Source organism: Lampris incognitus, chromosome 7 (genome assembly GCF_029633865.1).
Source record: "Lampris incognitus isolate fLamInc1 chromosome 7, fLamInc1.hap2, whole genome shotgun sequence".
Taxonomy (NCBI): domain Eukaryota; kingdom Metazoa; phylum Chordata; class Actinopteri; order Lampriformes; family Lampridae; genus Lampris; species Lampris incognitus.
In genome coordinates, this window is record NC_079217.1 from 63,915,506 (window position 1) to 63,987,594 (window position 72,089).

Genomic DNA, 72,089 nt, shown 5'->3' on the forward strand with positions numbered 1-72,089 from the left:
CCAGTTTAGATGTTCTTGACCATCAGAGTGAGAATATTCTGGCTGGTATTTGCTTCTTTAAGGGTCTATTTTAGGGTTGGGACTAGGGTTTAGGTTAGAATTAGGTTATGAAGTGTGTATGTAAGAGGTAGAATCTGATAGGGTTACATCTGAGTAAGATTAACCGATGAGACTCCCTGCAGCATCTCCTGAAACAGCAGTTTGATGGTGATCTACAGGAAGGGCGTGGGCCGACGCCTGTCACTCAGGCCGCTACGCGCTAGCAGCCTTTCGAGCTGCTATTGCAGCTAGAGGGTCATGGCGATAAAGTCAAAACGACCTTAGTTTGGTTTTTATTGGGTACCTTATCTGTTTTTGTTTTTTTTGGTGTGTGACTGCTCAAGGCACAATCTGATTTTAATTTTGCATGTTTTGTTTTTTTCTGACGCATAATATCTAGTAATTATATAATCAGTAACTATCGCAATATGACCCTTACCACAGAGAGCTGAATCAGTTCATCTGGACATATTTGTTGAAAGAAACGTTTCATCACTCATCTATAAGTGACCTCTTCAGTCTCAACTGACAGCAGGTGTCCCCACCCTTATAAACAGTACAGTGGCATAACGACCGAAACCATCGACCCGTTTCATATGCAAATACGGGCGTGAAACAAGAAATGGATCTTCACTATTGGGATAAATAAAACCATTGCAGTATGATGTTAAAAGTTCATATTTCATTTCTGTGAAATGGCCGTTCCAATTACATAACAGACGACTAATGAGGTATGTGGATTTCACTCCCAGGTGAGATGTTGGTGCAGCAATATTGTCAAGATTGGGCCCAGCTAGCTCCACCACCTGACTCAATGTGACGACCTTTGCCCGGCACAACAGTTTTTACACAGTGGGTCCTATGTTACGCCATATGCCCACCATACACTACTGGTTCTTTTTAAAAGCCAGCTCAGAGCGCCAGAACGGCCATTCTTTCTTTCTTGAACATATTCCACACTCTGAGCTCACGATAAAAACCAGGTAATCCATTGAGGTTTGAGTTCTTCTTCTTCAAGGCCTCCTCGTTAGCGAGGGTTGCCAGCACCATCAGGATGACATGCTTGCCAAACAAGTCTCCTCCTGTTCTTTCTGTCCTGAGCTGATCTTGTTGCCTCCGATATTTTCAGACTAAGCCATTCTTTGATGTCATCATGATACAGCCTTTTTTGGTCGGCATGTCTTGTGCTTTGCTGGTGTAGTTCCCAAAATCGCTTGAGTTCTTAAGAGCCATTAAAACGATAGGCAAGTTCATTCTGAGTCCACAAAAAAAAATATTGCATAGGGTACTGGTCTCCACTCTATGTCTCTAGGTCCAGTGATCAATCTCTGAATGAACTGTAGATGGAAGATAGCACCCCTGCTGGCTAGATGGGGTCAGGCTTTGACCACCTTCATCCTTAGGAAGGTACAGCACACTCTCAGGAATCCAGTGCAATTTGTCCCGGAAAAAGTTCACCAGCACATCCTGAATCTTGGCCAGGAGGTTGATTGGAGTATCGACGCATGTTAATCGATGCCATAGAGTTGATGACACCAGGTTTTTGATTACTAACATGAGACCCCTATATGACATTCTTGGTAAAATCCATTTCAACTTCTTAAGATGTCCTACTTTTTCTAAAACATTCACCCAATTATTATTTAAGAAAGATTGATTACCCATAAACGTATATTTCCCACGACCCTGAGAGCAAGATAAATGGTTAAGATAATGAATGAATGAATGAATGAATGAATGAATAATTACCCACAAACACTCCCAGATATTTCTTTCCCCCCATTTTCCATGTCAACCCCCCCCCACCCCCAGGTAACATGAGCTTACCATTCAGTCCCTCTCCTACCATCAGCGCCTCAGTTTTCCCCAAGTTTACCCTAGCTGAGGATATTCGACCAAACTAGTGAACAGTTCTTACTAGAACATCAGCATGTCTTTGGTCCTCTACAAAAATAGTTACGTCTTCTGCATAGGCAGAGTTTAAATGTTGCGCTTCAACCAGTAAAAGCAACTCCAGACAACTCACACCTCAATTTATGCAGCAGTGGCTCGATGGCCAGAGAAAACAATATTCCGGACAAAAAACATCCCTGCATAATTCCCCCTCTGGACCTTTTAAAATGAGCAGTCAAACCTATGTTAATTTTAAGAACACTCTCAATGTCACTGTACAAAACTTGATCTTGGCTAGAAAACCTGGTCTAAAACCGAAAGCTTTCATAGTTTACCACAAGTGCTGGTGTTCATCCAGGTCAAAAGTCTTTTTCTGATCTATGGAAATAAGACCAGTTTCAACTCCAAATGAACTTGAGCCGTCCAAAACATCCCTAATTAAAGTAATGTTGTTCGTGATCTGCTTACCAGGCACACAGTAAGTCTGGTCAACATAGATAACCTCCATCACTTTTCTCAGTCTGTTTGCTCACACCTTGGAAAAGATGTCTTGCGAATCCCTTTTTTTTCGACAAGATATAGTAATCACAGACCTCCTGCAACTCTGAGGCAACCGCCCCCTCAGTTGTATTGTCCCTCTGAACAGTCGACAAATACTCCACAAGCACCGGCCCAAAAGGCTTACAAAAGTCAACAGGTAAACCATCTATGCTGGGTGCTTTGCCACTCTCCAGGCTTTGTAGGGCATCATGGAGTTCTGCAGGGAAAAGTTGTGCCTCAAGCTCTGTGTTGAGTGCTTCTTCAATCTATTTTAGGCTGTCATACTGCTGCATATTTTCGAATCTCAGAAGACTCTGAAAGCTGTACACTAGTTTTGCACGTACAGAGTGAATCGTCTCCCTGCCCGTTGTTGCACTCTAAATAAAAAGTGAGAAGGAGCATCCATATATGTGCCGTCCAGGAAGCATGAGCAGACCAGTGCCCCCTGTGCTGTAATACCCAGCAGGTTAGCCAAAGCAGACGTTTTATATTTGGGAGCCTCTATATGGCCTCGCCCTCCTGTGGAATCTGCTAAATTCTGTTGTTCTACCATTTCAATCTCGAGATCTCTTATAGATCTGGTTATGTCTCTGGTGAAATTGTGTACTGCTGGCAAAACTGCTTTATCTGGCACTTGCCAATGTCCCACCATTGCTGTAAAGAACTAAAATCACTCTCTCTGTTTTGACCCCAGTAAAACTCAAAAGCATCTCTAAACTTGTTATAATGTGAAAGGGCTGCATTGAAATGCCAGAAAGCACTGTTTGTTTTAACACTCTTTATAAAAACCAAACAAGGGAATGATCAGAGAAACCAACTGGAATTATGTTCCATTGTTTAAACACATTAAATTGTTTAAAACGATAAAACCAACGAAGCCTTGCCGTGAAATAGCACATTATCTTTTGAATGTGTCCATTTATACTGCTTCTGGTTTGCATAAAAATACTCTCCAAACGTCTTTTAGTTCACATGATTTAATTAAACGTGTGAGCCGACTAAGAGGTGCAGGATGTGGTTCCTGACCATTTCTGCCCAGCTTGCAAATTGCTGTACAGTTAAAATCCCCTCCCAGAAATAAGTACTCCTCACTGTCACATTTTCTGATGACATCAAGTAACGCATCCATAAAAGCTAGTCTTTCGGGGTCAAGGGTTGCAACATAAACATTTATAAAAACTGTATTTTCATGTTGTGCTCTTACTTTCAGTAGTCGGCCTTTGGCTGCTTCCTTTACTTCAAGGGAGCATGGCTTAAAATCTTTTGAAAGAAGAATCCTGACCCCATCACTATACCAACCCCACCACTAATATGTGACTTATGACTGAGAATCATTTTTCCAGTCCATTCCCTCCCAGTATCTAGGGTGCTATGTGCGTCGTGCATAAACAAAACGTCTATTTTCTTAAGAATCAACCAGTTTAAACACAGCAGCTCTTTTCATGTCATATCTTGCTCCATTTGGATTTAAAGTGCTTAATTTTATACTACACATGAGGAGAATGGTGCTGAGACCAGGCTTACACTAACCAAACTTGTCTTAATCATCATCAAGGAGCGGCATTTTTACTTTCTGTGCAAATTTTTTCAGTCTAAAGATTTCGTGTTCAGTACATGTGTTTTCCTCCAAATCTCCTGTTTGTCATAAAACATTGTAACTGAGTCAGTAAAAAGCTGCGAGTCTGGCAGAAATATTCCACCTTGACTGCTCTCAAACCCTTGGTGATCTGTAAAAACTTCCTGATTTTCCTTTTCTGTCCTCCTGCATCTGCGTGTGTGGTGTGGAACTTCATTCACAGTCACTTCCTTCTGTGTTCTCCTCAGGTAAAGAGGAGGGGTGCGTTTTCTTTCCTTTTGTGTTGAATTTTCCTGTCTACCCCCTGTGGGCTCCCTTTTTAATAGACATTTTTGTCATTCCATCATCCATCGGCATCTCTTCCCCTTTCTCCAGTGCAGACTCTGCCCCTCTAATAGTAGTCTGCTCTGTTTGCTCTTTGAGACCACAATCCATATCTCGTCCAGTCAATTTTCTATACTCCCCTTTCTCACAGTTTTATTTATTGTTTATTCTGTTAATCTTCCCCTACCCGCTCATCCTGGCCACCGACCTCTACCTGCTCAAATTCTGTTGCCTTCTCAACCTTTTTGACCTGCTCATCCTGTACACCTCCCTCTCCTACCTGCTCAGCCTGTCCGTGTTCCTTATCCTTTCCAGCCTCTGTGTTTTTCTGTTTCACAACCTGGTCCTTTTCTCCTGCCCCTCACTCTCCCACCTCCTGTCTGCCCCGTGCCGACTCCAGCCGGAGATGCGCCACTCAAGGCGGCATCGGGGAAAGGTGGCGGCCCTTGAGGATCAGAACTTCCCTCACTCCTTTCACGACAAGATGCCCCTCTGACCCACAGCCAAAGCTATCCCTAATACCAGATGTAACAAAAACAATGTAGTCAGACGTGTCGATCCTGGATTTAAGCACTAGATCCAGATCCTCCGCATTATTTTCAGAATCATAAAACCTTGTCTCCTATGAGACAGACTACGTATTTCAAGAGAGGAGACTTGCAACCCAAAGACACCATTTTTATCGGGAACTATAGCTGTCCATGCTCTGATTGATTATGATATTATATTAATAATAGAAAGGAGTTGCAGAATTTCACCAGATATCTGCAGCTTTCAATTTTCCATGTCCCATTTTGTAAAGAATTTCACTAGCAATGATTTTAGAGGAGATGAGGCAGTTGTATACAGGGGGTTAATTAAATCAAGCTAAATTGAGTTATTCGTTTGATGCTGGAATATTCTTCTTCAAGAGTACAGTTTACACAATTTACAATTTCATTTAGCAGATACTTTTATCCAAAGCGACGTGCAGCTGAGAGTTAAAACAACACAAGCAAGGATCTAGTCAGGAGACAACAACACAAGTGCCAAAAAACTAGGTTCAAGTCTGATAGGATTTAGGATAGAGGTGTCAAGTGCACAAAGGTAATGCATAGGGTGCATAGTATCAATTTATATATATACCATCAGGTGTGAAGGTGTTTGAGAAAGAGCTGGGTCTTTAGCTTCTTAAACATGGAGAGGGACTCAGCGGATCGTGTGGAGTTTGAAACCTTGTTCCACCACCAGGGAACTAAAGAGAGGAGTTTAGCTAGTGGCTTAGGGCCCCGTTGTGACGCAAGTGCCAGGCACCGTTATTGGCAGAGCGTAGTGAGCCGGACTGAGTGTAGACCTGAATGAGGGAGTTCAGGTAGGCAGGAGCCGTTTTAGTTGCTGTTTTGTGAACAAGCGTCAAGGTTTTGAATTTGATGCGGGTGGCTACTGGGAGCCGGTGGAGGGACATGAACATGTGCTGTTTTGGGTTGGTTGAAGACCAAACGCCCGCCGCGTCCTGGATCATTTGCAGAGGTTTGAAAGTGTATGCAGGGAGACCTGCCAGTAAGGAGTTGGAGTAGTCAGTGCGTGATATTAGGAGAACCTGTACCAGGAGTTGTGCCTGAACCAAGAGGAGACATCACATGAGCGTTCTAACATGAAATGTTTGATAGACCCAATTCACCTGACGGTACGTCCTTCACAACGGGACTAGTATACACGTGGCTTCTTATTGTGTCAATTGATTTTCTTTCCTCTCGCCGTTTCTTACCCGCTTAAGTGAATACTTCCACTATTCTACCAGGTTAAAAGCCTGACTCTAGCATGGCCGAGCCCTCATCCAGATGAACACAATACTTTCCTGCTACCTTGGTCCGCTTTATTGTCACTATTACTGCAAGGATGTGCCTCAAGACTAAGAAGATACCACTCATTCGTTCTCATGATCGATCAGACTGTGACCCCTGATTCTCCCCCCCCCCCTTTGTTATTTCTCCGAATTGTACTTGGCCAATTACCCCACTCTTCTGAGCCGTCCTGGTCGCTGCTCCACCCCCTCTGCTGATCTGGGGAGGGCTGCAGACTACCACTTGCCTCCTCCGATACACGTGGAGTCTCCAGCCGCTTCTTTTCACCTGAAAGTGAGGAGTTTCGCCAGGGGGACGTAGTGCGCGGGAGGATCACGCTAGTCCCCCCCTCCCCAGAACAGGCTCCCCGACCATGGAGGAGGCGCTAGTGCAGCGACCAGGACACATACCCACATCCGGCTTCCCACCCGCAGACACGGCCAATCGGTTCTGTGCATAACTGTAGTCCACTGACTTCCGGTTTCTACTGCAGCGGTCATACCAGTTTCCTGTTTGTTGGCGCGTGCTGTTGACAACGGCATATTTTTCGCGATGCCTGCAAGATTCCCCACGGATAAATGTCCACAACACACACACACACAACTGCCCACACACTTTCACCTGCACCTCCCAGCACACTGGTGAGAAGTTTGACGTTGTACATGTCAAGTTACGTCCACAAGTATGAGGACGTATCCACGGTAAACCTTGCCGACAAGCAGGAAACTGGTATGACCGCTGCAGTAGAAACCGGGGTAACACCTTAGTATGGGGAACATAAAAAACTTAATTACTAGTGAATTAGTAATGATCAGGATGTCACTTTAGTGTGGGGAACATATTCTAAGTAACAAAAACTTAATTTAGAGTAATGTAACACTATGAACACTTGTAGTTTTGTGTGTTGTTATGTAAGAACAGAGCATATTCATTAAGTGTTAGTAAGGGAGAATAACTCTTCTGGTGGTACTACCACCTTATAAAGGCCATACTAAGCAAAGCATATTGAGATGGTACTACTAATAAGCAATACTTCTGAGGTTATAGAGGGAAAACTCATAGTTAATGGCTTACTGGTTGTATAATAAGGCCATGCAGAATAAGGCATTAATGAGTACGTAATAATGACCAATTAAGAGCCAACATGTTGCTAATTTGCATGCTAATAAGCACCTAATTAATGGTGACTACGTTCCCCATACTAAAGTGTTACCGAAACCGGAAGTCGGTGGACTACAGTTATGCACCGAATCGATTGTGTCTGCAGGGACGCCCGACCAAGCCGGAGGTAACGCGGGGGTTCGAACCGGCGATCCCCGTGTTGGTAGGCAACGGAACAGACCGCCGCGCCACCCGGAAGCCCCTTACCAAATATTCTCGTGGAGGTTAAACTGCCCGCCTTTAGATGAAGCAGACAAGGAGATGGAGACATGCCAGACTTCCCTGCCTGGCTTCTGCAGGAGGCGTCAAAGTCACACAAGTCAGTGATTCACGCACACGCGCGCGCACACGCACCAAAGAGCTTATAAGTATCCTCTCATATCCAAACACGCTCGGCTCTACACACTCCACACGGTGTGAGCACACACACACACACGACACGTGCGCGTGTACACGCGCGCGCTCAGAGGTGCGCGCAGCTGTCAGACGCTCAATTTTTGATGACAAAGCAATCGATCATAACAGCCAGTCGGGCGCCCGTGCCAGAATTTCCAGCCAATAGGCGAGCAGGGAATTGTGATTAGGGTGTTCGGCCCAGCTGGTCATGTCTGTGACGTCATCAGTGAGGCCATCGGTGACGTCATCGGCGTTGTCAGGTGCCAGATGCCAACTGTCCATGTGTCCTTCGGTGGGACGTGTTTGATTAAAGGCTTGAAGAACAACAGAAGGGAAACAACAACAGGCGACACAGAGACGCTTCTTGCCCTGTGTGTGTGTGTGTGTGTGTGTGTGTGTGTGTGTGTATGTGTTCGTCCTTCCTGAGTGAATAAAATGTGTTTAATATCTGGATTTTTCCTGAAGCCATAGAGAATATCTTTAACAAAGATCCGAGTAACCAGCAGTAGAAGACTCTGGTTGTACTGGTCAGCTCCCAGTAACCATCAGTAGTAGACTCTGGTTGTACTGGTCAGCTCCCAGTAACCATCAGTAGTAGACTGGTTGTACTGGTCAGCTCCCAGTAACCAGCAGGAGAAGACTCTGGTTGTACTGGTCAGCTCCCAGTAACAAGCAGAAGAAGACTCTGGTTGTACTGGTCAGCTCCCAGTAACCAGCAGTAGAAGACTCTGGTTATACTGGTCAGCTCCCAGTAACCAGCAGGAGAAAACTCTGGTTGTACTGGTCAGCTCCCAGTGACCAGCAGTAGTAGACTCTGGTTGTACTGGTCAGTTCCCAGTAACCATTGGCCTTGTACTAATAAGTGGGGCATATAACAATGCTAGTGTTATGATGGACGGGTAATGTTTATTCACATCCATCTTTCTTTCTTTCTGATGATGATGATGATGATGATGGTGGTGGTGTGTGACTGGCCTGCAATGAAGCTCCATGGAGACTACATGTGGGTTCTACTGGCTGGGCTGCTGGTGGTGGAGAAGCCTCATCACAGCCAGTCCCCCGTCTTCATTCATATTTATGGACCAAAATTAAAAGAGCTTTATAGTGGTGATACATCACACGAGCTCACCTACTCTCCCTCTCCCCCTTCTCTCTCTATCTATCTCTCTCTCTCTTGCTCTCTCTCTAGCTTGCCCTCTCTCTAGCTTGCTCTCGCTCTCTCTCTCTAGCTTGCGCTCTATTTTGCTCTCTAGCTTGCTCTCTCTAGCTTGCTCTCTCTCCCTCTCTCTCTCTAGATTGCTCTCTCTCTTGCTCGCTCTCTAGCTTGCTCTCTCTCTCTCTCTCTCTCTCTCTCTCTCTCTTGCTCTCATTTTGTCTTGCTCTCTCTTTCTATCTTGCTCTCACTCTGTCTTGCTCTCTCTCTCTGGCTTGCTCTCTCTCTAGCTTGCTCTCTCTCTAGCTTGCTCTCTCTCTCTTTTGCTGTCTCTCTAGCTTGCTCTTGCTCTAGCTTGCTCTCTCTCTCTATCTTGCTCTCTGTCTTGCTCTCTCTCTAGCTTGCTCTCTCTCTCTCTTGCTTTCTCTGTCTTGCTCTCGCTCTGTCTTGCTGTCTCTCTAGCTTACTCTCTCTATCTTGCTCTCTAGCTTGCTCTCTCTCTCTCTCTCTCTCTCTCTCTCTCTCTCTCTCTCTCTCTCTCTCTCTCTAGCTTGCTCTCTCTCTCTTGCTCTCTCTCTAGCTTGCTCTCTCTCTCTCTCTAGCTTCCTCTCTCTCTTGCTCGCTGTCTAGCTTGCTCTCTCTCTCTATCTTGCTCTTGTTCTGTCTTGCTCTCTCTCTCTTTATCGTGCTCTCGCTCTGTCTTGCTCTCTCTCTCTATCTTACTCTCGCTCTGTCTTGCTCTCGCTCTGTCTTGCTCTCGCTCTGTCTTGCTCTCGCTCTGTCTTGCTCTCGCTCTGTCTTGCTCTCTCTCTAGCTTGCTCTCTCTCTATCTTGCTCTCGCTCTAGCTTGCTCTCTCTCTATCTTGCTCTCCATCTCTATCTTGCTCTCTCTGTCTTGCTCTCGCTCTGTCTTGCTCTCTCCATCTTGCTCTCGCTCTAGCTTGCTCTCGCTCTAGCTTGCTCTCGCTCTAGCTTGCTCTCGCTCTCGCTCTAGCTTGCTCTCGCTCTAGCTTGCTCTCGCTCTATCTTGCTCTCTCTCTCTCTTGCTCTCGCTCTGTCTTGCTGTCTCTCTCTCTAGCTTGCTCTCTCTATCTTGCTCTCTAGCTTGCTCTCTCTCTCTCTAGCTTGCTCTCTCTCTCTCTCTCTCTCTAGCTTGCTCTCTCTCTTGCTCTCTCTCTAGCTTGCTCTCTCTCTCTCTCTCTCTCTCTAGCTTGCTCTCTCTCTCTCTCTCTCTAGCTTCCTCTCTCTCTTGCTCGCTGTCTAGCTTGCTCTCTCTCTCTATCTTGCTCTCGTTCTGTCTTGCTCTCTCTCTCTCTATCGTGCTCTCGCTCTGTCTTGCTCTCTCTTTCTATCTTGCTCTCTCTCTCTATCTTGCTCTCGTTCTGTCTTGCTCTCTCTTTCTATCTTGCTCTCGCTCTGTCTTGCTCTCTCTCTATCTTGCTCTCGCTCTGTCTTGCTCTCTCTCTAGCTTGCTCTCTCTCTAGCTTGCTCTCGCTCTAGCTTGCTCTCTCTCTATCTTGCTCTCTATCTTGCTCTCTCTCTCTATCTTGCTCTCTCTGTCTTGCTCTCTGTCTTGCTCTCTCTGTCTTGCTCTCTCTCTAGCTTGCTCTCGCTCTAGCTTGCTCTCTCTCTCTATCTTGCTCTCTCTGTCTTGCTCTCGCTCTGTCTTGCTCACTCTAGCTTGCGCTCTGTCTTGCTTTCTCTCTCTATCTTGCTCTCGCTCTAGCTTGCTCTCGCTCTAGCTTGCTCTCTCTATCTTGCTCTCGCTCTGTCTTGCTCACTCTAGCTTGCGCTCTGTCTTGCTCTCTCTCTCTAGCTTGCTCTCTCTCTCTATCTTGCTCTCTATCTTGCTCTCGCTCTGTCTTGCTCTCTCTCTCTGTCTTGCTCTCGCTCTGTCTTGCTCACTATCTTGCTCTCTCTCTAGCTTGCTCTCTCTCTATCTTGCTCTCTCTCTAGCTTGCTCTCGCTCTAGCTTGCTCTCCATCTTGCTCTCTCTCTCTATCTTGCTCTCTCTGTCTTGCTCTCGCTCTAGCTTGCTCTCTCTCTATCTTGCTCTCTATCTTGCTCTCTCTCTATCTTGCTCTCTCTCTCTATCTTGCTCTCGCTCTGTCTTGCTCTCGCTCTGTCTTGCTCTCGCGCTGTCTTGCTCTCTCTCTATCTTGCTCTCTCTCTATCTTGCCCTCTCTCTAGCTTGCTCTCTCTCTCTATCTTGCTCTCTCTCTAGCTTGCACTTGCTCTAGCTTGCTCTCTCTCTCTATCTTGCTCTCTATCTTGCTCTCTCTCTCTATCTTGCTCTCTAGCTTGCTCTCTCTCTAGCTTGCTCTCTCTATCTTGCTCTCTAGCTTGCTCTCTCTCTCTCTCTCTCTCTCTCTCTCTCTCTCTCTCTCTCTCTCTCTCTCTAGCTTGCTCTCTCTCCCTCTCTCTCTAGCTTCCTCTCTCTCTTGCTCTCTCTCTAGCTTGCTCTCTCTCTCTCTCTCTCTCTCTCTCTCTCTCTCTCTCTCTCTCTAGCTTCCTCTCTCTCTTGCCCGCTGTCTAGCTTGCTCTCTCTTTCTATCTTGCTCTCACTCTGTCTTGCTCTCTCTCTCTATCTTACTCTCGCTCTGTCTTGCTCTCGCTCTGTCTTGCTCTCTCTCTAGCTTGCTCTCGCTCTAGCTTGCTCTCTCTCTATCTTGCTCTCTATCTTGCTCTCTCTCTCTATCTTGCTCTCTCTGTCTTGCTCTCTCTCTATCTTGCTCTCTCTCTAGCTTGCTCTCGCTCTAGCTTGCTCTCTCTCTCTCTCTTGCTCTCTCTGTCTTGCTCTCACTTTAGCTTGCGCTCTGTCTTGCTCTCTCTCTCTAGCTTGCTCTCTCTCTCTATCTTGCTCTCGCTCTGTCTTGCTCTCGCTCTGTCTTGCTCTCGCTCTGTCTTGCTCTCGCTCTGTCTTGCTCTCGCTCTGTCTTGCTCTCGCTCGGTCTTGCTCTCGCTCGGTCTTGCTCTCGCTCGGTCTTGCTCTCGCTCGGTCTTGCTCTCGCTCTGTCTTGCTCTCGCTCTGTCTTGCTCTCGCTCTGTCTTGCTCTCGCTCGCTTGCTCTCTCTCTCGCTTGCTCTCTCTCTCGCTTGCTCTCTCTCTCGCTTGCTCTCTCTCTCCATCTTGCTCTCTCTCTATCTTGCTCTCTCTCTAGCTTGCTCTCTCTTTATCTTGCTCTCTCTTTATCTTGCTCTCTATCTAGCTTGCTCTCTCTCTAGCTTGCTCTCTCTCTAGCTTGCTCTCTCTCTAGCTTGCTCTCTCTCTAGCTTGCTCTCTCTCTAGCTTGCTCTCTCTCTAGCTTGCTCTCTCTCTAGCTTGCTCTCCCTCTCTAGCTTGGTCTCTCTCTCTAGCTTGCTCTCTCTCTCTAGCTTGCTCTCTCTCTCTATCTTGCTCTCTCTCTATCTTGCTCTCTCTCTATCTTGCTCTCTCTCTAGCTTGCTCTCTCTCTAGCTTTCTCTCTCCCTCTAGCTTTCTCTCTCCCTAGCTTGCTCTCTCTCTCTATCTTGCTCTCTCTCTCTAGCTTGCTCTCTCTCTCTAGCTTGCTCTCTCTCTCTAGCTTGCTCTCTCTCTCTAGCTTGCTCTCTCTCTAGCTTGCTCTCTCTCTATCTTACTCTCTCTCTCTAGCTTGCTCTCTCTCTCTAGCTTGCTCTCTCTCTATCTTGCTCTCTCTCTATCTTGCTCTCTCTCTTAGATCTACATGATGCATCATACTAACTTTCCGCCCTCAGGGGAAAAGCGGTGTGTGTGTGTGTGTGTGTGTGTGTGTGTGTGTGTGTGTGTGTGTTTGTCAGAAGAATGTGTGTGTGTATGTGGCAGAAGGTGTGTGTGTGTGTGTGTGTGTGTGTGTGTGTGTTTGTCAGAAGAATGTGTGTGTGTGTGTGTGTGTGTGTGTGTTTTTGTCAGAAGAATGTGTGTGTGTGTGTGTGTGTGTGTGTGTGTGTGTGTGTGTGTGTGTGTGTGTGCGTGCTCAGCAGGTGTAGTTATAACGGTGTAGGAGGGAGGGAGTGTTTGAGGACATCAGGGTGCAGTTGACTGCAGTTCAACCTGTCTATTAATTCTCTCTCTCTGTTCCACTGTGTTTATTTATCTTCATCTGTCTCTCTGTCTCTCTGGCTGTCTGTCTGTCTCTCTGTCTGTCTGTCTGTCTGTCTCCATCCTGCTGTCTGCAGTATTTGATGTGTTTCCAGGCTGGAGAGATGGGGGGGGGGGGCGGCTGGAGGAAAGAAAATGCTCTTTTTTACTTTGCTGATGAATTAAATATGATTGATGGGTGAGAGGAAGGGTTCGAGATGTCAGAGGAGAACAGCTGAGATGGTCCGTCTGTCTGTCTGTCTGTCTGTCTGTCTGTCTGTCTGTCTGTCTGTCTGTCTGTCTGTCTGTCTGTCCGTCTGTCTGTGTGTCTCTCCCATTGGAGAGAGAGAGAGAGTATTATCAGTGTGGCCTCTCTCTGGCCCTGGGCTAAAACCTTAGTTTCATAAGTCTGTTTTTACACACACACACACACACACACACACACACACACACACACACACCACACACACACACACACACAGGGTGAGTGCTATGGGGTTGAAGTCTTGGCCTCTTAAGCCTCCTCTGGACCAGGAGGGAGCATCTGATTTAGTCTGGAGGGCAGAAACTTCTGAGGAGGATGAACGCAGAGTCTCTCTCTCCCCCCCCCTCTCTCTCTCCCCCTCTCTCTCTCTTTCTCCCCCCCCCTCTCTCTCTCTCTCGCTCTCTCTCACATATTATCTTTCACTGAGTCCATTTTGGAGAGGGGAGGGTCTGACGCAGTCGTCACGTGACTTCTCTGCTCCCTGATTGGCTGCTTGTCTCAGCGCAGGCCTGTGGGTGTGTGTGTGATTGACTGTGTGACCGGAGGACTTCTTGTGTTAAATATTGTGTTGCTGTTTCTGAATGACCACGTTTGTTGTCCTTTTCATTTGCGTGTCTTTAATTAGGTTTGTCCGCGCTTTGATGTTTGCTCACAGAGGAAGAAACAGCGGTTCAGAGCGGTGAGGTCAGTGGCTGCTGGGGAGGCAGTGGGCCTTCACAAAGGAAAATGAGCAACAAATATCAGTTCAGATGTTTTATGGAGTTGTGAAATCCATTAATAAACACTCAAGTTCAGCTACACAAACAGTTGCATACCTTTGTGAACTCTACAATTGTGTAGATTTGTAAAAATGAGCAATTCAATTCCCTCAGTAGCACCTAGGCTAGCCTAGCCTAGTGTGTAGCAAGTAGCCTTGTTTAAGCTAGGTTGATCACTTAAGTTAGGTTAATCGTTTAAGCTAGGTTGATCGTTTACGCTAGGTTGATCGGTTAAGCTAGGTGGATCGTTTAAGCTAGGTTGATTGGAGTGCAGTTTCCACATGTTTGCAATACTATTGGATGTTGAATGTGTGAACTGGACCGCTCGTGCTTGACTAGCGCTGCAGGCAGGTTGTTCAGGTCATAGTAGTTGACACCTTACCCATACACTGAGGAAAGCAGTGCAGCCTGCTGGTGGTTGCATCGGAGCCGCATAGCCACTGTTATGTACCGCTCCGAGTGGTTGGCTGGTTTTCTGCCCTTTACACTGGTGGGGGTCAGGGAGAGCTGGTGTGGGCCCGTCTTGCTTGATGACAAGTCATTTTTGCTGGTCATCCAGTTCATTAAAACTCTGAAGACATACGACGGTGAACATTGCGGATTTCGCTCTGACGTGTAGCTAAGCTGCTCGTATTCAAATGAGCTAGCTTGCTTTATTGATAGCACAAATATCAATGACATTGTAGCAGTTCAGCACCTTGATGGCTCTGATTGGCTCACACTCCCGCCATAAGCAGTGCCTTTCCTCGTCCGTTGATTTTGCCTTAAGCTACGCAGTACGCATGCGCAAACTATGAAACTCACAACGTTAAAGGCCGTCCTGATAAAAGCAGAGCCTACCCTTCCCACTGGAAAAGTAGGCTAGCTTGTGCACTATACGGCGTTTCACTCTTAGAAGTTTAAGGACTTCAAAAGGACAAGGACATAAAACATCATTAAAAATACGTTATAACCCAGCATACTTGTAACTAGTGAGGTTTTGATATGTTGTTAGGAATTCGTTGTGTGGTTATTTTGATTAAATCATCACAGGGTAGGCACTGCCTACCCTGACCTCATTGGTTCAAAGTATCTTTATTGTCCCTTACTGGATAATTGGTTTGCAGTCAGGATATACAAAACACCAATGCACTGATGGACAACAACAAACAGGACACAGTGGACAAGGAGATTTAAAAGATTTCATTCAGCCCCAAAGTCAGAGTGCAGAAGTCAAGTATGCAACCCGAACAGTGTTGACTGGTGGGGAAATGGGCTGTGGCGTCCCCCCAAAGAGCTATGGGACAGTTGGCTTCTTCTTCTGTCCAGGGACTACTGTTCTCCATGTTTTCGGTCGTCTTCCTTCTCGTTGCATGTGGGTTTGATCTTCCGCACTCAGAATCTGACGTTAACATGTGTTGTGTTGTGTTGCGAGTGACGTAATGCACAGTTTGAAATCCGATTAGAGTGGCCAGAGCGTCCAGACTGAGACACATCTTTAGAAATCCGGTTTGAATCAGGTATGAAACCACCTCCGAATGTGGCTCAAATCTGATTTTCAAAGATCAGATTTTGCTGTTCCGACCACATAGAAGAAGTCGGATTCCAATCTGGATTTGCCAAAAATCAGATCTGGGCTGCCAGTCTAACTGGGGTATTAGTCGGAGAAAGGACTCATCACACCGAGATACAAAATCCTCGACCACAGGCCCATGATGTCGCTCCTCCCCTTCAAGAAGACTTGTAATCACAGAATCTTCTGCACACTTGTGCAGATGTGGTTGCTGCAGCAGTCATTGGTGGACAAGATGAAGAGTAGTGGGGAGAACAGCAACCTTGAGGAGCACCAGTAGAAGAGTGCAGCTGATTGGGAAAAAGAGCCATTAACCCTCACACACTGGGACCTATCAGCCAGTAAGTCCAGTATCCAGCGGACTAGATTAAGATCCGGTTTAAAAAGAAGGATTAGCGTTCCTGCTAACAGATGTGGCTGATGGTGTTAAAAGCCGAGGAGAGATGTTTAAACAGCCCGGCGTGATCTCTCATCCCCTCGAGGTGGTGATACAGAAAACGTAGTGGTGTGATGGCAGCATCCTCCACACCTCCGCCAGACCTGTATTCAAATTGCAGGGGGACCGAGGGATTTCTCCACCTGCGGTAAAACCTCATTTCTAATGAGCTTCTCCGGTGTCTTCATAATTAAAGATGTCAGTGCTGCTGGCCTGTAGTCATTTGGGTGTCGCAGGGGTTTTAGTCCTGGGATCTGGTCTGTTGCTGAAGAGGGAATGTAAAAAATAAAATGAAAGCTGTCGCACAACTGTTCAGCATATGTTTTAAGAACATGGCCACAGATATCGTCAAGCCCGGGACACTCGCTGGACTTGGCGGGTCTGCCGTGCGAGTCTGCCGTGTTTCTCCACACTTCTGACGTCAACAGCCAAAGCTGGAGGAGCTCGAGTGTGTTCCTCTAATGCAGTCAGTGTATAGGTGAAGTCATCAAACCAGTGGCGGATCTAGAGATTTTTTTCTGGGGTGGCAACAGGGGGGGCAAGACTGTGTCCCAGAGGTGGCAGCCGCCATCCCTTGCCCCCCCCCGTAGATCCGCGCCTGCATCAAACAGAACCTGCCAGGGCCATGCTCCTCTTGTCTTCATCATCACACCCCGTCTTAGATTTCATACCGCTCCAGGCTGCCCTTATATCGTTACTGCCCAGCTCAACTTAGATTTTATCTCTGTACCTGAGTTTATCATTATCATTATCGTTATTGTTGTTGTTGTTGTTGTTAATATTATTGTTACTATTATTATCATATTTTATAAAAAATGTTTGTGTTTGACCCCCCCCCTTTTCTCCCCAATTGTATCCAGCCAATTACCCCACTCTTCTGAGCCGTCCCGGTTTCTGCTCCACCCCCTCTGCCAATACGGGGCGGGGGGGGGCTGCAGGCTACCATATGTCTCCTCCCATACATGTGCAGTCGCCAGCCGCTTCTTTTCACCTGACAGTAAGGAGTTTCGCTAGGGGGGCATAACGCATGGGAGGATCACACTATGCCCCCCTCCCCGAACAGGCATCCCCGCCGACCAGTGGAGGTGCTAGGTGCAGCGACCAGGACACATACCCACCCACATCTGGCTTCCCACCCGCACACACGGCCAATTATATGTGTAGGGATGCCCGACCAAGCCGGAGGTAACATGGGGATTCGAACCGGCGATCCCTGCGTTGGTAGGCAATGGAATAAACCACTATGCTACCCGGACACCCCTCTGACCTGACCTCCTTCTTTGGTTCCTTAACTTTGGTTTCTTAACTTCAGGAACATTACCCTCATTAAAGCACATTTCCTTTTATGCATCAGATCCTTACGGGCCGATGAGGCCCGTAAGGATCTGTTGTCAGGGGAAATCTTGTCAACCTCCATGGGAATCGCATTGTCTCTACAAAAAGATGTAGCTACGCACAACGTCCGTTAACTCGTCTATATTGTCTGAGGATTCTGTAAATGAGGACCACTTCGTGCAGTCGCAGCACCCCTGCAGGGCAAGAGAGCAATCATCATTCCAGACCTTCAGCTGCCTTTGGCACACCTTCTCTCGCCTCAATGCAGTCTTGTAAACGGGTATACGATGCACAGAATTGTGGTCAGAGGATCCAAGGGTAGGGCCTGCCTCGGATTTATATGCATTGTTTATGGAACCGTAAGAGCTCCAGAGTGTTATTGTGGTGTGTAGGACAGCTGACGTATTGATAAAAACTGTTCAACATTTTCATTAAGTGATTAAAGCCACCCTGTATAATACCGGGGGCATGGGGGGGTGTAGTTTGAAGAGGTGTATATACCACTCTGAAGATGGTGTCCTTTGCGACTTCTGCGTTGGCCTTAGAAAGCAACAGTGACAAACATGTGAAGGAATTCTCTCGAGAGACGGAAGGGCCTCACCAACACGGACAAGCGCTCAATATCTGGCCAACACAACCGCTCCTGTGCGGTAGAATTGCTGTACCATCTACAGTTGATGTACAATCACACACCTCCTCCCTGCAATTTCTGTGACCTCGTCACACCGATCCAGCTGTATGGGAGCCCTGAAGCCATTTATAGCCAAGGAAGCATCAGAGTCCGAGTCTGTGAGCCATGTTTCCGTGAACGCCATGAGACAAAGCCTCCCTGTATTCACGTAGAAGACTGATATCCCTGTGCAGTCCGTCCCTTTTATTCCTGGATGACTGGACGTCGGACAGGATCATGGAAGGCGGGGGAATGCGATTGCTTTGCAGTTGTGGATGCAGGCCACCTTTCTCACCTCTTTTCCTGATAGAGGCCACTTTCTTGAAGTCGTTCCTTGCCATCACAGGATCACCAAATATCACCGGATTTAGGTTAGAGACCCACGAGGAACGCCTAGGATCCAGGGTCTGGCGATTCCATCGTAGATTTAAGAGAAGCCCGCTTGTGTACTGGATTGTTTGGGAGTGTCCGTGACTCCAGGCAAAATTTGCGCGCATCAGCAAAAGCAAGTAACGTCAAATCTCCATCTCTGAACTGACTCGCAAACATTTAGGACTTAAAAACACTCCCAAGCTAGCCCACCTAGCAGGAGACGACATATGAACCAACAGTAACGGTAAAAGAAATGTCTCTTCAGGAATCAGGAGCCCTTTATTTGTCGTTTCACTTCATGCACTTGCATACATGAAGTGTAACGAAGTGCCGTTTCCTCCAGCCCACAGCAGTGCAACAGAAAGACACGTCCAAAAACTGCAACAACACACACACCCAGACTAACACATCCCAAATAAACGCAAAGAAACACTGTCTGAAGGATGACTGTCGAAACCGCCGGTCTGCACAGGCTAGCAGTTAGCTTAGCCCGTCCCGCTTCAGGCAGCAGGTTCCTCTTGACACGAGGAACCTGCGGCTGGTCGCTGCACGCGTAGCGCCTCAGGAATGAGTGGCGGTGAAGGAAGAGTTAAACTTGGTGTTAATTACAATGGTAGTAATAATAATATCATATATGTGGATTCAATCTAGATTCTAGGTTTAGATGTGACCATGGGAGCAGGATAAGCGGTTTGCGTAATGGATGGATGGATGGATATCTAGATGTCCAGGCTGATTGTTTTGATGTCTGTCTTACTATTTGGCCAGCTTTGTGGTGGCTGGCTGTTTTGTGAACAGACTGGTTGTCTGTCTGGCTGGTGAGATGGTGGGCCAGGAATATAATTCACACCCCACCGAGATGACACAGCCGGCAGTTTCACAAGCACTTACCTGGCAATGCCTTTGATGCTCTCTCTCTCTCTCTCTCTCTCTCTCTCTCTCTCTCTCTCTCTCTCTCTCTCTCTCTCTCTCTCGCTCACTCTATCATCATGATCCAGTCGTTCAGAACAGTAATGGTTCCTCCACAGTAATAGACCCAGACAGACTCATGAATAACCAATCAGCGTGTGTGTGTGTTTATCTCTCCAGAGACTGTAGTAGTGACTGAGTGCTGACAGTCAAAGGAGAGTGAGAGAGAGAGAGAGAGAGAGAGAGACTGTATATCTTTTTCTCTTTTCAGTCTCTTTGTTTCCCTCTCTCTCTCTCTGGTTAGCACATAGCTGGAGGTCATTTGAATGAAGGTCTTGTTGCTGACTACTGATTTCTGGAATCTTAAATGCAGCTCCACTAAATTAGAGCCATGATTCTATTCTCTATTCTGTCGTTCTTCGCTGTGTGAGAGGGTGACTCCTGACCTCTGACCACAACATGCTGGATATTCAGGCCTCTGAGCTCTGATCACAACATGCTGGATGTTCAGACCTCTGAGCTGGGACCACAACATGCTGGATGTTCAGACCTCTGAGCTGGGACCACAACATGCTGGATGTTCAGACCTCTGAGCTGGGACCATCACATGCTGGACGTTCAGACCTCTGAGCTGGGACCACAACATGCTGGACGTTCAGGCCTCTGAGCTGGGACCACAACATGCTGGACGTTCAGACCTCTGAGCTGGGACCACAACATGCTGGACGTTCAGGCCTCTGAGCTGGGACCACAACATACTGGATGTTTATACCTCTGAGCTGGGACCACATCTTGCTGGATGTTCAGACCTCTGAGCTGGGACCACAACATGCTGGATGTTCAGGCCTCTGAGCTGGGACCACAACATGCTGGAAGTTCAGGCCTATGAGGTAGGACCACAACATGCTGGACGTTCAGACCTCTGAGGTAGGACCACAACATGCTGGATGTTCAGACCTCTGAGCTGGGACCACAACATGCTGGACGTTCAGACCTCTGAGGTAGGACCACAACATGCTGGACGTTCAGACCTCTGAGCTGGGACCACAACATGCTGGACGTTCAGACCTCTGAGCTGGGACCACAACATGCTGGATGTTCAGACCTCTGAGCTGGGACCATCACATGCTGGACGTTCAGACCTCTGAGCTGGGACCACAACATGCTGGACGTTCAGGCCTCTGAGCTGGGACCACAACATGCTGGACGTTCAGACCTCTGAGCTGGGACCACAACATGCTGGACGTTCAGGCCTCTGAGCTGGGACCACAACATACTGGATGTTTATACCTCTGAGCTGGGACCACATCTTGCTGGATGTTCAGACCTCTGAGCTGGGACCACAACATGCTGGATGTTCAGGCCTCTGAGCTGGGACCACAACATGCTGGACGTTCAGGCCTCTGAGGTAGGACCACAACATGCTGGACGTTCAGACCTCTGAGGTAGGACCACAACATGCTGGATGTTCAGACCTCTGAGCTGGGACCACAACATGCTGGACGTTCAGACCTCTGAGGTAGGACCACAACATGCTGGACGTTCAGACCTCTGAGCTGGGACCACAACATGCTGGACGTTCAGACCTCTGAGCTGGGACCACAACATGCTGGACGTTCAGACCTCTGAGGTAGGACCACAACATGCTGGACGTTCAGACCTCTGAGGTAGGACCACAACATGCTGGACGTTCAGACCTCTGAGGTAGGACCACAACATACTGGATGTTCAGACCTCTGAGCTGGGACCACAACATGCTGGACGTTCAGACCTCTGAGGTAGGACCACAACATGCTGGACGTTCAGACCTCTGAGCTGGGACCACAACATGCTGGACGTTCAGACCTCTGAGCTGGGACCACAACATGCTGGACGTTCAGACATTTTAAGAGCAGATGCTAGTCTTCAAAACCAGCAGGAAAAAACACATTTTGGTTTTAATTAAAACTTTACCTGAGATAAAGTCACACATCACATTGTCCCAAACAGTATTATGAATCCTTTGTGTCACAGAGATAAACAGTAATTATCTGTTAAATCTGAATATAAGGTGAATATTGAACGCCCTGCTGGGTGACAGAACTATAGTAAAGAAAACACCACATTCAGTAGTCACCTTATATTCCGGTTTAACAGATAATTACTACTGATCCCTGTGACACAAAGGATTCATAATACTGTTTGGTACAGTGCGATGTGTGAATTTGTCCCATACAGTGTGTTACGGCCACGGGTGTGTCCGTATAGTTTTGTGTTGCCTCCTGTATCACTCTGACTCTACATTCAGGTATCCGCCAGGTGCTCCTCATCACCTAATCAACCGGTCAACGAATCATCCAATTTTCATCAGCTGTGCAGTCTCCCATTTAAACCCCCACATGTCTTCAGTTCACCGGGCCAACTAGTTTAGTTTGTGTGATGTAGTTACTTTGTGTTTGTAACGTCTGGCCCGTTTTTGGTTTAGTTTGCATTGTGACTATTTTGAGTTATGTTTAGTTGTTTAGCTCTTTTGGGCGAGGGGATCAAGGTAAGATGCCCATGGGCAAACACCCCATCACGTAGCTTACCTCTGTTAGACACACTAGGTTAGCAGCGGTTGCCACCTTTTTGTCTTTAGGTTTGGTGCTTTTCAGCACTGTCAAGGGTGGGTTACTTTTGTTAATAGTTTGTTTTGGCAACCGTTCGGTTCCCTTGTCCTGTCATTGTTAATAAATATATTTATTATATCTATACGTTTATGTCTCACTGTGTTGCACCCTCACCTCACTGTTACTCAGTACACTAATAGTTGCACCCTCTCCAGACCGAGGGTCGTAACACAGTGCTTGATGTGGATTATATTTAACATTGGATTGGCTGAGGGAATCTGGTCTGCTGCGTCCGGTGGGCCCAGGGACTACGGCCTTGCCTGGAGCTGCAACCGAAGAGGAAGCACCGAGAGCGGTCTGACAGGATGTGGGAGCGGGGCAGGCTAAGCTAACTGCTAGCCCATGCATACCGGCAGTTCTGATGGTGGTGTCGTTTTTGGGAAATTTGCATACATGTTTTTATCTTTTGTGTTGCACTGCTGTGGGCTGGGTGAAATGGGATTTTGTTTCTTTTGTGTATGCAGGCACATGATAGAAATGACAATAAGTTGCTCCCGTTCCTGACTCCTGATCATAATAACATGGACGCAAACTAGAGATATAGAAAAGACCCCGTTCTACTCATCTAATACTCAGTAATTACCACTCATCGTAGGTCATGTCCATCTGTTTTACTTGTATATTTCTTGGTTATTCCGTGTAATGAATGGCCTGTAATTCAAACCGTTACCTTTTTTGTTCTTCTATTATGTGTTAGTTCTTCATTTATTCCATCACTAGTCTTATATTCTATTTATCTTGGTCCTTTTTCTGCTGTTAAAAGCGTTGCCCTTCTGTTCTCATTAGACCCTGTCCCGTCTTCTGATAGGTGGAGGCCAGGTGACGTCATCATGCCTGGCAAAGCCCCGCCTCCTTCAAATCCCCGTGGTGAGGGGTTCGCCACTCCGACAGGAAGTGATGTCGCATGCCCAGCGGAAGGGTTGGAGTTGCTCAGCGGTCTCCGTGACTCCCTGGTGTCCCTGTGCAGCTCCTTGCCTGGAGAGTACATTACGGCGGAGGACGACGACGAGGAGGAGGAAGAGGAGGAGGTGAAATTTCTACTAGACTGCAGCCGGAGCCAGGATGGCGACTGCCGGTGGTGAGTTTGCCCCCCTTGAACCTCTAGTGAACCTCCAGAGAATTCAGTTGATAAAAACTTCATCATATTGGGTCATATTGGTTTGACATAACCGGCATAATGTTGACACGTCATGATACGGGTAACACCTTTTCACCCAACGATAGGCCGGTAAACCGATATACTGACCGATATATCGGCATAATAATGTAATTCTGTTCAGTTTCAGTTGAATTCAATATTTTTATTAGTGTGCCGTACATGTGCACATATTGCCAAAGGACAGATTAGAACATTTATGAAATGGACATGAATTAAAATGAAAAGAGAATAAATCCCGTCATAAATCTGCATTCTTGTTTTCTCGGTGCATGCTGGGAGTCGGTGTCAGGGTGAATGTGTGTGGTGAGAGCGACCTGCTGTTAGTAGATTTGATTTATTTATCTATTTTTGCTGTAGGTTTTTGTTTTTTTGGTCTTTGGGCTGATGGTTTCTGACACCTCCCCTCTCCAACATGGAGTGCGGGTTCTGCCTGATCCGTCTGTTCTGATAGAGGCAGTTCTCCTGGCTGTGGGAGACCATGTGGGATACGCCAACCTGTCCTGTGCCTCCATGGTGAACAGAGGTGTGGTTGTTTTCTCAAAAGACGAGCATTTTGTGGCCGAGTTGACAGCGAGCGGTGTCTCTGAACGGCATCTATTTGCAGGTTTCCCCACTCGCTGTGCCTTCCACCCAGGTCACCATCTCCGGTGTTTCCCCGTTCATTACCAGTGAGGTGTTGGAGCAGGAGTGGCAGCACTTCGGGAAGCTGGCAAGCAGTTTTAGGACTGTGGGGTTAGGTTGTGAAAGTGATGAGCTGAAACATGTCCGATCCCTCCGGAAGCAGGTGTTCATATTTGTGAGTTGTCCGTCACAGACGCTGGAGGTTTCCTTCAGAGTGGAACATGGGGGGGAGGGACGTTACATGGTGTATGCCATCACAGGCAGAATAAAATGCTCTGAGTGTGGGGATGTGGGGCACAAGCGAATCGCTTCTCCTCACAGGCTGGCCGAGGGGCACCCTGAGCCAGGGGCCAGGCCGGCCGAGGAGCACACTTGGACCAGTGCTCCACGGATGAGGAGCCAGCGGATGCCACTGCTCTTCGGGGGGGCAATGCCCCTCTGACTGAGCCTGAGGCTGGAGACTGATACAAATCCCAATCCTTCTGGCTTTAAGTGGGGTCACTCTACTGAGACTGCACTCCTGTCAGTAATAGAATCACTGCGCTTGGCTAGAGCTGCTGGTCAGTCCTCAGCTTTATTCCTGCTAGATCTGTTAGCTGCTTTTGACACGGTTAACCACCAAATTCTCCTCTCCACACTCACTGAGCTCGGTATCTCAGAGTCTGCCCTCTGCTGGTTCATGTCCTACCTCCCAGAGAGATCTTTTAGAGCAGGGGTGGGCAATCTTATCCAGAAAGGGTTGGTGTGGGTGCAGGTTTTTGTTCCAACCAAGCAGTTACACACCTAATCCCACGAATCAACCAGAAGAGTCTTTGTTGAGGAACTTGATTAGGAGACACAGGTGTGTACCTGCTTGGTTGGAACAAAAACCTGCACCCACACCGACACTTTCTGGATAAGACTGCCCACCCCTGTTTTAGAGTATCTTGGAGGGGACAAGTGTCTAAACCGCACGGAGATGGATTTAAATATCTGCGAGTCTTCCTTGGTAGTAAGTTAATGGTCAGAAAAAATTGGGAGGGTGTAGTAGGAAAAATTGAGGGGAGACTGAAAAAATGGAGATGGACTTTGCGTCAGGTATCCTTTGGAGGAAGGGTGCTTATAGCCAACAATTTAGTAGCCTCTGCAGTGTGGCATAGGTCGGCTTGCATGGAAACCCCTGCTCGTTTTATACAGAAACTACAAGCGGTCTTGAGAAATATATATATATATATATATATATATATATAATGTTTATTTTTTAGGGGGGGGACAGATGACATTAGATACCCCAAAGTGCCCAAAGAAAGGGGGTGGGGGTCAGGGTCTGGTACACTTAGAAAGTAGCATGGCGGCTTTCGGGCTACAATTTGTGCAAAATATCGGTTTTTCCCCCTTTTTCTTCCTAATTGTACTGGGCCAATTACCTCACTCTTCTGAGCCGTCCCCTTCTGCCGATCCAGGGAGGGCTGCAGACCACCACATGCGTCCTCCAATACATGTGCAGTCGCCACCCGCCAGCCCAGGGGGACATAGCACATGGGAGGATCACGCTATTCCCCCCAGTTCCCCTTCCCCTCCAAACAGGCGCCCCAACCGACCAGAGGAGGTGCTAGTGCAGCGACCAGCACACATACCCACATCCGGCTTCCCACCCGCAGACACGGCCAATTGTGTCAGTAGGGTTGACTGACCAAGCCGGAGGTAACACGGGGACTCGGTCCGGTGATCGCCGCATTGGTAGGCAACAGAATAGACCGCTACGCTACCCGGATGCCCCGTGCAAAAATATCTTACAAGGTTCTTCTCAGAATTAGCAAGTGCCATTCTGAGAAGAACTAATGGTTTTGGTCTTGATACAGGTTCGTTTCTGATGGATTGTAAATGTCTACATTTGTCTGACCTTCCTGTTTTATATTAAGGAGTCTTCAAAGCATGGAATCTGTTCAAATGGAAAAGAAGGGAACCTACTCTTTCTCTGTATTGGTTATTAAAGGAATGTCTCATTCATAGAGCCAGGTTGGCCATACAGGACTGTTCAACGCCAGCCTTCACTCTAACACAGTGCAACACTGGGACTGTAACATTAAAGGACATAGTGGATGTAGCTGGACCTGGTCTGATAGACTGAAAGGCTGTGGCTTCTCATCTGAGGCAGGAGTCAAGTTGTCATATTAAGAAGGTACTAACTCGTTGGGTTGAGAGACTGACTGACGCTGAACGGGAACTGTTGCACGACTACTGTGCAAAGATGGAAACTCCTGGTCAGGGTGATCCTTTTCAATGTCTGGAACTTCCTCCTGGAATGAAGGATTGCACTGGACAATGCTTAAATGTTTAAAATATTGATAATCTGAATTTCTATTTGTGATGTGGTTTGTTCTGTGGTGGATGGTGAGTTGGGTTTTAATAATGTTTTTGGATGGAATCAAGTGATGGATGGATTGTAAGAGATGTCCGTACTGTTGGTATGGATTGTCTCAAAGTCAATGAATTCAATGAATTCCTTACGATCAATCACCATGTGATGTATTTTAAATAAAGTGAAAATCTCTCTCTCTCTCTCTCTCTCTCTCTCTCTCTCTCTCTCTCTCTCTCTCTCTCTCTCTCTAGGCTAAAGAGGAGGTGGGCTCTGTGGCAGGAGTTTATGAAAGAACACGCCCACCTGGACGCCTGGCTGCAATTGGCTGAGCAGACGGCCAGTTCTCCAGACTCTGCCCAGATCGCTTATGTCACCGCCAAGGAGGAACTGAGGAAGTTTGAGGTGATGTGGGTTAAAAAAGGGGGTTAAGACCGGGCCGATCTTCCTCTGCACACCTTCAGAAAATACCAGCGTTTCACAGAGCAAGTTCATATTTAAACTATTCAACAAAAGAATCAGCTGAAAGAACTTTCAGACAAAGAAACTGGGGGAATGTTTGAGACTATAAGAGTATCCTTGCGTTTTTCCAAATTTACCTTTAACAGACAACAACTTTATTAATTATATTGTTATTATGTCTCTATTTCCTTCATTTCTCTTTTTTCAGAATTGAAATCCGTTTATTACATATTAACTACATCTGAAGGGATCTATGGTGGCCCTGAGAGCCCAAAACATTGCAATTTAAGAAAACTTTAGGTTACTTCTGTAACCCCGGTTCTCTGAGTAGCATTCGTTTTGATGTCTCACTATGGGATACGCCCCCTCGCGTATTCACAGAAGCACTTGTACCATTATTCCATCCCTGATTGGCTGGCAGTCATGACGTCTGCGTCAGGGCCCTGCACCTTATATGTGACTGACGCAGCATCACTCATCATTCAAAATAAGCACACCTCTTCTCGCTTCACCCCAGCAGCAAGAAGGGCGGTCTGGTGAGACATCTCACTCATGCTACTCAGAGATCTGGGTTTACGGAAATAGCCTAAAGTTCTCTTTCATAACATTCGTTTCGATGTCTCACTATGGGATACGGAGATCCCCGTATTGCCAGACAAACTTATCTCAAAAACTGACCACCAGCGCCCCCCCCCCGAAGAAGTGTGTGAATGAGGCAGGTCCACTGAAGAACCCACACTCAGGACAGCATGAGCAAGGCTAGAAGATGTAACATCCAACTTATGAAATCTTGCACATGTTAGGGACAATGACCAGCTAGCTGCAGCACAGATATCCTGGATAGAGACCCCCCCCTCCAAAACAGGACCACAGAGGTTGCAGAAATACTCCACTGTTTGGGGACAGGCCAGAGCAAAATAATCTCGTTAGGTAGCGCCAACAGTAGGCAAGCAGTGAGGTGACCTCAGGTTGCTGGTATGGTTAGCTTGCTTGGGGTAGCAAAATTAACGTACTAGCTAGCTTGTAGAAGCAGAAATACGCCACTGTTTGGAGACAGGCCAGAGTAAAAAAAAAAAACTACCTATACTGAAGGCAGTCGTACCGGTATCTCAGCGGCTAGCATCCAGTGACAGAGGTGTTCGCTCCAGTCTGAGGACAGTTTAGCTAGCCAGCTTAGATACGGGTGAGAGTAGTTGGCTTCTGAAGTGAGAAGAGGTGATTGAATGACGAGTGATGCTGCGTCAGTTGCATATAAGGTGCAGGGCGCTGATGCAGACGTCATGACTGCCAGCCAGTCAAGGCTGGCGTAATGGTACAAGTGCTTCTATGAATATGCGAGGGGGGCGTATCCCATAGTGAGACATCGAAACAAATGCTATGAAAGAGAACGCATGCAAATAGACAAAACAAGCAAATTAAGAAAACGTCATCGATTTGACAACACGTGCAGCATTTAGAAAGTGCTGCAAATTCAGACAGCACAGCACAATGTTGTCTACCTCCACTTCCTCAAAGGGTGTGTGCACTCCTACCTGCACTTGTGTAAAAAAACCGTGTGTGTGTGTTTCTGTGTGTGCGCGTGTGTTTCCAGAACCTGCGTTGTGAGGCCAGCAGCCGGCTGGTCCAGTTGGACAGCCTGACGCAACGGAATCGAACCCTCTGCCGGCTGTTCCAGGGCACCATGCGGGCCCGCCTGCTGGCGCTGACGCAGGACTGCGGCCGGCGCTGGGACAGTCTCACCGGCCGGCTGGAAACCGTCACACGCAGACTGAAGGTAAAGCCGCGAACACGCCAGGAGATTTTTCTAGTCCCAGGCGACTGGGAAAAGACTCGGCATCACACATCTAACCGCCGAGTTTGGTGGCTTACAGTCACAGACACGCACACCGGCTATGACTGCAGTCAGACTCACACACCTGTTGAGGAGTTCAGGCTTGTCCGCGTTTCAGTTATAAGAATCAGTCATGTTTGATTTTATGATATATCATTTTGAGAATCAGCCATCATGGCAAATCAGCGCTGCAGTCGGCCTTTAAATCATTTGGTGTGTTTCTGGCTTAACACAAAGAGAAGGAGACCACAAGAAGTGGGAGGGAAAACAGTGGAAGAATAGAATATATGACTTGGCGAGCTGTAGATTTTGGTGATGAGGCATGATAAATCTACACGGACACCATGAGGAGGGGAATTGATCGCCTGACAGCATTCATAGCAGTTATTTAATACCGAGGTATGCTTGTTTTAATGCTAAAGCATATGTTGGTGTATATACTTGAACTTCTTCACTTGAGGCAACAATTCTTCCCCAACCTGGAGGCAGCAATCCGGTAGAGAACCATGGCCTCAGACTTGGAGGTGCTGACTCTCATCCCGGCCGTTCCACACTCGGATGCAAACCGTCCCAGTGCGTGCCGGGGGTCGCGTTCTGATGGAGCCAACAAAACCACATCATCTGCGAAGAGCAGAGATGCAATTCTGAGGTTCCCAAAACGGACACACTCCTCACCTTGGCTGCTCCTTGAGATCCTGTCCGTGAATATCACAAACGGAGTTGGAGACAAGGGACAACCTTGCCGTAGTCCGACACCCACCGAAAACATGTTTGACTTGGTGCCGAGAATATGGGCACAGCTTGTAGTAACTGCCCCGGTACCCCATACTCCCACAGTACCCCACACAGAGTGCCCAATGTGAACTGCCTAATGTGAAAATTTGGCAAAAAATATAAAGTAGTTGATGTTTGGAGTTGTGTATGTCTGAGAGTGATCTCACTGTGAATGGTCAGATGAGCCACTGTCCATCCACCACCTTCACATAGATACAGTACCATGTATATAGAGAGATATGGGTAATCTCTCTCTCTCTCTCTCTCTCTCTCTCAGCATTTTGTCACAGAGAGGGAGGGGTTCGATGTGGAGAGGGAGGAGCTAGCTCTGTGGTTGGCTGATCTGGACGTCCGTCTGACAGAACTGGAGCACCTGACAGGAAACTCCTGTGACAAGATACGAGAACTTCAGGTAGGTGTGTGTGTGTGTGTGTGTGTGTGTGTGTGTGTGTGTGTGTGTGGTTTATTTTCAGTGCATGTTTCATATTTGCTATTATTTTCATTAAAATGGGAGAAAAGACATGGGGTGTCCAGGTAGCGTAGCGGTCTATTCTGTTGCCTACCAACACGGGGTTCGCCGGTTCGAGTCTCCGTGTTACCTCCGGCTTGGTCGGGCGTCCCTACAGACACAATTGGCCGTGTCTGCGGGTGGGAAGCCGGATGTGTCCTGGTCGCTGCACTAGCGCCTCCTCTGGTTGGTCGGGGCACCTGTTCGGGGGGGGAGGGGAACTGGGGGGAATAGCGTGATCCTCTCACGCGCTACGTCCCCCTGGTGAAACTCCTCACTGTCAGGTGAAAAGAAGCGGCTGGTGACTCCACATGTATGGGAGGAGGCATGTGGTAGTCTGCAGCCCTCCCCCGGATCAGCGGAGGGGGCGGAACAGAGACCGGGACGGCTCGGAAGAGTGGGGTAATTGGTCGGGTACAATTGGGGAAAAACAGGGAAGACATTGGAACACACTCGGAAATAAATTGTTTGTGTGTGTGTGTGTGTGTGTGTGTGTGTGTGTGTGTGTGTGTCTCCAGGCCTTCCAGGCGTCTGTGTGTGTGATCTCGGGTCACGTGAGCGTCCTGCTGGAGCGCGGCGAGGTGCTGATCCAGCGGGGCGAGCCGTCGGACGCCCAGGACATCGAAAGCCACCTGCTGGAGCTGATGCTGAACTGCAGCCAGGTGTTCAACCGCATCGCAAGGCTGCACACCAGGCTGCTCAGCATGAGACTGGTACACACACACACACACACACACACACACACACACACACAAGCCTGTACAACCAGCCACCTCTGATCTTCCTGGAGATTTGATTGTTATTCTACTTAATAAAGTCTCCAGCTGACTTCCTGTTTCCTGACCTTTGTTCCTCCTTTTCATTCCTCCTCTTCTCCCTTTTCTCTCCTCTGCTCCACTCTTCCTCACTGTTCATTCAGTTCTCTCCTCTGCTCTGCTCTTCCTCACTGTTTTATCTTTTCCCTCCTCTGCTCTGCTCTTCCTCGCTGTTCATTCATTTCTCTCCTCTGCTCTGCTTTTCCTTGCTGTTTATTCTTTTCTCTCCTCTGCTCTTCCTCACTGTTTATCTTTTCTCTCCTCTGCTCCGCTCTTCCTCACTGTTTACTCTTTTCTCTCCTCCATTCTGCTCTTCCTCGCTGTTCATTAATTTCTCTCCTCTGCTCAACTCTTCCTCACTGTTTATTATTTTATCTGTTCTGCTCTGCTCTTCCTCACTGTTGACTCTTTTCTCTCCTCTGCTCTGCTCTTCCTCACTGTTGACTCTTTTCTCTCTGCTCTGCTCTTCCTCGCTGTTTATTCTTTTCTCTCCTCTGCTCTGCTCTTCCTCACTGTTGACTCTTTTCTCTCCTCTGCTCTGCTCTTCCTCGCTGTTTATTCTTTTCTCTCCTCTGCTCTGCTCTTCCTCGCTGTTTATTCTTTTCTCTCCTCTGCTCTGCTCTTCCTCACTGTTTACTCTTTTCTCTCCTCTGCTCTGCTCTTCCTCACTGTTTACTCTTTTCTCTCCTCTGCTCCACTCTTCCTCACTGTTTATCTTTTCTCTCCTCTGCTCCACTCTTCCTCGCTGTTTATTCTTTTCTCTCCTCTGCTCCACCCTTCCTCACTGTTTATTCTTTTCTGTCCTCTGCTCCGCTCTTCCTCACTGTTTATCTGTTCTCTCCTCTGCTCCGCTCTTCCTCGCAGTTTATTTTTTTCTCTCCTCTGCTCTTCCTCACTGTTTATCTTTTCTCTCCTCTGCTCAACTCTTCCTCACTGTTTATTATTTTCTCTGTTCTGTTCTGCTCTGCTCTTCCTCACTGTTTATATTTTCTCTCCTCTACTCCACTCTTCCTCACTGTTTATCTTTTCTCTCCTCTGCTCCGCTCTTCCTCGCTGTTTATTCTTTTGTCTCCTCTGCTCCACTCTTCCTCACTGTTTACTCTTTTCTCTCCTCTGCTCCGCTCTTCCTCAGTTTCTTTTGTCTCCTCTGCTCCACTCTTCCTCACTGTTTATCTTTTCTCTCCTCTCCTCTGCTCTTCCTCAATGTTTATCTTTTCTCTCCTCTGCTCAACTCTTCCTCACTGTTTATCTTTTCTCTCCTCTCCTCTGCTCTTCCTCAATGTTTATCTTTTCTCTCCTCTCCTCTGCTCTTCCTCACTGTTTATCTTTTCTCTCCTCTGCTCTGCTCTTCCTCACTGTTTACTTTTTTCTCTCCTCTGTTCTTCCTCGCTGTTCATTCATTTCTCTCCTCTGCTCTGCTCTTCCTCACTGTTTATCTTTTCGCCCCTGTGCTCCGGTCTTCCTCACTATTTATTCTTTTGCCTTGAAACAAAAACACAACACTGTTCAAACAAGAATAAAAACTCTTGAAATGTAACGAATCTCCCCGACTCACAACAAGGAAGACAGATTTCAACACACCACATTAACATCAACACACCAACAACACAACACATAAACATCAAAAGAAAGCTGTTGGCTGAAAAACAACACAAAATAATAAAATGGCAACTGAAAAAAATAAATAGTCAACTAAATTGCAGTGTTACTGTGTATCATTTATAGTCTCTTTCTGTTTTTGTCTGTCTTGATCTCTCTCTCCGTGCCTATATGTCTCTCTGTGTCTCTGTCTGTCTGTGTGTGTCTCTCTGTATGGTGGTCTCTCTGTCTGTCTGTATCTTGTCTCTTTGTGTGTCTGTCTGTCTGTCTCTCCAAGGTGTTTGAGGATGACTGTATTCTGTCTCAGGGTCCAGACTCCGGCTGTCCGTCCGAGTCTCTGGTTGAAGACGAGGCAGTGTGTAATAAGCCCCCTCAGGATGCTGCTGCCCACTGCCGATCGACCCCGGAGCTCGGTCAGACATCATGAGCCACCACATGTTATGAGTCACCACATGTTATGAGCCACCACATGTTATGAGTCGCCACATGTTATGAGCCACCACATGTTATGGGCCACCACATGTTATGAGTCACCACATGTTATGAGCCACCACATGTTATGAGCCACCACATGTTATGAGCCACCCCATGTTATGAGCCACCCCATGTTATGGGCCACCACACGTTATGGGCCACCACGTGTTATGAGTCGCCACATGTTATGAGCCACCGCATGTTATGAGTCACCACATGTTATGAGTCACCACATGTTATGAGTCACCACATGTTATGAGTCACCACATGTTATGAGCCACCAGATGTTATGAGCCACCACACGTTATGAGTCACCACACGTTATGAGTCACCGCACGTTATGAGCCACCGCATGTTATGAGCCATCGCATGTTATGAGCCACCGCATGTTATGAGTCACCGCATGTTATGAGCCACCGCATGTTATGAGTCACCACATGTTATGAGCCACCGCATGTTATGAGTCATCACATGTTATGAGCCACCACATGTTATGAGTCACCACATGTTATGAGCCACCACATGTTATGAGTCACCACACGTTATGAGCCACCACACGTTATGAGTCACCACACGTTATGAGTCACCACACGTTATGAGTCACCACACGTTATGAGCCACCAGATGTTATGAGTCACCACATGTTATGAGCCACAACATGTTATGAGACACCACACGTTATGAGTCACCACACGTTATGAGCCACAACACGTTATGAGTCACCACATGTTATGAGCCACCACACGTTATGAGCCACAACATGTTATGAGCCACCACATATTATGGGTCACCACATGTTATGAGCCACCACATGTTATGAGCCACCACATGTTATGGGCCACCACATGTTATGAGCCACCACATGTTATGGGCCACCACATGTTATGAGCCACCACATGTCATTAGCCACCACACGTTATGAGTCACCACATGTTATGAGCCACCACATGTTATGAGCCACCACATGTTATGGGCCACCACATGTTATGAGCCACCACATGTCATTAGCCACCACATGTTATGAGTCACCACATGTTATGGGCCACAACATGTTATGAGCCACCACATGTCATTAGCCATCACATGTTATGAGACAGCACACGTTATGAGCCACCACACGTTATGAGCCACCACATGTTATGAGCCACCACATGTTATGAGCCACCACATGTTATGAGTCACCACATGTTATGAGCCACAACATGTTATGAGCCATAACATGTTATGAGTCACCACACGTTATGAGTCACCACACGTTATGAGTCACCACACGTTATGAGCCACCAAATGTTATGAGCCACCAGATGTTATGGGCCACCACACGTTATGAGTCACCACACGTTATGAAGCTAACATGCTTTGCTAGGAAACAATCTGCACCGTTAGAGAGCAGTCTTGTTGGGGCGTCTGGGTAGTATAGCGGTCTAATCCATTGCCTACCAACACGGGGATCGCAGGTTCGAATCCCAATGTTACTTCCGGCTTCGTCAGGCGTCCCTACAGACACAATTGGCTGTGTTTGAAGGTTCAAAGCCGGATGTGGGTATGTGTCCTGGTTGCTGCACTAGCGCCTCCTCTGGCCGGTCGGGGCGCCAGCTCGAGGGGGGGGGATAGCGTGATCCTCCCACGCGCTACGTCCCCCTAGTGAAACTCCTCACTGTCAGGTGAAAAGAAGTGGCTGGTGACTCCACATGTATGGGAGGAGGCATGTGGTAGTCTGCAGCCCTCCGGAGATCAGCAGAGGGGGTGGAGCAGCGACCGGGACGGCTCGGAAGAGTGGGGTAATTGCCCAAGGACAATTGGGGAGAAAATGGGGGGAAAATACCCCCCCCCCACAAAAAAAACAAGAAACCACACTTGAATTAAAAATTAAATTAAAAAAATCATGTGTTCCTTACATCAGGTTACACTTACAATTATTATTATTTAAGTTTTAAATTCATTCAAATTATTTTTCATTATTATTGTTATAAGTTATTGCTGTATTTAAATATTATTTACCTTTTAAACTTATTTAAATTATGATTCATTATTATTATTATAAATGTATTTATATAAATTATTATTTACCTTTAGATGTATTTAAATTATCATTATTATTATAAATTATTATTTGTTTATTTAAATTATCATTGCCCTTACATTTACAAAGAAAGAAAGTGGTGGTATTTTCCTCCCTTGTGTGGTTTTACAGTGCTTGTTTGTGAGACATGATGGACATGTGTCAGTCAGGTGCCCTGTGTGTGTTTGTTCATCTGATGTGTTTCATTGTGAGTCCGGACACGTGACCGGTGTGGCGCCGCTGGTCATCTTCACTGGCTTCCCCAATTAGGGATCAATAAGAAAAATTAGCCAATCAATCCAAACCTCTCTCTTTCCAGAGGAGCTCCACCAATCACCAAAGTCCACCTCTTCCTCCAGACACTCCTCGCCCCCCGCTACCCATGAGCCCCTGGGGCTGGAGTGGGACCCCTCCGTCGACATCGGGGGCTCCATGTCACATGACGAGGCCGACTCGTCCTACTTCAGCGCCAACACCGGTAGGTCGTCCTGAAACACCGGAGCCTCAGCAGAAAACCCTCTGATCCACACTGATCTGGGATCTCACTTCTGAAAAGAGAAACTCTTCATCATTAAATGTATCATTTCTCATGATTATTCATTATGATCATTTCTCATGATTATTCATTATGATTATTCATTATGATAATTTCTCATGACTATTCATTGATTATTTATTATGATAATTTCTCATGATTATTCATTATGATCATTTCTCATGATTATTCATTATGATTATTCATTATGATAACTTCTCATGATTATTCATTGATTATTTATTATGATAATTTCTCATGATTATTCATTATGATTGTTTCTTGTGATTATTCATTATGATTATTCATATGATAATTTCTTATGATTATTCATTGATTGTTTCTTATGATTATTCATTATGATTGTTTCTTATTATTATTCATTATGATTATTTATGATTATTCCTTATGATCGTTTCTTATGATTATTCATTGTGATTATTCATTATGATTGTTTCTTATGATTATTCATTATGATTATTTCTTGATTATTTCTTATGATTGTTTATGATTGTTCATTATGATTATCTCTTATGATTATTCATTGTGATTATTCGTTATGATTATTCGTTATGATTATTTATTATGATTATTCATTGTGATTGTTTCTTATGATTATTCCTTATGATTATTTCTTATGATTATTCGTTATGATTATTAATTATGAGAGCACTGCGTATCCCATAAGCTGTCTTAAAGTAAGATACCAGTAAACTCTGGGGTGGACTGCCCAGCCACATCTTCCAAATGAGCTGCATTAGGACAAAGACGTCTAATAATATTCTTCTCATATGTAAATTACCAATGCGCTGGACATCCGGGCAGCATGGCGAACTATTCTGTTGCCTACCAACACGGGAATCGGTGGTTCGAATCCCCGTGTTACCTCTGGCTTTGTCGGGCTTCCCTGCAGACACAATTGGCTTTCTCTGCGGGTGGGACACTAGCGCCTCCTCTGGTCGGTCGGGGCACCTGTTCGGGGGGAAGGGGAGGGGGAACTGGGGGGGAATAGCGTGATCCTCCCATGCGCTACGTCCCCCTGGTGAAACTCCTCACTGTCAGGTGAAAAGAAGCGGCTGGTGACTCCACATGTATGGGAGGAGGCATGTGGTAGTCTGCAGCCCTCCCCGGATCAGCAGAGGGGGTGGAGCAGAGACCGGGACGGCTCGGAAGAGTGGGGTAATTGGCCAAATACAATTGGGAGAGAAAGGGGGGGGGGGATTCTCCTCATGTAAACTACAAACGCAGTGTGATGTTTTTAACAGAGGGAGGAGCAGGTAAATACATTGAGTAGGAGGTGAAATGCTGTTTCATGTCATGTGGAGGCGTCGAGGCTTAACGCTACCTCAGCTGACGTGAAGGTGTGTGTCTGTGTGTGCGTGCAGGTGTGTGTTACCCAGACCAGCCATATTGCAGGGATGGCAGGAAGAGGTGGAGCTGCATCAGTTCCTTCAACTCTCAGTCTGACCTCCCTCATGACGTCACCAACCAGGAAGCAGACTCGGTGAGTCCTACAGCCGTCAGGTTTAATTAGAAAAACAAACCCCCCCCCTCCAAAAAAAATGTATTTTTGAAGTTTGCAAGATATTTATTTGTATTTGAAAATATTGTAGCGAATTCGGGGGGCAGCCGGGACATGAGCCCAGGTCTTCCACATCACGGGTGAATACGTTAACCAGTCGACTAAAGCCTCATAGCACCTGACACCGGGCTGGATCCTCCCACAGTCCAGCAGATCCGCATAGGAATCACACCCGCCCATAGACCGCCCCCCTGCCTCTGCACCGATTCCGGCAGATCAATCGCATCCGCTCCTACACCGCCCCGCTCCTCTGGCCAGTGTGGCCTCCTAAAGTATCGGCCCGTTGTGCAAAAAAACACTGGGGCGGATCCAGTTTTATTTTGCTGTCTGGGAAGGGTCCGACCCGTTAGCCAACTGGCTAGTGAGTCTACTGATTCATGATCGTTACACAACCCCCCCCCCCCATGGCCTCAGACTTGGAGGTGCTGACTCTCATCCCGGCCATTTCACACCCGGCTGCAAACCGTCCCAGTGAGCTGGAGGTCACGTTCTGATGAAGCCAACAAAACCACATCATCTGAGAAGAGCAGAGATGCAGTTCTGAGGTTCCCAAAACGGACACACTCCTCACCTTGGCTGCGCCTTGAGATCCTGTCCATTAATATCACAAACAGAGTTGGAGACAAGGGACAACCTTGCCAGAGTCCAACACCCACCGAAAACCCGTTTGACTTGGTGCCGAGAATGTGGACACAGCTCTCACTTTGGTGATACAAGGACCGGATGGCTTGTAGCAACTGCCCCGGTACCCCATACTCCCGCAGTACCCCCCCCCCCCACAGAGTAAGTGCCCCGGGGTACACGGTCGTAAGCCTTCCAAAAGTCCACAAAACACATGTAGACTGGCTTGTCGAACTCCCATGAGCCCCTCAGCACTTCTACAAGGGTAAAGAGTTGGTCTGTTGGTCCACGGCCAGGACCAGCATCCTCCTGGACTTGTTGGATAATTCAACCTTCATTTTTGTCCCTAATGTTTTCTGAATAAAGAGCACGGCTGCCATCTCAAAAATATAATTCCCATAAGTAAAGAACGTGGCTGCCTTGTAGATGTATAATGTGTGAAAGAGTGTGTTGATCTAAACCTTTGTTTTAATGTTGTGTTTTGTGGAGTGGAGGAATTTCTCACCTGGTTTGGTGAGAGGGTGAGGGTGGTGCTGGGACCGTGTCTTGATTTAAGACCCAGATTGATTTTTTTTTTTGCACTTGTCCGAGACGGAGTTCTTCAACTTCCGTCCTCTTCAGTCCTGCTCTTATTCCTCATCCTTTGGCGAGTTAGGCCCGCCTCATAAACTGCTCATTTCCTGAGTGGCGGTGACGATAAATAACACTCCATTATCTCCTGGAGTCCTCCCCTCGGTGTCTCCTCGGTGTCTCCTTGTTGTCTCCTCGTTGTCTCCTTATTGTCTCCTCGGTGTCTCCTCGTTGTCCTTTGTTTATCGCTGTATAATAGTCCGTCTATGGAGACTCCTCTTCCTCCTGCACGTGTTCAATCTCCTCCCTGTTGTGTAGCTGTCAATCATCCTGTATGGAACTGTGTATGTGTGTGTGTGTGTGTACTACACTTCAAACAAGACGAGCTCATCACAGCTCGGTTTTTAATGTCCACGTATGTTCGCATACAAGGAATCTGACCAGGGGCGCAACGAGGAGAGGGTGCAATGAGGGGAGGGTGCAATGAGGGGGGCTGCAGGGGTGCAATGAGCGGAGGGTCCAGGGGTGCAACGAGGGGAGGGTGCAATGAGGGGGGCTGCAGGGGTGCAATGAGGGGGGGTGCAGAGGGTGCAATGCACACAGGCGCCGCATCAGCGGGGGCGCCAAAAGTGCAGTGTACAGTAAATAATTCTGGTTATAGGCCCATTTGTTTTTTAAAAGTTTAATATTTATTAGTTACATGAGAATTTTGGATTAGAATATATAGTCACGTATCATATTTCTTACGTTTTGTTGCGTACGGTCTTTTGGCGCCCCCGCTGATGCAGTGCCTGAGTGCATTTCACTCTCTGCATATCCACCCCCCCCCCCCCGTTGCATCCCTGCATCTGACTTGGTACGTTGGTCTTGGTCACACATGTATACAGGTAAATACCATGTGCAATAATTAAAGAAAATAAAGAAATGACAGAACACGAGGCTGTGGGATGAGTGCTGAGCCGAGCATGAGCAGTATTCATGGTGGAAGTCAGATTTCACACCGCAGGTCGTTGAAGAGAAGAGAGTATAAGTGAAAAGTGACAGTCGATGTGAACAGGCATGGAAATGGTAGTGAATGATACAAGTAAGGAATGATATCACCTAGATTCACATAAACCTGTTGTACAGATGCACAATTAGCATTTGCACTGGATGGGAGGGAGTGCAGCACGATGACCACGCCAAGACTTGTCTTGGTGCATGCTCATCAATCCTGGTAATAAAATCAAACAAGGTTGAATCAGTTCATCTGGACACAGAATTTATTGACAGATATGATTCATCATCTAAGTGACCTCTTTGGTCTAAACTGACTGCAGGTATCCCACCCTTATAAACAATACAGTACAGTACAGTGCCTAATGACCGAAAACGATGACCAGTTTCATATGCAAATGTGGATTCGACTATTGCTTATGTGTATTATTCATAGAGGATTAGGGATTGCTGCAATCACAGCATTGTAAGATGGTGACAGATGTACTCTTAGTCCCCCCCTCCCCCTCAGTTCAGGGATGGTCGTTCCCTCCTCACATAGTCGGCCTCTTTGACTCCCCGTTCAAACCAGCATTCCTCCCTATCAAGGATGTGCACATCCTCATCCTTGAAAGAGTGGCCACTGGCCTGTAGATGGTGTAGACTGTGGAGTCCTGGCCTGTAGATGGTGTAGACTGTGGAGTCCTGGCCTGACATGTTCACTCTCCTGTGTTGTGTCATCCTCTTAGCCAGCGTTGGTTTGGTTTCCCCAATGTACAAGTCACGGCAATCCTCCTGGCACTTAACAGCGTACACCATATTACTCTGTTTGTGCCGGGGGACCCCATCCTTGGGGTGGACCAATTTCTGGTGCAGCGTGTTTCGAGGTTTGAACGCATCCTCACCGTTCTGCTGTCCTCTCTCATTCATGCGTATGTATTCTGTCTTGCTCCTATTATGATTCTGCTTCCCTCCAGTGCATACCTCCACTTCTCCAAGCTCTCCTCAACCTGCTCCCTATTCTCACTATAAATCACAATGTCATCTGCAAACATCATAGTCCACGGAGACTCCTGCCTGATCTCGTCTGTCAACCTGCCCATCACCATTGAAAACCAGAAAGGGCTCAGAGCCGATCCTTGATGTAATCCCACCTCCACCTTGAACCCATCTGTCACTTCTACTGCACACCTCACCACTGCCCTCATACATATCCTGCACCACTCCTACATACTCCTCTGCAACTCCCAACTTCCTCATACAATACCACACCTCCTCTCTCGGCACCCTGTCATATGCTTTCTCTAAATCTACAGACACAACGTAACTCCTTCTGGTCTTCTCTATACTTCTCCATCAACACTCTCAAAGCAAACATCACATCTGTGGTGATCTTTCCTGGCATGAAACCATACTGCTGCTCGCTGATCATCACCTCTCCTCTCAACCAGTGCTTAATTTGTAAATGAGGAGGTCCCAGAGCACTGAGAGGGTGCTGCTCCGGCAGGTTAGGGGTGAGAGAAAAAAAAGTCACAGAACACATTTTAAAAATGCACAAAACAGTGCTTTTCATTATGCTGAAACAGCTACGCAATAGTCACGTGCTTTTCGACCAATAATTTTATTGTTGCTTTTATTAAACAGACGAGCCTAGCCTCGCCTGATGTGACAACGAGGCAGTAGACACATGCACAGTAGCAAAGTTCGCCAAGTTAATGCCGAGCTAAAGAAACTTTCAGATGTTTAGACGAAAAACATCAAACAACTTGCCAGCATACAACGCATACAGGCTACGGCGCCTGAACTGCACAATCTGACCCGACACACTGATCACCAGCCCAAAACTATAAGGCTGAGTTAATAACACTGCAGAAAATAATTTTTAAAAAGTACCTCTTATTCATTTGTCCAAAACAGCCCACAAAACATCAGTAGAGCCTTCAGCCTCCTCCTCCCTGCTTCTTACTTTACTCCCAGTGTCCTGTGCAGTTTTGTGTCCTTTAGTAATCCATGACCTCACATATGGAATGGGGTTGGTCAGGGTGAGCGATGGTCCAGCAAGGCAAAGGAAGAGTAGCGTGGAGATGGTGGATGTGTGAAGAGACGACCTGTTGGCGGTGCAGAGTAGGTTCATCTGGGAAAAGCCCCTCTCACACTCTGCACTTGAGATGGGGACAGTGTTCACTGCTGCCGAGAGGTCTTTCAGTCCATCTGGGACAAATGTCCCACCATTGTCCCTGTTTTCCCTATATGCCCGGATGACATTCCGTGCGCAACCGATTCTAAACTGCTGGCAGAGTCTTTCGACTTCATCTCCCCCAAACGGTGCCCCAAGGTCGTCCGACCAATACTGTGGGGAGAGTACTTTTAAATCATCAGTTAACTCGTTGTATCCTGTTCGCTATTTCCCTCGTGTTAGCATACATTTCTCCAGATTCCTTGCCAGGCTTCCGCAAAACGCCCTCTGGTCCAAGGTTCTACCGCTGGCTCATCCTGTATGTAGAGGAGCCCTCCGGCTCGTTCCCCTCCTCTTTTTCCTCCTGCTCCTCGTGTTTGCTAGTGGCAGGTGCTGTCAGGCTTGTGCTAGCTAGCTGCTGCTGTGCTGTGCTGTGCCCTTCCCTGCTGGTCTGAAAAAGCTAAACTCATCTGACTGTCTTTTTGACATTTTTTAATCAATGGCTTTTGATGGAGTAGGCGGCTAGTTGTTGTGAGTCTGATATGGCGGTAATGTCAGCTCCTGTGACGTGGCGTGCACTGCGTGACTTGAGTGACTGACGTCTCTCTTCTCTCTGTCTCTCTGTCTCTCTCTCTCTCTCTCTCTCTCTCTTTAAAAAAATTAGCCGATTTGAAATGCATCAAACGTAGGCAAACAAGCGATTTACGAAAAACGTCAATGGGAAATAATAGAGTGACAGAACAGATAACACTAAAGGTTAGAGAAAAGTGTCTGTGAATGTTCTCATTCATCCAGGTCATGGTTATCCAAAGGAGTTGGATCAAGTGCAACTGGACTTGGTATATATCCGTGAAGACGTTTCGCCTCTCATCCAAGAGGCTTCCTCAGTTGGTGCCTTCCTGACTAGACCAAGCTAGTGTGACTGGCTGCTGATGAGACTCAGAGTTTATGAGAATTTATGACTCAGAAGTTCTGAGTCTCATCACCAGCCAGTCAGACTAGTTTGGTCTAGTCAGGAAGGCATGAACTGAGGAAGCCTCTTGGATGAGAGGTGCAACGTCTTCACGGATATATACCAAGTCCAGTTGCACTTGATTCAACTCCTTTGGATAAGAGAAAAGGTTCTTACAGATTTTTATGGTGATGAACGAGGTGGCAGAGCCAATCAAATAGGTGCCGGTCCAAATCTGGGAGGTCCCGGAGCATGCTCCGGCTTGCTCCAGCACAGATTAAGCCCTGCTCTTCACCTAGCTTCTACTACTCTCTCCCATATCTTCATCAGCTTTGTACCTCTGTGACAGGAATCTTTATGTGTTGTATTTCACATTTTGTTTCTGTTTTCTTCAGCTGCCGGAGGGTTGGCCTGAGCCCACCCATCCCAACACCTTCCTGCTTGTCGTCCCTCAGGAAGGTGGGAGTCGGCTCTCGAGGGACCGGTGGACAACCTCTACTCCTAACGCACAGCCAAGCAGCCAGCCATTTAGCTTCGACCACGGCCGCGTGAGCGCCTGGCTAGGTGTCCAGAGCCCCGCCCTGTCGCAGAGAAGGACTTCCTGTTCCAAAGCTGTGCAGACGGACAGAGAGGTGAGAATTAAAAGCACGCTGCTGAGCTGTTCGTTCCTGCATTAGAAATGACTGAACACGGATTTCTAATTGAGTTTTGCACCAAAGGCAGGCGTTCTCCCTTACGTGGTCATTCTGTGGTCAATGGATGATTTTAGGACTCTCACTATTAACTATAATATCCCCAGTTGCTTTTCAAAAGTGGTTACCTAGCAACCGATGCTCATTTTCCTCTCGTTTTTATTGTTGGTAATTCTGGATTAGAGCGTGAGTGAAATATCTTAAATATATGGATTTCAAAATGGCCGTTGATTCCTCAGTCCTGCGTTGACGGTCGGAGTTGGGTCGGTCTGGACAAGGAGGGGTGTCACGATGTTTTGTTCTAAATCAAAAATCAGCCACAATGACCTCCCAATGTAAACCTTCAGAATCAAAAGCAGGGTTGGCCGCTCTCCCAATATATCTTTTTTCTCCAACCGCGCCTGATTATGTGCACCAAGCACCCTCCATCCAACCATCCATCCATCCATTATCTGAACCGCTTGTCCTGCTGTCAGGGTCGTGGGGATGCTGGGGCCTATCCCAGCAGTCATTGGGCGGCAGGCGGGGAGACACCCTGGACAGGCCATCACAGGGCCCACACACAAACACACCTAGGGACAATCTAGTACGGCCGAGTCACCTGACCTACATGTCTTTGGACTGTGGGAGGAAACCGGAAACCCACCCAGACACAGGGAGAACATGCAAACTCCACACAGAGGATGACCCGGGACCACCCCCCCCCCAAGGTTGGACTACCCCGGGGCTCGAACCCAGAACCTTCTTGCTGTGAGGCGACTGCGCTAACCACCGCGCCACCGTGCCGCCAGCATCGAGCATCCGTCTGGAGAAAGAGAACAAAGCTCCAAGACGACACATCGTGGCCTACCGGTAACCTGCGGCTGCACTTTTGGAGACACCGTGGCACCTCCAGAGTCGTAGATGACGGAGAAACCACAGAGCTGGAAAATCCTCCTGCTCCCCTGAAGTCAACGGTGTGGCAGCATTCTGCCTCCCCCAGGAGTTACGTCAACGATGAATGCGTTGTGGACAGGATGAGTAAAGTTAGTCAGCTATGCTACACGCAGGTACCATACGTCACCCAACAGCCAACGGGGTCAGAAATGCTGATTCTGGAGGTTTTCTGCAGGCGAGGAAATTCAAGCTGTTGTTAAAAAGTACCCTTCAGCCCCTTCTGCCACGTAGTGATTTTGTTTTTTCTCCCCAATTATAACTGGCCAGCTACCCGACTCTTCCGAGGCGTCCCGGCCTCTGCTCCGCCCCCTCTGCTGATCCGGGGAGGGCTGCAGACTACCACATGCCTCCTCCCATACATGTGGTGCTGTATCACGTGTGATATAACCACCATGTTTTTTAAACGTACCACACTGAGGCCATACGGTCAAATTTAAGTAATTTATTGAAAATGTAATAACGATGACTTATTTCAGCAGTCAGTTAGGGACAAACATAAACACAAAAACAAATCCGGGTGGCGTGGCGGTCTATTCCATTGCCTACCAACACAGGGATCACCGGTTCGAATCCCCGTGTTACCTCCGGCTTGGTCGGGCATCCCTACAGACGCAATTGGCCGTGTTTACGGGTGGGAAGCCGGATGTGGGTATGTGTCCTGGTCGCTGCTCTAGCGCCTCCTCTGGTTGGTCAGGGCGCCTGTTCGGGGGGGGGGGGGATAGCGTGATCCTCCCACGTGCTGTATCCCCCTGGTGAAACTCCTCACTGTCAGGTGAAAAGAAGCGGCTGGTGACTCCACATGTATGGGAGGAGGCATGTGGTAGTCTGCAGCCCTCCCCGGATCGGCAGAGGGGGGTCGAGCAGAGACCGGGACGACTCAGACGAGTGGGTTGATTAGCCAAGTACAATTGGGGGGAAAAAAGGGGAAACATCCAAAAACAAATAAATAAATATCCTAAATGAATAAACACCTTCCGTCCAGTTTCACCAGTCAGAGATAACATAGTACCAGCTCCCAGCAGGGCACATAAATAATTCTCTGCTCAATATTCAGTTCTTATCAACATGGAAATACGTGGTTGTTGTTTCGTCCATATATCATCAGCTCACTGCCCGTTGACCTTGGCAAACGCAGGTTCTCTAAACAAACCAATGTTTAGCTTTTAATTATTTTTAAAAAAGAGCCTCACCAAACCCAGAGTTGCAGAACAACGTGCACGTATCTTTAGACCAAGAACCAAGGATTTGTTTATGCCAGATAAATATTTCTCTCGTCAACCTACGTTCTTCCGTATTGCCGGCACACTGGCAGAGAAGGTCCTGGGTTCGAGCCCCGGGATAGTCCAACCTTGGGGGTCGTCTCAGGTCATCCTCTGTGTGGAGTTTGCATGTTCTCCCCATGTCAAAAATAGTATATCAAAATCTAAAAATTAAAAAAAAAACATGGAGTAACTGATTCCTTAACTGAGCTATACATATCTTCTGACAAGCCTCACATGATTCCCATCCCATGTCCCCCACTGCACCCAAACTTGGTGCATATTCGTGCACAACCAGAAAATATCTTCTAACACTGTTTTGCACTGATGGACACAGAGATATGTTTAAGGCCCCCAGCTCTGGCAGGATAATCAAGCACAGGGCACATACAAGCTTGAAGCGGTTTAGCGTTTGCTTGGAAAGTCATGTGGCCTTGCAGCCTGTCCAGGGTGTCTCCCCGCCTGCCGCCCAATGACTGCTGGGATAGGCTCCAGCATCCCCGCCCGCGACCCTGAGAGCAGGATAAGCGGTTTGATTAATGGAATGGATGGATGGATCCTTCAAATTTTGACTTTTACCAGTGATTCCTCTACCTGCTAATTTAGCAAGAACCTTCACACCTTGTGAAATTCACACGTCCATCGCCATAGAAACCAAGATATTTATGAGTGTGCATGATTCAGTTTATGAGATCCAACTTTAAACTGTTAAGTGCTGTGGGTAAATGAGTGTTTTCTAGAGTGAATTATTTCAGTTTTCTTTTCTTTTAATAGTTTCCATTTTTTACACCACTCATTAGTAAAGGAGAGCATCTGCTGCAGTTTGTGTTGGGATGGAGATGGTAAAACTATGCTGTCTGCATACTCAGGAATACTTGTCATTTCCCTTACACACATTAGTCCACAATTTATGGATTTAATTTCTTTGGCCAAATAATTTATATAAATTGCAAACAATGTGGGGGACAAAGGGTCACCTTGTTTCACCCCTCATGCTGTTGGAACCAGTTTGTTTGATACTCGTTCTATCTTACACATGCTATGGGGTCGCTGTAGAGAGCTTTTAGAATTTTCTACTCACCCCCCACTCGAGTCTCTAAGCTAAAAGATCCCTACTGATCACACCAAAAGCCTTGTGACAGTGGATAATGATCCTTTTGACTTGTTTTCCCTAATTCTATTTGTTGTAATTGTAGACAGCACAAAGATGTGATCAAGACATGACCATGACTTAAGAAACCCATTTTGCATTTGGGCGACATAGCGGTCTATTCCATTGCCTACCAACACGGGGATCGCCGGTTCGAATCCCTGTGTTAACTCCGGCTTGGTCGGGCGTCCCTACAGACACAATTGGCTGTGTCTGCAGGTGGGGAGCCGGATGTGGGTATGTGTCCTGGTCACTGCACTAGCGCCTCCTCTGGTTGGTCAGGGCACCTATTTGGGGGGCAGGGCAACTGGGGAGGAATAGCATGATCCTCCCACACACTACGTCCCCCTGGTGAAACTCGTCAGGTGAAAAGAAGCGGCTGGTGACTCCCCATGTATGGGAGGAGGCATGTGGTAGTCCGCAGCCCTCCTCGGATCGGCGGAGGAGGTGGAGCAGCGACCGGGACGGCTCGGTGAGCGGGGTGATTGGCCAAGTACAACTAGGGAGAAAAAGGGGACCCCCCCCCCAGAAACAGAAAGCCATTTTGCTGTTCTACGAGGAGCCGTTCTTTCTCGGGGTACCTCATGAGCCTCATGAAGTATATAGTGGAGAACAGCTTGTGAACTGTGCTCACCGGGCTGATCCCTCTGTAATTTAATGGCTGCCTCGGGTCGTCACCAAGAGATTTTGGTATTGTATTCATAATAGATTTAAGATGGTATTTTGCCAGATTCAAACCCTGTTTTAAATACTTGGCATAAGATAACAAATAATTTGGGTGATTTTAATATCTTATTTGGTATATTTTCAACTCCACTTGCTGCAGGAGCCACCCAGGAGTCAGCCTCCGGTGCAGACAGCACTGTGAAGTTGCAGTTGGTGATGAGGGACATTTGTCTGTCTCTGTCTGTCTGTCTCTTTCTGTCTGTCTGTTTGTCTGTCTGTCTTTCTGTCTCTTTCTGTCTGTCTGTCTCTGTTTGTCTGTCTGTCTGTCTCTTTGTCTGTCTGTCTGTCCGTCTCTCTCTGTCTGTCTCTCTCTGTGTCTGTCTCGCTCTCTGTCTCTCGCTCTCTTTCTGTTTGTCTGTCTGTCTGTTTGTCTGTCTGTGTCTGTCTGTCTGTCTCTGTGTCTGTCTGTCTCTCTCTCTCTGTGTCTGTCTGTCTTTCTCTGTCTCTTTCGCTCGCTCTCTGTCTGTTTGTCTGTCTCTCTCTCTCTGTCTGTTTGTCTGTCTGTCTCTCTCTCTGTCTCTGTCTGTCTGTGTCTGTCTGTCTGTCTGTCTCTTTCTGTCTGTCTTTCTCTCTGTCTGTGTCTGTCTGTCTGTCTCTTTCTGTCTGTCTGTTTGTCTGTCTGTCTGTCTCTGTTTGTCTGTCTGTCTGTCTCTTTGTCTGTCTGTCTGTCTGTCTGTCTGTCTGTCTGTCTGTCTGTCTGTCCGTCTCTCTCTGTCTGTCTCTCTCTGTGTCTGTCTCGCTCTCTGTCTCTCGCTCTCTTTCTGTTTGTCTGTCTGTCTGTTTGTCTGTCTCTGTCTGTCTGTGTCTGTCTGTCTGTCTCTGTGTCTGTCTGTCTCTCTCTCTCTGTCTGTCTGTCTTTCTCTGTCTCTTTCGCTCGCTCTCTCTGTCTGTTTGTCTGTCTCTCTCTCTCTGTCTGTCTGTCTGTCTCTTTCTGTCTGTCTCTCTCTCTGTCTCTGTCTGTCTGTGTCTGTCTGTCTGTCTCTTTCTGTCTGTCTGTCTCTCTGTCTGTGTCTGTCTGTCTCTCTCTTTCTGTCTGTGTTTCTGTCTGTCTGTCTGTCTGTCTGTCTGTCTGTCTGTCTGTCTGTCTGTCTCTCTCTCTGTCTTTCTCTTTCGCTCGCTTGCTCTCTCTGTCTCTCTTGCTAATGTCTCTCTCCCTCCCTCCCGGGGTCTCTGGGTGTTTCCATACCTTTCTTCTTAAGATGCCTGTAGGTCGCCTAAACACTGAGGTGCAAACGGGCCCTGTCACGCGTCCTCAGTCTGGGTTGGTCCTGTAAACAGTGACGGATGAATACTGAGAGGCAGTGTCGGAGAGAGCGAGAGAGAGAGGGAGGGAGGGAGGGAGAGAGAGAGGGAGGGAGGGAGGGAGGGAGGGAGAGAGCGAGGGATGCAGAGTCATGAGGAAGCAAACGACGAAGAGGAATTGATGCAGGAGAGGGGGGAGGATGCCGGTGGGCGGTAATGGAGGGAGGGAGAAAGACTTCCAGGAGGGAGATAGCGTTAGCTGTTGGTTTAATGGCTGCTGAAGGAGAGAGAGGGGGGGAGGAGGGGGGGAGAGAACTGCATGCAAGGGACAGATTAAATGAGAATGATGAATTGCACAAAAAAGAGGGGCAGGAAATGTACCTTTTCACGGTCAAAGTGTGCGTCTGTGTGTAAAAGGGTGGCGCTCTGGAGTTCCCTACTTTACAAGTTGCCCTTGCTAGGTGTCATATTGGATGAGGGTAACTTTGGCTTTAAGCTAGTCTGTCCTGTGTGTGTCTGTGTGTGTGTCTGTGTGTGTCTCTCAGGGCTACTCTGAGGGTAACTGCATGGACCACCCCTATCAAGCAGCATCCCTTCTCCATGACAACTGCCATGATGGTGCACATGTGCTGTCACATGACCTCAACTCCCGCTCTGATTGGATGAGTGTGAGGCATCCATCACATCTTCAGGTGAGCTGGAGTGTGTGTGTGTGTGTGTCTGTGTGTGTGTGTGTGTCAGTCAGTCAGTCGTTTAGAAACCAGCTTTTCCCCCTTTTTTCTCCCCAATTGACCCCACTCTTCTGAGCCGTCCCGGTCTCTGCTCCACCCCCTCTGCTGACCCGGGGAGGGCTGCAGACTACCACGTGCCTCCTCCCATACATGTGGAGTCACCAGCCGCTTCTTTTCACCTGACAGTGAGGAGTTTCCCCAGGGGGACGTAGGGCATAGGAGGATCCCCCCCCCCCAGAACAGGCGCCCCAAACTGGAGGTAATACGGGGATTCGAACCGGCGATCCCCGTATTGGTAGGCAGCGGAATGGACCGCCACGCCACCCGGACGCCCCGCCCCATTGATGTTTAACGAGTCCCCGAGCTGAACGTCAAGAGTGGCGGGGTGGACGAGTGGTAATGTGGAGCAGTGTCATTCTGGGAATCTCCCTCTGTCCATACAGCGTGTTTGTGTTGTTATACTTTACAAAATCAAATACAAAAGTAGAACTTTTCTTTATTTTTTTCTCTTTTTAATAGAGGTCCCCATCGTTCAGCTTCTTTTGGGCAACCTTTTCTTTTTCCTGCCAAAGCAACAGGAACACGGCAAACACAACGAAAATTATTGTTTCTACTGTCAGACATGTTATTGTTTCTACTGTCAGATGTGTTATTGTTTCTACTGTCAGATGTGTTACTGGTTCTACTGTCAGATGTGTTATTGTTTCTACTGTCAGACATGTTATTGTTTCTACTGTCAGATGTGTTACTGGTTCTACTGTCAGATGTGTTATTGTTTCTACTGTCAGATGTGTTATTGTTTCTACTGTCAGACATGTTATTGTTTCTACTGTCAGACGTGTTATTGTTTCTACTGTCAGACATGTTATTGTTTCTACTGTCAGATGTGTTACTGGTTCTACTGTCAGACGTGTTATTGTTTCTACTGTCAGACATGTTATTGTTTCTACTGTCAGATGTGTTACTGGTTCTACTGTCAGATGTGTTATTGTTTCTACTGTCAGACGTGTTATTGTTTCTACTGTCAGACATGTTATTGTTTCTACTGTCAGATATGTTATTGTTTCTACTGTCAGTTGTGTTATTGTTTCTACTGTCAGATGTGTTATTGTTTCTACTGTCAGACATGTTATTGTTTCTACTGTCAGATATGTTATGTTTCTACTGTCAGATATGTTATGTTTCTACTGTCAGATGTGTTACTGTTTCTACTGTCAGATGTGTTACTGTTTCTACTGTCAGATGTGTTACTGTTTCTACTGTCAGATATGTTATGTTTCTACTGTCAGATGTGTTACTGTTTCTACTGTCAGATATGTTATTGTTTCTACTGTCAGATGTGTTATTGTTTCTACTGTCAGATGTGTTATTGTTTCTACTGTCAGACATGTTATTGTTTCTACTGTCAGATATGTTATTGTTTCTACTGTCAGTTGTGTTATTGTTTCTACTGTCAGATGTGTTATTGTTTCTACTGTCAGACGTGTTATTGTTTCTACTGTCAGATATGTTATTGTTTCTACTGTCAGATATGTTACTGTTTCTACTGTCAGATGTGTTATTGTTTCTACTGTCAGATGTGTTACTGTTTCTACTGTCAGATATGTTACTGTTTCTACTGTCAGATATGTTACTGTTTCTACTGTCAGATATGTTACTGTTTCTACTGTCAGATATGTTACTGTTTCTACTGTCAGATATGTTATTGTTTCTACTGTCAGATATGTTAGTTTCTACTGTCAGATATGTTACTGTTTCTACTGTCAGATGTGTTACTGTTTCTACTGTCAGATATGTTACTGTTTCTACTGTCAGATATGTTATTGTTTCTACTGTCAGATATGTTACTGTTTCTACTGTCAGATGTGTTACTGTTTCTACTGTCAGATGTGTTACTGTTTCTACTGTCAGATATGTTACTGTTTCTACTGTCAGATATGTTATTGTTTCTACTGTCAGATATGTTACTGTTTCTACTGTCAGATGTGTTATTGTTTCTACTGTCAGATATGTTACTGTTTCTACTGTCAGATATGTTACTGTTTCTACTGTCAGATATGTTACTGTTTCTACTATCAGATATGTTAGTTTCTACCATCAGATGTGTTACTGTTTCTACCGTCAGATATGTTACTGTTTCTACTGTCAGATATGTTAGTTTCTACCATCAGATGTGTTACTGTTTCTACCGTCAGATATGTTACTGTTTCTACCGTCAGATATGTTACTGTTTCTACTATCAGATATGTTACTGTTTCTACTATCAGATATGTTACTGTTTCTACCGTCAGATATGTTACTGTTTCTACCGTCAGATATGTTACTGTTTCTACTGTCAGATGTGTTACTGTTTCTACTGTCAGATATGTTATTGTTTCTACTGTCAGATGTGTTATTGTTTCTACTGTCAGATGTGTTATTGTTTCTACTGTCAGATGTGTTATTGTTTCTACTGTCAGATGTGTCATCGGTATGAATGTCTCATAATGTCTTGATCAAGAGTCTTAGGCATGAAAAGTCAAATCTGATGACTGGTTTCGATTGGACTTTAACATTTCTCTGTATTATTCTGTCCTTTTTCCAGTGCAACGAAGAGAATCCCCGGTTTCACGAGGCCGAGGGTCCCGTCCACAGAGAAACACGGTGAGAGACCCCGAGCGTCCATGCAGAGGAACAACAATCTGCAAAAAGTTTTTCAATCCCACCGAGAAAAATCCAAATGTAGACTCATTTGACACCGAAGCAGCGATCTGGGAAGAGAGCACGGTCGGTGTGAATGGGTCGACACAGGTCCTCCGGTCTGGTCAGGTCTGACGCGGGTCCAACAAGACTCATGGGGGATATGGGTTTATCCCACGCAGGTTGAACCAGTGCTAGGTAACACTGTCATACGCAGGTTCTGTGTGTGGAAGTAGGCTGTTGCACGCTGGCGGGGTTGGTGGTTCAGTTCCCTGTTTAACTTGCTGTGAGGCGCTGACCCTGTGGCGCCGTCCAGACACGCCGCCAGCTGACGTCCAGAGGTGGAAAGTAGTGAATTACACGTACGCATCTTACGGTACTTGGGTAAAATCGTCCCTCTACTTTTCAAAGAGGAATAAAATCAAAGCAGCTTTTACTTGGAGTTGACTTATAATAAAATGTCACTTTGTGATTTTACTGGAAGGAGCGGAAAAAAGTGAAGACGATCCACCAAGACTGCAAACCGATTAAAACAATAAAAATTGACAAAAAGCACCAGTGGTAAAATGTAGAAGGCCGTTTCCAGAGTGACCCAAAGCAAAGCGGGCAGATGGGAAACTGTTGAGTTTTATGTAAAGATACTGGAGGCAGTGCAGAAACGGAGATTCAAGGACATAAAACACCCTCATTTTAAAATGTTTTAGCAAGTTTTGGCCCATTTTACAGGATTTATTTTTTTCCTACAAGAGGCTAAATAGGTGCAGCACAGTGGTTAGCGTGGTCGCCTCACAGCAAGAAGGTCCTGGGTTCGAGCCCCGGGGTAGTCCAACCTTGGGGGTCGTCCCGGGTCGTCCTCTGTGTGGAGTTTGCATGTTCTCCCCGTGTCCGCGTGGGTTTCCTCCGGGGGCTCCGGTTTCCTCCCACAGTCCAAAGACATGTAGGTCAGGTGACTCGGCCGTACTACATTGTCCCTAGGTGTGAATGTGTGTGTGGTGGCCCTGTGATGGACTGGCGGCCTGTCCAGGGTGTCTCCCCGCCTGCCGCCCAATGACTGCTGGGATAGGCTCCAGCATCCCACTATCCTGAGAGCAGGATAAGCCGTTTGGATAATGGATGGATCATCATCATCATCATCATCATCAGTTCCGTATGACCTATGGAGGTCGTAGGAGCACAGCTGATACCTCAACAGGTTGAGTCATCATTGTGTGTCAGTAGGGGGAGTACCTGGTGGTCCCTAGCTCCTCTCCAGGTATGGATGGCCGTTGGTTCACAGAGGAACTCATCCGCCCAATGACAGGTTTTGTTTGTAGTCCTGCTGGGTGTCCACACACCCTCCTCACAACAACCAGGGGTTGAAGTGGGGGTGCCGGTTTAGTCGCCGACGACCCGGCGGTTGCAGTTTAACGTCGTACCCAGGACCGGTGGATGGATGGAGAATTGGGTTAAAAAAGGTCCATGTGTTGGGGATAATGGGTGTTTCTGGAGATGTACAGTGTCAGAATAAATGTGGTTTGCTCATCCAGTACGTTTGTCCAGGTTGGAATGATATGGGTTGTCAACCAAAGAATATTTCATATTTTTAGTTTTAAAACGAACGTAATTCTAAAAGTAATTGCTCAAATGGTTTTTCACTAAGAAACTAATTTACTCTTAGTTGTGTGGTTTATTTATTTATTTATTTTAATCAGTACTTTTACTGAAAGTATCACTAAAGTAGCAGTTCTTGCCCTTAAATAGGAGTTTTCAGTTCTCGTTCCACCTCTTGCCAACATCTCCTCTGTCTCCTCCCACAGTTTGACGTCCGGCCGTAGGGGCCTGCACTCCTGGATCCCCTCAGCCTTCCTCTACTTCCTCCTGGCTGCGGCTCTGACCCTACTGGCCTGCTCGGTCTGGGGCCCCCTGCAGCCACCATGCCATCGAAGCAACACACTCCTGCCTAGCTTCCATCTGGTGCTCAGATACGTTAATGGACCTCCACCCACCTGAAGGACATGCCGGCGAAAGATGCGGATGGAGCCAAAAACGCCATTGATTATCAAAGATGGATTTGGAGGTTCAAAGACTTGAGGAGGGAAAGAAAAACTCAACAAATCAAAATGTTTTTATTCGGCACGCGAAACCGAATGACTCACTTACAAAGAGAGTTCACCTTGCCACGTATCCTTCATCGTTTCTTTTTTCTGGCGTTTGCAGAGAAACCAGCGTGTTTGTGGCAGCCGGTTCAGTCATGACTTAGTTGTGGTTGAACTGTCAGTTCAGTCCATGTATCCATGTCTTCCAAACCTGGAAGCCCTAACAAAACCTCAGATTGTACAAGATGAAGCCAGTCATTTAAGCACTGACCGACCAAAACTGACCTGGGTTTAGGTTTTAAACATCCGAATAATTTCCACGACGTTGTTGCACAAGAAGTTCAAAGTTCCCGTTCTCCTTATCTGAGGAACATTCTTCTTACCTGAGGAACATTCTCCTTATCTGAGGAACATTCTCCTTATCTGAGGAACATTCTCCTTATCTGAGGAACATTCTTCTTACCTGAGGAACATTCTTATCTGAGGAACATTCTTCTTACCCGAGGAACATTCTTCTTACCTGAGGAACATTCTTCTTACCTGAGGAACATTGTCCTTATCTGAGGAACATTCTTCTTACCTGAGGAACATTCTTCTTACCTGAGGCACATTCTCCTTATCTGAGGCACATTCTCCTTATCTGAGGAACATTCTTCTTATCTGAGGAACATTCTCCTTATCCGAGGAACATTCTCCTTACCTGAGGAACATTCTCCTTACCTGAGGAACATTCTCCTTTCCTGAAGAACATTCTTCTTATCTGAGGAACATTCTTCTTATCTGAGGAACATTCTCCTTACCTGAGGAACATTCTCCTTATCTGAGGAACATTCTTCTTACCTGAGGAACATTCTTATCTGAGGAACATTCTTCTTACCCGAGGAACATTCTTCTTACCTGAGGAACATTCTTCTTACCTGAGGAACATTGTCCTTATCTGAGGAACATTCTTCTTATCTGAGGAACATTCTTCTTATCTGAGGAACATTCTCCTTATCTGAGGAACATTCTCCTTATCCGAGGAACATTCTCCTTACCTGAGGAACATTCTCCTTACCTGAGGAACATTCTTCTTATCTGAGGAACATTCTTCTTGTCTGAGGAACATTCTCCTTACCTGAGGAACATTCTCCTTACCTGAGGAACATTCTTCTTATCTGAGGAACATTCATGTAAGCTTTATTATTTCATATTATTAAACAATTTTGGGACCAGAGGACCCCTCTTAAAGCAACCATAATATCTCCAGTGTCTACAAAATTACCCCCATTTCGATGTTAATGGATGACTGAATGTGTCTACATCTAAACAGAACCATTTCATGGAAGGACTTCCAGAAAATGTGTCCCTAACCTTGTAAACTAATCCCGAGTTTTGTCACCGTCAAAACAACACACATCAGTTGTTTAGTGCCTGGTCATGGACCAGAGAACCAAAAACCGAAGGTTGAGTTTTATACGAGGAGAGGAGGTTCATGCACACACAAACAATGACAACACAGCTGGAAAAACCATGTCTGCGGGTTTCCATTGCAACCCAAAGCTACAATACATCATATGGTCTTACTGTGTAGTCCTCCCCCATCTGGTTGAAGGTGTACTAACTACCGAATCATTCTGGTGTATAGTTGGGTTTATGTGGAAACCGGCAAACAGATGGCACTCCAAGACACGTGGTTGAATTTATTGTGTATTTAGTGTTTTACGTTTAACTCACGACAACAAGCCGAAATGCCACCTCAACATGCCATAGCATGTGTATGTGTGTGAACTTTACCTTGGGTTGATTCTCTTTCATACTAAAAAATTACAATTCACACCAAAGTATTTTTCTTGACACGTCCACCGTCCAAATTTTCCATTAATTAGAAATCCTCTTGTAGACAATCAGCAGTGCAGCTCAGTGACTTGAGTCTGACTCCCATGTCCAGCTTTGTCCCCGACATCTCAGCCATATGTCCGGACACCGCCCCTGCAGATCTGCGTGAATCCCATCCATCATAGAGGAGGGGGGGTGGTGGTTCCCCTTTAAATAAGCCCCCTTGTCACCCGGCAGAACTATTAATCCCATCAAAACATGTCTGGCCTTGGAGGGTCAGTCACTGGACAAATCGCTGCAGGGGGCCTGAGGGGACTCAGAGGAACAGCCCCCTTATGTGTGGCTCAGGGCCTGAAAAGAGCCACAGAGCTTTGTCAGTCGGAGCCCTGGGTTAACATCACCACGTCCTTAAGAGGATTTATTATTTTCAACACATAAAGTGAGCTAAGTTTAAGTCCACGCCTGGCCCCACTGGTGGGAGACTAAAGTCAGGTCGTTGGCTGGGTTTAAGGTACAAGTCTAAGAACCTCAGATGTCATGAGAATGTATATTATTAGCTTAGTGGCATTTATAAGGACTTTGACACACTGTACCTTTTGAGATTAGGAGGTGATGGCATTTCATAGCTGCCTTAATTGAACAATGGCGTTGCAACATTACCTTAACGTTAGCTTGCTGATGCTACATTACCTTAACATTAGCTTGCTGATGCAACATTACCTTAGTGTTAGCTTGCTGATGCTACATTACCTTAACATTAGCTTGCTGATGCAACATTACCTTAACGTTAGCTTGCTGATGCTACATTCCCTTAACATGAGCTTGCTGATGCTACATTACCATAGCATTAGCTGGTAAAGTGTCTGTACCAAGGCTCAAAAGCAGCAGGGGGGACCTCTAACTGCCGTTCAGACTTAAAACGCTTTTACAAATGTTTTCAAAAACTTGACAATGTTCCCCAGCCTGTAAAGAGGGCCCTTGTTGTTTTGTGGTTTGAATACAGAAGACTTTTTGCTTCCTTCCTGTGGATGGAATGTGTAGCATGGCTTGCAAACTAGCATACCGCCGTAAATGCCTATAGGATCGTTGGTGCTTGGCGGCATTGGATCTCTTTGCCATGAGTGTCAGCATATTTAAATGAAATTTGTAATCTGATGAATATGAATACTGAACAGCCTTGTTAATTACGATAGCACTTGTATTGGTATCAACATCTGCATGTTTTGGTAACTTATTAATCTTGTAATATTGTATGTTTTCTGAACAAAACAAGAAAAAAACTTGTATAGTTTTTAATTATTCTTACACGGGAGTTGAATGAATGATGTGTGATTGTATTTTCTAATATATCAAATTAATTGACTGACTTTACCTTTAGGACAGGGAAGGCAGGCCGCAAAAAGTCGACGTTTATTGAGTCGAGCTTTGGAGAGTTACTCCGAAAGATTTGCTGAGCTCTCTCTGGGAAGTTCCTTTGCAGACATTTAAAGAAGATGTTGCAAATGGTTTTTATATCAACACTTTTCATGTCGACACCACCAGGTGGGCTTCTTCGGTCTCTTACCTGTAAGAATGGACTTTGTGTCAGTGTAAATGAGCACTGTTCCCAATGTGGTCCTTAACCTTTGACCTATGGGTGTTTTTGTTGACGGCCATCTGATCAGTGTGCTTTGTATTAAACTCCGATTGAGAGAGGAGCAGATGAAGGAGGTGAAAGAAAAGTAGAATTGGACATATCTGAACATCTTGGGTATGACTCGTGAGGAGTTAATGTGGTTGTGCGACAGTGTGGACAAAAATGGCTGACTGACTGGGCGGTCGCTGTCAACTGTTCAAAAGGAAGACGTTTTCACAAATCCCCCATCCCTTTCTGATGTGTGACTTGTGAGCGACCCTTCTTTCACACCCTCGTAGCAAAAAAGTTCAAGAGGTTAACTGAAGGAATTGAAAAGCTAGCTAGCTAGCGATTAGCCGTCCAGAAGATGTCAACACAGACAGAGTTTGGTTTCAAAACATCGTGCATGCATATTTTTTCCCCTCTTGGGGTGGCTGATCAGTAAACACGGTTCGACTGTCACTGTTTTGCCACCATTTGATTATTAAAAACCCACTCACTCCTCCATTTGATATTTGAGGCGTTTGATTTTGGGGTTTTCACTTTCTTCAAATAACTGTCTTATTTTTAAATTGAATTCTTCAAATATTTGTTTAAATGTATTTCATGTAACTTCCCAAAGGGAATAATTTGCTGTGTTTCCCGGATGTATTGGATGTACTTTCTTTTTGTAGACGGATGTATTCGTGTTACTAGAGTTTAGGCTTTGTGATCTCCTGGTATTTATAAACACAAGGTTAACTTTCCAGGAATTCAAAGAAAACCCCTCAGTTTTGGGTTGACAGCCAAACCACGAGTCCTGAATGGGTGGGCCTCGGTCTTACCTCGCCCTACTTGTGAACGATCGTTCTCAATTTTAACGAAAAAAAGAGTCATTACATTGACTCCAGAAACCAAATGATGAATTATAGCACGTCCTTTAAAGACTTTCACCTGATTCATGCTTGAAGAAGCCTTGAGGCCGACAATCACTTTTCATACAGAAAGTGATTTGTCACAAATGCTTAAAGCGTAGCTTGACAAACCAGTAGTTTCCAAAGAGATTCATGTTTACATCCTGTTAAGTTCTCTATTCACAGCCATCTTTGGAGGTCATGACCCCCAGGTGGGAAAAGGGTGCAATAGACCAGCGGTTCTCAATCAGGTCCTCGGGTACCAAGTGCTGCTGGTTTTCTATTCAACCAGTTGGTTCATTACATTTACCTGGTGTCCGGGTGCAACACCTGTGGAGTCTGAATAGCGAGAGGGTAGGAACAAACGACCCATGTGGTCGTATGGGTTGGAGGACTTCTTGTTTGTCTTATTCTACCTAGTAGACTTCTTGACTTGACTTATTCTACCTATGGGAATAGAAACCCAGCAGCACTGGTGGTGCCTGAGGACCTGATGGAGAACCGCTGTGAGAAACGATGTCATGAGCATGTACTTTGTGCAAGAAAAGAGAAAACCCCGCCGAGGCTGAAAGGTTCACGTTCTGGACTTGAGCAGATTCATCATCGTCTCGGTGAATCGACGGCTGAATAACACTCGGGGGTCACTTGGGTCGATCCACTTCCTCAACCCGAGTGACTCGGCCAGTGAGTCACGGGCAGGCCGGCGTGCGAGTGGGAGTGCAGGTTTCCATGCTGCTGCTGCTTACGGAGGCTTTGTGACGTGGGTCTCGTGCCCTGTACACGTGGCTGAGGGGCGTTCAGGGCTAACGGCCCTCTAGTCAGGAGGATCAGTGACAATGTTAATGCACTTAGCATAGATTAGCAGCCATTCTGAACGCTGTCAGGGAGGAGCATGTGTGTGTGTGTGGGGGGGGGGAGGTGTGTATTTTTTTGCATGCAGCTGTCACATCTCATTTGTGCATCTTCTGCCATCATGTCTGTGTGTGCTCTTTGTTCCTACAGCATGTGCGGTTGTGTTGGCATGTGGACACATACATTGTGCAGATCATACACTGTGTGTGTGTGTTGGCCATAACACGGTTCAGGAGAGTTGTGCGTCTGTTGTGATGGCCTGCAGCAGGCCCACAGCTGGTCTCTGCTGAGGTCTTCTTCCTCCGTCTCTTCAGCAGCCACCACCGTCAGCCTCGTTCTCTTTAAGGTTTGCCGGAAAGGTTGCGGCTGGCCCAGTGAGCTGCAGGTGTCATCAGGGCATGGTTTAGAATCGACTCAATAATGATGATAGAAATGAAGACTGAGTTGACACTGCAGCGATCCCTCCTGGCGGGGGTGGGGGGGTGGGGGGTTCTGTGCTTCTGACCCACTGTGTTGGAGATCCATGTGTGATGTGGAAATGTGCTGAATTCTTTCAGAGGGTGCGAACCTGATTTCAAACCGTTGGTATGTGGACGTTAACGGGAAGGCGGCCTTGGTTTAACAAAGCGCTCCTGTTACCAGTGAATGTGGTGCTCGTTTTGAGTTGTCGATGTAAACACTTAACGGTGCTGTGTGTCGCTTATATGCCGATGGAGAATGTCCATGTTAAGTCTATGCATTGTCAAATAAAGAGGCTTTATGGTTGGATGAGCGGTACAAGGGGCCTGGTGTCGCGTGTGGAATGCGTGCGCGTGCGCGTGCGTGGGCTGGCGTGTGGAACGGGGCACGAAGCGAGCGTTCCGCGGCGTCCGGAGGCAGCGCGACCGAGTCGCCGAGAATGCCAATAATTTGGCGCTCGCGGAGGAATCCGAGGACGGACTTTTGACCCCGTGGTCGAGAGAGAGAGAGAGAGATCTAGTGTGATGTGGCAGGAAGACAGCAGAAGTATTCTTCTTCTGTCACGCCAGCCAAAACGGCAAGCCGAGTACAGCTGGGAAACCCCTGCTGAAAACCCCCCATCAGAACCACGTGAAGAATCCTGACGGTTCCCAGCTGACCGACCCACCAGGGTTTCAACTCGGTTTTATTTGTGTAGCCCAGTATCACAAATCAAAAATGCGCCTCGGGGGGCTTTACAGCAACACAACATCCTGTCCTTAGACCCTCGCATCGGATAAGAAACAACTCCATAAAAAAACCCTAGAACGACCAAGGCCGTCATTTTGACGGTTTTTGGATTTTCACATTTGAATACTTTTGTGGAAAAAAAGATACAGACCTGCCGCCCCGTCAATGCTCCTCGTTACAATTAGTTCTTGATCAATTGTACAAAAAAGTTATGAGCTACCTAAAACGACCATGAGCGGTCAAAATGGCGGCTCGTAATTTATGCATCGTCGTGCGCGTCGTGTCACTATCACGTGTTTTGGTGGCGTCATTTCCTTCGTGAACTTCACTGCTGTGTCCTAGAAACACACTAGCGCCCTCCAGTGGAGAGAAAGTCTAAACTCGATTTGTGATTATGTCCAACATGTCTGGCTACAGACGCGCCATGACTACCACCGAGGCGCTGCAGTATTTACAGGCGTTGGACAGCCGCCAATTTAAATTGTAGTTGTTAAAATGTTAATTTTGGTGTCATTTAGTTTCCTAACAGACACACTAACATGCGTAATGCATTAATATATCAGCCGCGTATTTATCGTGACACAATATAGCGTTTAAAAACCGGCCGTCATTTTGACCGCCCATGGTCGTTTTATGTTATAGCGAAATCCCGGTCGTTCAGGGAGGAAAATAGGGTGAAACCTCAGAGAGAGCAACAGAGGAGGGGTCTCTCTCCCAAGACGGACAACGCGCACCTAAAGGGGATAACACAATTATGATAGACTTATGCAACATAGGAAGAATATGATGAGGAGGATGCCAAGCAGGGTCCAGATGGCACCCGAACAGCCCAGGACCCGAGCCACGCGACCGCCATCACCATGGAGACCTGACAGGAGGACAGACTACACGTGCACACAGGGGAGACTCATCACACACACACACACACAAGAAGAGAAAGGAGAAGACATTCAGAGAGAGAGAGAGAGAAGACATGAGAGAGAAGAGAACAGTTTGCAATAGTCAATCTATACTCTAGAATCTGTAATCTAGAATCTAGAATCTATACTCTAGAATATGTACCCTATAATCTAATATATACTCTGGAATATGTAATCTAGAATCTATAATCTATACTCTAGAATCTGTACTCTAGAATCTGTAATCTAGAATCTATAATATATATACTCTGGAATATGTACTCTAGAATATATACTCTATACTCTAGAATCTGTACTCTAGAATCTGTACTCTAGAATCTGTAATCTAGAATCTATAATATATATACTCTGGAATATGTACTCTAGAATATATGCTCTATACTCTAGAATCTATAATCTATACTCTAGAATATGTACTCTAGAATCTAGAATCTATACTCTATAATCTCCTCGGCAGAACAGTGCTCAGACAGAACAGGTATTAGTGTGTTTTTGGACACTGGTCTAATAGATGTAATGGTTCCCATCCGAAGCTATTTAGAATCAGAATCAGAAACACTATTTGTCGTTTCACCCCAGCCCACAGCAGTGCAACACAAAGACAAAACAAAACAAAAAAACACAAGAACACATAACACGTATATCTAAACTTGTACGTGTGTGTGTATGTATATATATATATATATATATATATATATATATATATATATATATATATATTCACCACTGTCCAGGAGAACGAACACCAGCCAGGATGACTTTCGGAACTGCCGGTCTGCATGGGCTAGCAGTTAGCTTAGCCTGCCCCACTTCTGCGTCCTGTCAGACCGCCCTCGGTGTTATCTTTTCGGGCACAGCTCCAGGCAGGGCCGTGGTCCCTGGGCCCACAGGACGCAGCAGCCCAAGCTCTCCCAGCCGACCCAGCGATATTACCCGGATAACATCCAGTATGAACCTGATCCTGATGGTTTTCAGTAAAGCACAACATGCTCTGATGGGTTCCATTAGATATACTAATACAGACCCTTACATACCATCAAAAACCATTACAGTCCCCAAAGAACCATTAAAACCATCAGAAAACCATGTAATAGCTGTTGACGAAGATATAATACAAGAAGAGAGCGATGAGGAAAGGGTGCGGAAAAAGAGAGGGAAGGAGTTGAAGAGAAAAGGATGAGAGAGTTCTGGAGAGAGAAAGAGAGACATCTGTATAAACAGCCAAGTGAGGCTCTGGTGACGCCAGAAATTGGCAGAGCTAAGTTAATTAGCATATCCTCGTGGAACCCAAACTTGGCAACCAAAGACAATGAAACACAAATTAAACGAAACACAGTTACACCAAGCACTACTGCGTCACTGGCTGCAAAACATGCCACACAGCTTTTGTGTAGTAATTTATAATCTGTTGGAGCGCAACTGTATAAAATTGGATTCTTGGCTTCCCCCATCTTGGACTCGGCCTAGTGACTGTCCTGTCACAGGTCGATGCAGTCCAAGGAGATTTTCTGGCACCAATTCGCATAACAGAACTCCCCAAAGTTAAAATCTCCGTCAAGGCGTCACACGAATTTACTTCGCTAATCCGCTCATCACGGCAGTTCCATCTGAATTAATTGACTTTATGTGAAATGACATTGTGATCTGTAGTGAGAGTAGGGTGCAGGTGGAGGAGAGCCTGCAGAGGTGGAGGTATGCAGTGGAGAGAAGACGAATGAAAGTCAGTAGGAGCAAGACGGAATACCTATGCGTGAATGAGACGGAGGACAGTGGAATGGTGAGGATGCAAGGAGTGGAGGTGATGAAGGTGGATGAGTTTAAATACTTAACTACTACTTCTACTACTACTACTACTACCACTACTTACAACTACTACTTCTACTTCTACTACTACTACTACTACTACCACTACTTACAACTACTACTTCTACTACTACTTTTGGCTGCTCCCATTAGGGGGCGCCACAGAGGATCATCCATTTCCATCTCTTCCTGTCTTCTGCGTCTTCCTCTGTCACACCAGCCACCTGCATGTCCTCCCTCACCACATCCATAAACCTCCTCTGTGGCCTTCCTCTTCTCCTCTTCCCTGGCAGCTCCATATTCGGCATCCTTCTCCCAATATACCCAGCATCTCTCCTCCACACATGTCCAAACCATCTCCATCTTGTCTCTCTTGCTTTGTCTCCAAACCGTCCATCCTGAGCTGTCCCTCTAATAGACTCGTTCCTAATCCTGTCCTTCTTCATCACTCCCAATGAAAATCTTATCATCTTCACCTCTGCCACCTCCTGCTCCACCTCCTGTCTTTTCATCAGTGCCACTGTCTCCAGACCATACAACATAGCTGGTCTCACAACCATCTTGTAAACCTTCCCTTTAACTTTTGCTGGTACCCTTCTGTCACACATCACTCCTGACACTCTTCTCCACCCACTCCACCCTGCCTGCACTCTCTTCTCCACCTCTCTTCTGCACTCCCTGTTACTTTGGACAGTTGACCCCAAGTATTTAAACTCAAATGCCTTTGTCACCTCCACCCCTTGCATCCTGACCATTCCACTGTCCTCCCTCTCATTCACACATAGGTATTCCTTCTTGCTCCTACTGACTTTCATTCCTATTCTCTCCAGTGCATACCTCCACCTCTCCAGGCTCTCCTCCACCTGCACCCTACTCTCACTACAGATCACAATGTCATCCGCGAACATCATCGTCCATGGAGACTCCTGCCTGATCTCGTCCGTCAACCTGTCCATCACATTGCAAACAAGAAAGGGCTCAGAGCCGATCCTTGATGTACTCCCACCTCCACCTTGAACCCATCTGTCATTCCAACCACACACCTCACCATTGTCACACTTCCCTCATACATATCCTGCACCACCCCTACATACTTCTCTGCAACTCCTGACTTCCTCATACAATACCACACCTCCTCTCTCGGCACCCTGCCGTATGCTCTCTCTAAATCTACAAAGACACAGTGTACCTCCTTCTGGCCTTCTCTATCCTCTCCATCAACATTCTCAAAGCAAACATCACATCTGTGGTGCTCTTTCCTGGCATGAAACCATACTGCTGCTAGCTGATCATCACCTCTCCTCTTAACCTAGCTTCTGTTACTCTTCCCCATATCTTCATGCTGTGGCTGATCAACTTTATACCTCTGTAGTTGCTACAGTTCTGCACGTCACCCTTGTTCTTGAAAATCGGTACCAGTATGCTTCTTCTCCACTCCTCAGGCATCCTCTCACTTTCCAAATTTATGATCCGCATATTTGATTTGGCAAAGATTTTACGCCGGATGCCCTTCCTGACACAACCCTCCCCATTTGTCCGGGCTTGGGACCGCCACTGAGGATGCACTGGCTTGTGCATCCTCAGTGGCTGGGTTGGTAATCGTGAGTAGCCATGAGTATTAGCATGATAGCGGTTAGCTCAGCTGTGAAGCCGCGGTTAAGACGAGCTGTGGCTAGCTCGCCACGGGACGGTGTGTGGACTTGCTGCTCAGCTGGAGATCTGGTTTCTGCCGCAGCGCCGCTTGACTGTCGCTGCTGGTCTTGTGCGCCCTGCCGAGCGCCCAGTTGCCCCTCGTCTGCCCCCTCTAAATGCCCCCTCCAAATACCCCCGGACCTGTGAGTCCCGAGCACGTGCTTTTTGCTTGTCTTGTGTGAGCAAGTGAAGCGGCCACTGCAGTCTGTAGACCTCCACGCTCCCGAACCACGACTCAGGCCTGCACCGGGGGCTGGCTTACGGTTTACCGTGTGTGTGTGTGTGTGTGTGTGTGTGTGTGTGTGTGTGTGTGTGTGTGTGTGTGTGTGTGTGTGTGTGTGTGTCTGTGTGTGTGTGTGTGTGTGTGTGTGTGTGTGTGTGTGTGTGTGTGTGTGTGTGTGTGTGTGTGTGTGTGTGTGTGGGTGGGTGGGTGTGAGTCTGTGTGTGTGTGTGTGATGTTATTTGGTATGATGTTGTGTTTATTCATGTGTGCGACTTGATCCTGTTTGTCTGTATTCATGATGTGGTTTTGTGCAGGTCTGGTGTGTGTTAATAAACAGCTGCCATTGTGTGGCATCACAGTTAGAGACACCTTGTGGTGTCACAGCTCATAGGTAATTCATGTGTAATAACTGCTGTTAAAAGGACGCATGACATTAGGACAAGAGACACAACCAACACCTAAGTGCTGTATGTTTATTATACATCATACGTTTATTTGGAGGCACCGCCAGTTATTTCAGTTTAAAATAGAGTAGCATTAAAGTAGTTTAAGAGCATACAGGTAATAGCGCCATTTAGTGTGAACCCGGACCCGGACCCGGACCCAGGCCCCGCCCACAGCACTACTACACATAGCCAGTATACAGTTTGGACTGTATGATGGACTGAATCCAGTTTGGACTGTATGATGGACTGAATCCAGTTTGGACTGTATAAAGGACTGAATCCAGTTTGGACTATATGATGGACTGAATCCAGTTTGGACTGTATGAAGGACTGAATCCAGTTTGGACTGTATGATGGACTGAATCCAGTTTGGACTGTATGATGGACTGAATCCAGTTTGGACTGTATGATGGACTGAATCCAGTTTGGACTATATGATGACCTGAATTCAGTTTGGACTATATGATGGACTGAATTCAGTTTGGACTATATGAAGGACTGAATCCAGTTTGGATTATATGAAGGACTGAATCCAGTTTGGACTATATGATGGACTGAATCCAGTTTGGACTATATGAAGGACTGAATCCAGTTTGGACTGTATGATGAACTGAATCTAGTTTGGACTATATGAAGGACTGAATCCAGTTTGGACTATATGATGGACTGAATCCAGTTTGGACTGTATGAAGGACTGAATCCAGTTTGGACTATATGAAGGACTGAATCCAGTTTGGACTGTATGATGGACTGAATCCAGTTTGGACTATATGAAGGACTGAATCCAGTTTGGATTATATGAAGGACCGAATCCAGTTTGGACTATATGAAGGACTGAATCCAGTTTGGACTATATGAAGGACTGAATCCAGTTTGGACTATATGAAGGACGGAATTCAGTTTGGACTATATGATGGACTGAATCCAGTTTGGACTATATGAAGGACTGAATCCAGTTTGGACTATATGAAGGACTGAATCCAGTTTGGACTATATGAAGGACTGAATCCAGTTTGGACTGTATGAAGGACTGAATCCAGTTTGGACTATATGAAGGACTGAATCCAGTTTGGACTATATGAAGGACTGAATCCAGTTTGGACTATATGAAGGACTGAATCCAGTTTGGACTATATGAAGGACTGAATCCAGTTTGGACTATATGAAGGACTGAATCCAGTTTGGACTATATGAAGGACTGAATCCAGTTTGGACTATATGAAGGACTGAATCCAGTTTGGACTATATGAAGGACTGAATCCAGTTTGGACTATATGAAGGACTGAATCCAGTTTGGACTATATGAAGGACTTCTGCTGAAATGTGAAGATGAAGTGGAAATACGTAATTCATCAGATTGTAATGAAGTCAGTTGAAAGTAAACACAAAGTATCATTGTAGTGTAGTCTCTGGCCAGAGACTTGTGTGCTCCTCATGTTGTGTTATGTGATGTTGTCAGGTTGTGGCCTCCTACATGAGTGGGTTTGTGTGTGCAGCACATGTGGGCATGTTAACAGTGTGTGCTGACGAATGTAATGTGTACTGTGTGTTTGTATGTTCAGGTTTACATAACGTGTGTGTATGTGTGTGTGTGTGTTTGTGTTTGTTTGCATGTAAGAAAAATTTAACTGTGTGTTGTAAATGTGCCACGGAGTGTAAACTACATTTTGTGTGTGTGTGTGTGTGTGTGTGTGTGTGTGTGTGTGTGTGTCTGTGTGTACGTGAGTGTAGGCATGCATGTGTGTCTGTGCATGTGGGTGAGAGAGAGAGTGTGCACACATTGTGCGTTCGTGGGTGTATTGTGTATTTTAGAATGTGTGTGTGTGTGTGTGTGTGTGTGTGTGTGTGTGTGTGTGTGTGTGTGTGTGTGTGTGTGTGTGTGTGTGTGTGTGTGTGTGGTTGGCAGTGCAGAAACAGAAGACCCCAGTGCGGCATCGCTCCAGGCTGGTCACACACTGATCTCCAGAGCTAATGAGGCATCATGCTAACCACAATCTCTTCCTGCATATCCACAGTAGTACCACTGCTTTACTGCATATCCACAGTAGTACCACTGCTTTACTGCATATCCACAGTAGTACCACTGCTTTACTGCATATCCACAGTAGTACCACTGCTTTACTGCATATCCACAGTAGTACCACTGCTTTACTGCATATCCACAGTAATACCACTGCTTTACTGCATATACACAGTAGTACCACTGCTTTACTGCATATCCACAGTAGTACAATTGCTTTACTGCATATCCACAGTAGTACAACTGCTTTACTGCATAGCCAGAGTAATTCCACTGCTTTACTGCATATCCACAGTAGTACCATTGCTTTACTGCATATCCACAGTAGTACCATTGCTTGACTGCATAGCCAGAGTAATACCACTGCTTTACTGCATATCCACAGTAGTACCACTGCTTTACTGCATATCCACAGTAATACCACTGCTTGACTGCATAGCCAGAGTAATACCACTGCTTTACTGCATATCCACAGTAATACCACTGCTTTACTGCATATCCACAGTAATACCACTGCTTTACTGCATATCCACAGTAATACCACTGCTTTACTGCATATCCAGAGTAGTACCACTGCTTTACTGCATATCCACAGTAGTACCACTGCTTTACTGCATATCCACAGTAGTACCACTGCTTTACTGCATATCCACAGTAATACCACTGCTTTACTGCATATCCATAGTAATACCACTGCTTTACTGCATATCCATAGTAATACCACTGCTTTACTGCATATCCATAGTAATACCACTGCTTTACTGCATATCCATAGTAATACCACTGCTTTACTGCATATCCAGAGTAGTACCACTGCTTTACTGCATATCCAGAGTAGTACCACTGCTTTACTGCAGAGCCATTAACCAGTGGGAAAGTGCTGTAGGAAGAATACGGTACCGTCCTGGTACCAGTCTGCCAGCCTTCATCCCGTCCTCGTGTTGGAGAGGGTGACTCCTTGTCTTTATCCTCATGGATCAGGGAGGTTTTCATTCAGCACTCAAACAGCATGCCGACTGTTGTTTTTCCTCTTCCTCATCTGGCTGCTATGATGAAGATGAAAATGTACCCTGTCATGTTTTCCTGGGGGGTCCTACCAGACAACAGCCGTCCACACCACACACCGCTACAGTCTGCAGGACGTGATGTGACATGCTGCATGTTTGAAGCTTAGTTAACCGTGTAGAAACCCAGTCCGGTTTGGTTTCTGTGGGGTGCAGCAAGTTAGCTAGTAATGCTACATCTTACAGTCTGTTGGACGGGGGACATAGCGTGTCTGTGTCCCCTCAACCCTATTTCATTGATCTTACCTAAACGTAACCTAACCTAGCTTACCCTGACTTAACCTCAACCTCTATCTGACCCCAACCTTAACGCAGCGCTTACCTTAACCTGACCTTAACTGATAGCTAACCTATTAGCTAACCTTAACCGATAGCTAACCTTAACTGCTAGCTAACCTATTAGCTAACCTTAACTGATAGCTAACTTTAGCCCAACGCTTTCCTTAACCTGATCTTAACTGATAGCTAACCTATTAGCTAACCTTAACCGATAGCTAACCTTAACTGATAGCTAACCTTAACTGCTAGCTAACCTATTAGCTAACCTTAACTGCTAGCTAACCTATTAGCTAACCTTAACTGATAGCTAACTTTAACCCAACGCTTTCCTTAACCTGACCTTAAATGATAGCTAACCTATTAGCTAACCTTAACCGATAGCTAACCTTAACTGATAGCTAACCTTAATCGACAACTAACCTATTCGATCCCTGACTGTAACCAATTGCTAACCTTAATCGATAGCTAACCTATTAGCTAACCTTAACCGATAGCTAACCTTAACCGATAGCTAACCTTAATCGACAACTAACCTATTCGATCCCTAACTGTAACCAATAGCTAACCTTAATCGATAGCTAACCTATTAGCTAACCTTAACCGATAGCTAACCTTAACTGATAGCTAACCTTAACTGCTAGCTAACCTATTAGCTAACCTTAACTGATAGCTAACTTTAACCAAACGCTTTCCTTAACCTGACCTTAACTGATAGCTAACCTATTAGCTAACCTTACCCGATAGCTAACCTTAACTGCTAGCTAACCTATTAGCTAACCTTAACTGATAGCTAACTTTAGCCCAACGCTTTCCTTAACATGATCTTAACTGATAGCTAACCTATTAGCTAACGTTAACTTATAGCTAACCTTAACCAATAGCTAACCTATTAGCTAACCTTAACTGCTAGCTAACCTATTAGCTAACCTTAACTGATAGCTAACCTTAACCGATAGTTAACCTATTAGCGAACCTTAACCGATATCTAACCTATTTGTGAACCTTAACCGATAGCTAACCTTAACCGATAGCTAACCTATTAGCGAACCTTAACTGATAGCTAACCTTAACCGATAGCTAACCTATTCGACAGCTACCCCACAGGGCTGACCCTCTAAGATCATGACAGGCTGGAAAGTAAGCTTCAGATAGTTGTTTCGACATAAAGGTGACAACATTTGCTTGCTACCCAGCAGTAATGTTCTTTTGACTCTTAATAGCTGCTGCCAGGGACACGACATTCGAGGAATAACTTCCAAAAATTTTTTTGGCAAATGATATTTTAAGCAAAAACACGTTAAATGTCAATCAGAAAACATCAAGTAGGCCAGGAACAGGTGAACTTCTATTTAGTTTGCTGCTTTTTAGTTTTAGTTTGCCAACACTTACATGTTGTGTCGTCTATAGTCAGTGGATAAGCTAGTTTAGCGTCATCTCACAGCAGTGTTCTACATTAAGTATTTTACATGAGGGCCAACTGCTCCACACTGAGAACTTCATGTCCGCTAAAAGTTTGTTTTTCTACCTCGGCCACTCTCCGACTTTCATTTTGGGTTCTACTAAAGTAAAAATCCACGACACCTCCTCTCTGAATCATATCTTCCTCCCTCTCATATCTTTATCCTCCGCTCAGCTTAATCTGCTCTTATCTTGAAGTAAATCCCTTCTCTCTCTCTCTCTCTCTCTCTCTCTCTCTCTCTCTCTCTCTCTCTCTCTCTCTCTCTCTCTCTCTCTCTCTCTCTCTCTCTCTCCCTCCTTTTCTCTCGAATCTTTCCTCAGCGCTTCTCTGTTTCATCATCATGCTGGGGTCACCAGGACGCTGTGGCCTCTGACCTTTGTCCTCCTCCACTGTGGCTTCTTGTCATGTTGGGGATTTAGATATTGAGCCTTGTTCCTAATGTCAGCCAAATGTGATGCAAAGTAAAAATACTTCTGTGGGCAGATCCATACGGTGCACAGGATGTCAATATTAGTATGTCAGTGTTAGTACTCACCTGTCTTTCAGTTCCCGCCCCCACTTTTGTCACCCCGTGTCTTCCACACCTGTTCCCCATTCCCCGATTAGCTCCCCAGCATTTACACTCCCCTGGTTTCCCTGTGTCCTGGCCAGATTGTCTAGTGTGTTGTGCTGCCTAGTTTTCCAGTGTTTTTCCTTGTGACCTTTTGTCTGACCTGCCGGTGTTGGACTCCGCTGCCTGATGTTTAGACTCCATCAGAATCAGAATCCACTTTATTGGCCAAGTGTGCCCATGCACATGAGGGATTTGACTCCGGGTTCACGTCAGCTTCTAGCACTTGCAGACATCACTCACATACAAAAAGAAAAGAAAATACAAGAGCTAAATGGAACACCAAAGAAGGGCATCGAAGACAAGCACATGTGCACAACAGGTATGTCACTGCTATACAGAGTCTTGTTATGGTTGAGTAATAGTAACAACCTATGCCCATATATTAGACCATATTGTCTATATGCTATACTGCCCATACACTATACCTATATACCATACCACAAATCCACAACCCATCATGCCCATATACAATGCTATATTACACTATATTATCTTATGTACCGAAGTATATACCATATATTCACCTACCATCTGCCTCACAACTACATCTATGTTATATACCTATGTTACAACCAAAACAGTAACAGCAATAATTTGTAACCAGTATACGGCTGCTGTATGTTTATTTAAAATGTGTACATTTGTATTCCACAAACATTTGTATTGCACATGTGGATTAAAAAGAGGTAGTGCAAATCTTAGGTGTGACATCTTGACCAGAGGGGGCTATTTACAAAGTGTCATTTACATAGTAAGTGTCTATTCTTGCACCATGCTGGTAAGTGGTCACGAGAGAGATGGCCTGTGGGGGGGGGGGGGGGGTACTGGTCCTATGTCTGGTGGTTTTGATGCACATTGCTCTGTTGCGTTTGCCAGAGGGTAGGAGTTCAAACAGACTGTGTCCTGGGTGTGGGGGTACTGGGGGTCTGTGCTGAGTCTGCTCTCCCGTTTCTGAACTCTAGTGGCTGTGAATGTTCTCATTCATCCAGGTCATGGTTATCCAAAGGAGCTGAATCAAGTGATTCAACTGAGCTCTAGTGGTGTACAAGTCCTGCAGGGTGGGCAGGGGAGCACCAATTTTTTTTTTCTGCCGTCCTTACTTTTTGCTACAGTCTGTTCCTATCCTGTTTATTTGCTGCTCCGAACCAGAACATGATGGATTTGCACAGGACAGATTCAATGACTGCGGCGTAGAACTGGCTCAACAGCTCCTGTGGCAGACCAAATTTCCTCAATTACCACAGAAAGAACATCCTCTGCTGGGCCTTTATGAAGATGGAGTTTATGTTGGTCTCCCACGTCAGGTCTTAGGAAATTGCAGTTCCCAGAAATTTGAAGGTCTCCACGGTTGACACAGGGCTGTTGCATATAGTGAGGGGGAGCAGTGCTAAGGGGTGTCTCCTGAAGTCCACTGTCATCTCCACAGTCTTGAGCATGTTCAGCACCAAGTTGTTCTGAATGCACCAGAGCATCAGTCTCTCAGCATTCCGCCGATATGCAGATCATTGCCAACTTGGATGAGTCCGATGACCGTAGCGTCATCTGCAAACTTCAGGAGTTTAACAGATGGGTCCTTGGGGGTGCTGTCGTTGGTGTAGAGGGAAAAGAGCAGTGGGGATAGGACACATCCCTGGGGAGCACCAGTGCTAACTTTCTTTATACCAGAAGTGACTTCCCCCAGCCTCACTTGTTGTTTCCTGCCTGTGAGGAAGCTGGCGATCCACTCACAGATG

The 72,089-nt window shown here is 46.4% G+C and overlaps 1 protein-coding gene across 1 annotated transcript; it reads left to right on the forward strand.

The window, feature by feature from the left end:
* Positions 1–15,699: 15,699 nt before the first annotated feature.
* si:ch211-137a8.2 (uncharacterized protein LOC777613 homolog) lies at positions 15,700–53,385 on the forward strand. The gene is made up of 13 exons (XM_056282922.1): positions 15,700–15,833; positions 22,736–23,005; positions 26,300–26,450; positions 28,099–28,281; positions 29,390–29,524; positions 30,139–30,333; positions 32,312–32,389; positions 34,913–35,048; positions 36,491–36,609; positions 42,377–42,613; positions 48,532–48,604; positions 49,338–49,387; positions 53,305–53,385. The coding sequence occupies exons 1-13, from the start codon at positions 15,700–15,702 to the stop codon at positions 53,383–53,385; spliced, it is 1,842 nt and encodes a 613-aa protein (XP_056138897.1).
* Positions 53,386–72,089: the final 18,704 nt, after the last annotated feature.

What these genes read in the sequence shown, in the direction of transcription:
- si:ch211-137a8.2 (XM_056282922.1), top strand. Translation starts at nt 15,700, where the DNA reads ATGTCGCTCCTCCCCTTCAAGAAGACTTGTAATCACAGAATCTTCTGC. An exon ending in AGCAACCTTGAGGAGCACCA is followed by an intron (nt 15,834 to 22,735) that starts GTAGAAGAGTGC and finishes GTCTTCTGATAG; the next exon opens with GTGGAGGCCAGGTGACGTCA. An exon ending in CTACTTCAGCGCCAACACCG is followed by an intron (nt 35,049 to 36,490) that starts GTAGGTCGTCCT and finishes GTGTGCGTGCAG; the next exon opens with GTGTGTGTTACCCAGACCAG.